At 37.3% G+C, this 63,194-nt stretch overlaps 6 non-coding genes across 6 annotated transcripts; 2 read left to right on the top strand and 4 right to left on the bottom strand.

Moving 5' to 3' along the window:
- Positions 1-5,657: 5,657 nt before the first annotated feature.
- TRNAS-GCU (transfer RNA serine (anticodon GCU)) lies at positions 5,658-5,745 on the bottom strand. The gene has a single exon. It is a non-coding gene; the product is annotated as a tRNA-Ser (tRNA).
- Positions 5,746-7,248: 1,503 nt separating this feature from the next.
- On the top strand, positions 7,249-7,320 carry TRNAT-GGU (transfer RNA threonine (anticodon GGU)). Its single transcript has one exon. It is a non-coding gene; the product is annotated as a tRNA-Thr (tRNA).
- A 7,399-nt stretch (positions 7,321-14,719) lies between these two features.
- TRNAR-CCG (transfer RNA arginine (anticodon CCG)) lies at positions 14,720-14,793 on the top strand. Its single transcript has one exon. It is a non-coding gene; the product is annotated as a tRNA-Arg (tRNA).
- A 14,309-nt stretch (positions 14,794-29,102) lies between these two features.
- TRNAL-CAA (transfer RNA leucine (anticodon CAA)) lies at positions 29,103-29,183 on the bottom strand. Its single transcript has one exon. It is a non-coding gene; the product is annotated as a tRNA-Leu (tRNA).
- A 5,534-nt stretch (positions 29,184-34,717) lies between these two features.
- TRNAW-CCA (transfer RNA tryptophan (anticodon CCA)) lies at positions 34,718-34,791 on the bottom strand. Its single transcript has one exon. It is a non-coding gene; the product is annotated as a tRNA-Trp (tRNA).
- Positions 34,792-34,949: 158 nt separating this feature from the next.
- TRNAP-UGG (transfer RNA proline (anticodon UGG)) lies at positions 34,950-35,023 on the bottom strand. The gene has a single exon. It is a non-coding gene; the product is annotated as a tRNA-Pro (tRNA).
- Positions 35,024-63,194: the final 28,171 nt, after the last annotated feature.

Genomic DNA, 63,194 nt, shown 5'->3' with positions numbered 1-63,194 from the left:
GCACCGTCAATGATCCCGCGGGTACTGAGCCCATTAAAAGGACACCTAATAATTTGTTAGGTACTGTACGAAGTATTTGGAATACAGGGAAAAAATACCATTCGGGCAATATCTCCAAAGGAGTTGCAAATGGATTTGCTGGTTCACCAATCATTGATGGTTCTAGAACCGCTAAACCTATTGTACATGCAATAGTACCTAAAATTACTACTGGAAAAATATATGAAAGATCATTGGGCCAAGCGGGCTCTCCATAATAATTATGTCCCATACCTTTAGCTAATTTAGCCCTTAATACAGGATCATTTAGGTCAGGTTTCTTTGTTATTGGGATAAGTAGATCTTTATGGATCTATCCCCCGAAAGAACCGGACATGCCAATTTTTATCATCCGGCTCGAACAATAACTGGAGGAAGTATATATCACTTATTTTTTCCCGTGATGGAAGACGAATTGGAAAAATAGGAACTAATAATGTCTATGATCATCCATCATTGGTCATTTTATTATTCCAGTTAAATGCTCATGACCCAAGTAAGCTCACAAATTCGATCATGATCGATATGCCTTTTGGACCATCTTAGTCCTTGTAATTTGTGTTTATCACCACGAATAGACCTCAAAAGTTTTTTAGCATACAAGGTATTGACTTGTTATTGATCCGGCCTCTCTCCTTCCTTAGATCCCTTCTTTCACTCCAATAGTTTTCCCATCGAAATGGATGCAAGGGAAATGGATGCATTTTCACACTATGAAAAGGAGAAGTAAAGTCATATAGTCCAATTATTGAATATATGAAAATATTGTCCCATTGTCCGGATCTCACGGAGCCCTTCCTGATTCGGATTCGATCATAGAAAGAATTCTCTTGGAACGGAACAAACTGACCAATGCCTTTCCACCCAGGTGCTAAACTTCCTATTTCTGATAAGGAAATTGGGACAGAGACACATTTTATCAGAAATATTTATGTGGTAGATCGGAGAAAGTATCTGCATGGCCTAATCAATAGTTCAAGTCACACACTCCCATAATCCATCTTCTCCGTCTGAGAATCTACTCCAATTATTTGTTTGTATTGGATGAATAATACTCCAAAATCGAAAGGAGAAATCCGAGGACCGTATTTTCTATGGATATTTCCATTTTTGAATAATAAATATTCCTGGCGATGATATATTACTGTCGTTATTCGGAACGATAAGTTATGAATAGTTATTTTCAATCTATCTTTCCTCTCTATAAAGGACCTGGAATACCCTGCTTACGGATCATTAGAAAGTGCATTGGCATAAATACAGCAGTAAGAAGGGGTAATATGAAAGTGTGTAAACTATAAAAACGAGTCAAGGTAGATTGACCCACACTAACACTTCCGCGTAATAATTCTACCAGAGGAGATCCTATTACAGGAATAGCCTCAGGCACACCAGTCACAATTTTCACTGCCCAATAACCAATTTGATCCCAGGGCAAAGAATAACCAGTTACACCGAAGGATACGGTCAACACAGCCAAAATTACACCTGTGACCCAAGTTAATTCACGGGGTTTTTTGAATCCACCTGTGAGATAAACACGGAATACGTGCAGGATCATCATTAGAACCATCATACTTGCCGACCATCGATGAATTGATCGGATTAACCAACCAAAGTTAACTTCGGTCATTAGGTATTGAACAGAGGCAAAAGCTTCTGTAACGGTCGGACGATAGTAAAAAGTCATAGCAAAACCAGTAGCTACTTGTACTAAAAAACAAGTAAGTGTGATCCCCCCTAGACAATAAAATATATTGACATGAGGAGGAACATATTTACTGGTGATATCATCCGCAATCGCCTGAATCTCGAGACGCTCTTCGAACCGATCGTATACTTTATTGAGATAGGTAAACTGAAATTCCCCCTCTGAAAACCGTACATGAGAATTTCCCTTCATACGGCTTGAACAAGAACACGCAAATGCTTTTGGACACGAATAAATAAATTTTGGAAAAGAGATACTTGAGGGTTCGTTGCCTGACCGGCTGGAGAAATGAAGATCATTCGAAACAATCCAGCATTTCTATTAGAAGACTCTATAGTGCCAAAATTTCAAAAAGTGCCAAAATTTCAAAAAGTGCCAAAATTTCAAGTCGGCTCATCCCTATGATAAATCACTATAGGCCCTTTGAACGATCTTTTACCCTATTCGTGTGATCAGTTCCCTAGAAAAGAACTAATATAGACGATTTATAGGAATTATCTTGTCGAGATCTCAATAGATGAATCAATCCAAACCTCAGATTTCAATTAGACCCCGATGATTTTATCAAATCCCCAAAAGGTTCTCTGGGTAATAACCTTTTCATTTTCGCTCATTCGACGAAATATGCTAACTAAGAGAAATCAGATACTATATCATTCTTTGGTCATAATCAGCATAATTATGAGAGGGGATATTTCCTTCGATTTATTATAGGAAATACCTCTTTCAATTTCTTTATTGGAAGTCTGGTGACGAGGAAATGATAGGTACAAACCATAGTTCAGATCTTCCGGAACATATCTATGATAGACCTCGTGCTCTAGAGATTCAATATTCTAGAAATTAAATATCCAACGAGGTAGGACCATCTTGATGAAGATAACAGATCGGTCTTCTGTACTATAAATATGGATCGATTTCAACAAGTCGCACACCCATATTCCAAAAATCCTTAGAGAAAAGTAATTACACGATCAAACTATTGGAACAAGATAAGCTAAAAACTCAAAGCCACTATTTGGTCTGGGTTTGAATCCCTCAGTTCTTTTTTTTTCTTCAAGAGCTCACCAGGTGAATTTTGGAGTTCCTCAGCCCCAACTAACCGGAATCCCATCCAATAAAACGGAAGAATTATAAATCTCCAAGATAATAGATAGGAATACTGCAAATAGAGCCATTGCAAAACCCATAAGAGGAGTAGTTCCCCATCCAGGAGCTACTTTACCATATTCTGAATTAAGCGGTTTTAAGGTCGTTCCTACAAGGGTTTCTTTTGGCGTGGTTTTGGAAGTATCATCAATGGTCTGTGTAGCCATAGAAACTATTGTATTGGTTGAGATCTGTTAACTTTGTTATTATATGGTAAACATACCATGATATTGGGATCACCTAATAATGGAAACTGCAACCTTAGTCACCATCTCCATATCTTGTTTACTTGTAAGCTTTACTGGTTATGCCCTATACACCGCCTTTGGGCAACCCTCTAAACAACTTAGGGATCCTTTTGAGGATCACGAGGACTAATTGAAAGAATGACCTTCCCTATAGGGAAGGTCATTCTTTCTTTGATGGGAGAGAAAGAATGACGATTTGGAGAAGCAAAATTATTTTCCCCCTTTAGTCGGAAGTTTGGGTGGTTCTCGGAAGAAAATAGCGAAAAAGATTATCCCTAGGGTCGATACCAACAGGAATGTATAAACCAATGCTTCCATAGATTTGATTTGATCGTAATTTACAATTATGGAGATAGCTTTCGTACTAATATTTATTAGAGAAGAGATAGGAGCAATATCATACCACTTGTCTTTTAGTAGTTGGATCTCCCAGTTTTTGGAATGCTCCAAATTCTATTCGATCATCCAGATCCGAGTCGATACCAGCAAAAACATCTCTGAATAAGGTCCTAGCACCATGCCAAATGTGTCCAGAAAAGAAAAGGAGAGCAAATGTAGCATGTCCAAAAGTAAACCAACCCCTTGGACTACTACGAAAAACACCATCAGATTTTAGAGTAGCACGATCTAATTCAAAAATTTCACCTAATTGAGCACGTCTAGCGTATTTTTTAACTATAGCAGGATCACCAAAACTGACCCTGTCAAGTCCACCACCATAGAACTCAACAGTTACACCTACTTGTTCAACACTATACTTTGATTCTGCCCTCCTAAAAGGAACATCGGCTTTCACAATTCCTTCTTTGTCCACCAGAACTACTGGAAATGTTTCGAAAAAGGTAGGCATACGACGTACAAAAAGCTCATTTCCCTCCTTATCTTTGAAGATAGGGTGTCCTAACCAACCAACAGCTATTCCATCTCCATTGTCCATTGCACCTGCTCTGAATAACCCCCCCTTAGCTGGATTATTACCAATGTAATCATAAAAAGCGAGTTTCTCGGGAATTTTGGACCAAGCTTCTGATAGGCTTAAATTTTCGGCCAGACCGGCACGAACCCGTCGATCTATTTCTTGTTGGAAGTATCCCTGATCCCACTGGTAACGAGTGGGACCGAATAATTCGACCGGAGTAGTTGCGGAGCCATACCACATGGTCCCAGCAACAATGAAAGCTGCAAAAAACACAGCAGCAATACTGCTGGATAGGACCGTTTCAATATTCCCCATGCGTAATCCTACGTATAAACGTTGGGGAGGACGAACACTGAGATGGAATAGACCTGCTAATATACCCAAAATACCCGCTGCTATATGATGAGAAGCTATTCCTCCTGGAACAAAAGGATCAAAACCTTCAGCTCCCCATGCTGGATCCACTGGTTGTATTTTTCCAGTTAGTCCATAAGGATCAGACACCCATATCCCAGGACCATACAAACCCGTTACATGAAATGCTCCAAATCCGAAACAAGCTACTCCTGAGAGGAATAAATGAATTCCAAATACTTTTGGCAAATCTAAACAACGTTTTCCCGTACGTTCATCACAGAATATGTCCAGATCCCAATATACCCAATGCCAGATAGCTGCCAAAAAGCACAGGCCAGAAAACACGATATGTGCCACGGCCACACCTTCATAACTCCAAATACCGGGATTAATTACAGTTTCTCCGGTGATGTTCCATCCACTCCATGAATCCTTTATTCCCAAACGAGTCATAAAAGGTATAACGAACATACCTTGTCTCCACATTGGATCAAGAACAGGATCGGATGGATCAAAAACTGCTAATTCGTACAGAGTCATTGAACCAGCCCAACCAGCAACTAGAGCTGTATGCATTATATGTACAGAAATTAACCGTCCAGGATCATTCAATACGACGGTATGAACGCGATACCAAGGCAAACCCATGCAAACACCCCTTTATCGGAAAAAGTAGACACTATGTAACTTTCTCACATTGGATTGGAAGAGATCATGTTATCGAGCTAGACCCGGATCATCTCGAAAGTGAACATCTATTCACTTGGACATTGCTAATGATGGAACAGGTTTGAAACAATTTTGTTCATACATAATAGCAGGGAGAGACAAAGATATTTTATCGTTTGTATGTACCAATACACAATGTAGGGATTGGTCCCATTTATATTGATAAAAAAAGAGGAAAGAAACGAGATATTCTAATCCTTCCATTCGTTCATGAACGATACCTTTGCAATTTATGGACTAAGTCAGATATAATTTTTGATGAAAAAATATCATTTTTCTACTAAAGAGTGGAGCTATTACTGTTCCATAAACAGTAATACTTTACTGCACTGCGGGAAAAAAATAAAATACTGAGTTCAAATGCTCAGTCAAAATGATAACTTTATCATTTTGTGCTATGCAATGAAAAAAAAAGGTCAAAATAGGAAGTCTCTAGGTTAATGGGCCTTTTCCGTTCCGTAGAAAGATTCGGGGTTATTCGTTTTCAGGATCAATAGTGGACGAACGGAGAGAGAGGGATTCGAACCCTCGGTACGGATGATCCGTACTACGGATTAGCAATCCGCCGCTTTGGTCCGCTCAGCCATCTCTCCAAGATGGAAGAGTTCATGTGTAACAAAATGAATGGTGGAGTAAAGGTGTATATCATAGTATGTACAGATTGTATCGGCAATATAATGAATATTGCGATTATTCAGTTGGATAAAGAACAATCCAGTCAATCGTATTGTTCATTTCGTTAAAAATAGTTCTGTATGACTGATTTTTTCTGCTTTTCTTGGCCTGGCCATCGGCCAGGCCAAGAAAAGCAGAAAAAATCAGCAGTCATACAGTGCTTGACCTAATTTGATAGCTAGAATACCTGCTGTAAAAGCAAGAAAAAAAGCTATCAAAAATTTAAGCTCTACCATATCTTCATTCCCTCCCCAATGAGTTTGATTAAATGCGTTACATGGATTAGTCCATTTATTTCTCTCCAATATCAAATTTTATTATCTAGATATTGAAGGGTTCTCTATCTATTTAGGGTTCTCTATCTATTTTATGTATTATTGTAAAGATATCAGTTGCTCAAGGCCATAGGTTCCTGATCGAAACTACACCAATGGGTAGGAGTCCGAAGAAGACAAAATAGAAGAAAAGTGATTGATCCCGACAACATTTTATTCATACATTAAGTCGATGGAGGGTGAAAGAAAACCAAATGGATCTAGAAGTTATTGCGCAGCTCACTGTTCTGACTCTGATGGTTGTATCGGGCCCTTTAGTTATAGATAGATAGAGCTTTGGATGGATCAGAGATCCATCCAAATATCCTTTAACTATTTAAGTTGATAATGTAACGAATAAAACCCACCTGTATCACTAAACTATACACGCCACAATCCCATTGACGGATATTCCGTCACTTCTTTCCTTCCACATTTGAATCCAAATTCCGGAATTCCTTAATTCTCTCTCTTCTATTTCCGAGAGAGAAGAAAGGATTCTATCCATTCTAGTTTTAGAAATTCTAGGTTGTTCTTTCTCTTTATCAAGGAATTTTTTTGCTCAACTCCTCTAATCTTCTAATTGAATTCTTTCTAATTCATTTTAGAAAGATCTTCCTCTTCCAGGAAGAAAAAGAGCCATAAACTGGAATGGCTCCATATTCTTAGCTCTCAATCTTTGTTGATCTCTTATAGTAATCACATCTTGAGGTTTGCAAGGGTAACTTGGTATATCTACCATATGGTCATTGACCGGATATGTCCATGATTCACTAATTGTCTAGCTCCGGGAATGGTGGGAGCCATACCCAATCGAAAAAGAATATTATCCAAACGCATTTCAAGTAATTGCAATAGGACCTGACCCGTTGAGCCTTTGGCTCTTCTAGCAATACGAACATATTTCAGCAAATGCTCTCAGGCATAACTTTTCTCCATCCGTTTCGTATCAGCTCAGCCCGGAGTTTCCAGTATAGCGATCCTTACCCTACGAGCTACTATAATATATGTTCTCAACTTGATATCTATAAAGATAGATGGATCATCCATATCCAATTTGTTGTCCATCTACCATAGTAGACTCACTCATTCATATATGATGAGGGGGCCCTTTTAACTCAGCGGTAGAGTAACGCCATGGTAAGGCGTAAGTCATCGGTTCAAGTCCGATAAAGGGCTCATGTTTCCCACGAAGAAAGAAGGCTCGGGTGTCCATTTCTATTACATAGAGAGAAATATTTTCACCGAAATATGAATATGAAAATGACAACAAATCGGATTCGGATCCAGTCCGTTTTTTATCTTCTTTTATGAGGCGAACGACGGGAATTGAACCCGCGCGTGGTGGATTCACAATCCACTGCCTTGGTCCACTTGGCTACGTCCGCCCCGGAAAAACCAATTTATCTATCTACAGTCATTTCTTCCAAGAATAAAAAATGAGCTAACGTTTGTTCTTATGTGGGTCGTCGGTGACCTCTGATAGGGGATCAAAGCAAGATCGATGACTAACTCTCAACTCTCGAACAAGTTGTATGGCTTATTATCAAATATGTGATAAATATGAAGTATTTTGTATTTCTCCCGGAGAAATATCACGATCCCATCTTCCCTCCGTTCTTTTGAACGTGAAAGAAGAATCTTTCTTCTTTCGTATCGATCCTTTGTCTATTCACTCATGGGCGATAATTATTGTTTTTCCCTATTAGATTTTAGTTTTCAACTAACACAGTTTTGCAGATTGGTTCGGTAGATCCCACGTTATTCGAGTTGTAACGAACGGGCCATAACCATTAAAATGGTTCGGTGTAAATGGAATAGATCGAGATCTATCTCGATATTTATTGTATGTTTTATCTTGATACTAAGATCTTGTCCATCTGAACAACTCTGGGCAGGGTATTTGATCGGAGAGTCGTTGTTTAAAATGATCAAGGTTGTGGCTGTGTCGACAAGTTCGACCCTATTCGCTTATCATATATTCAGATTCGATGAATCTAGACCATTTGAACTTGTATCCTTCCTTCTCGTATTAGAAGGTATAGGGTTTTCCAATCTGGAAAATTTTGTTATCTTACATGCACGGTTAGGATACAATCAAGTTCTTTGTTATATTATTATGCAGGTTATGGGACAAAGATACAAATTTAAAGGCTCATCTACCGACGGAGATAGTGAACATTTGATGAATCAAATATAAATTTGATTGTTGTCTTTCAGTTAATTCGTTTGAAAGTTTAGATCAAGCGAACAGAATTGGTAGGCGTCAATCGATCCGTGGAACGTATCAAATCTTTCACATATAAGTTCGTTATGAGATGAGCCCACTCATCTCACAATGATATAAAATCATTTCGGACAGATCTATTGCCGAGTAGAGATCTATTTGTAACGGGGCAGAAAGCAGCTTCTTTTGGGTCGCTGTCCACATAATTTCTGGACAAGGGGTAATAGTTTCTTTCTTTCGTCCCAACCCAACAGACTTCTTTATTCTATTGTTTGTTCCAGAACGCATTCCATGAAATATGTGTATTCTATAAAATAGTGGGGTAGATTAAAGCAAACGTTGGTCCAGATGTAGATCTAATATGCATAGCCGGTAGATTGCATTTTTGTGATATGTTACCAGAACGGAACTAGAGGCAAGGAAGAGTGTTTGTCCCAATATGAAAATCTTGGGTCTCAAAAACCATGTGATGATCTTAGGTGAAGAAAGAGAACGAACCAAAGGTTCGCCTTTAGCGAGGATGGATCAACTCCAGAGAATTTCTCTGCCCAGGTATTCGGAATATCCGTCGTACTTGCCACTTCTATGGTTCAAAAATAGGCTCGATTTACCGCACATAACTTATTGTAGAGAATCCTAGTTGATCAAGATCTTCGCCCCGATATTTAGCAAAGGGATAGATACATCCGGGATTTTCGATTGAACGGAAATTTTGTTCAACCCCAACGGAATGCGTTGCGTTTGGATGGAGCTAAAAGTCACATGTCCGATCGATACTTTGACTGCTCTATGGATTGCTTGGAACATATGATATTCGAGAGAACTCTCGAATTTTTCGAAGAACTAGCGATAAAAAAAAAAAATAAAAATAGTTTATAGGTTTGATCATCTGGTATCGGATCAATCTCGATCGATCCAAAATACTAATATGCCTGCTCTGGTCCAACGTTCCCATCCATCGATCTAGATAAGGACATGAGATTGATATGATCTGAAAGACTTTTCAAGGCCAAGTCATAGGGACGGACTATGAGGGGATATATATAAATAGTATCACTTAGTGGAATGTATAGGGCTATACGGGCTCGAACCGTAGACCTTCTCGGTAGAACAGATCAAAGTTCTTATTATCAAAATAATTTGAACTGTTCCAAGAACCCAACATGCATTTTCTCGCATTGGGCTCTTTCATTAACTGATGGAAAGATCGGTTAGTCTGCCATTCTCCTCTTTCCGGTAAGATACTAATATGGCTCCGTGTGCTCCAAATTCTTACCCTTCGGAAGCAATCCCAAAGTTATTCAAAAGGTTTTTTTGACGTAGGTCTGCCTTGCTCGGGCATAGATTGACTCAAATAGAGTCTCTTCTATCGCTCCAAAAGTAAAATATGACACTTCATACACCTAAAAGTTCATAGAGCGAAAAGAATCTATTTTGAGGTCCCCGTATTATACTCATTATGCCTGGCATTGAACAGAGCTGGGATTGACCATATCAATTAGATCCGTAATTCGAATCAGATCGAACTTAATCTTTGTCATGCTATTGTTCCCCAGAGAAACAAATTTATAGAGTAAGACTATTTCACATAGAATCTATTTCGTGGATCGGACGAATCGATAAACTCTCCCGAAAACCATTGGCGCACGTGTAAACGAGGTGCTCTACCTTGCTGAGCTATAGCCCTTCCTTGCCAGTCTTGGTGATACACTACTATACTAACCAGATGGATCACTTTATGTCAAGGTAGATATTTCATGATCCAATACTATGATCCAATACGTTCCAATAAGTTCGATCTGTGCCAGGGACACATACATTGTCTATACATTTAATTCGATTTCGATTTAGAATCGTTTATAAATCCAACTCTACCTATGAGAATAAATGACCCACTTAACTCAGTGGTTAGAGTATCGCTTTCATACGGCGAGAGTCATTGGTTCAAATCCAATAGTAGGTAAACTTATTAGATGCCATCGAGTTTTCAATGGTATCTAATAAGTTTTACTCCACGTGTTTGGATCGAGGCGGAACATTGAATCCATTTTTCAGATCATTATAGAAAATGTTAATTAGAGACGGGGGGGCTAGCATTGATAGCCTCTAATCGGGTTCTAGCCCTTTTCAGAGCTAAATCAGCCTCAATTGCTTGTCTTTTGCCTTCGGCTCGAGCTAAGTCAGCTTTAGCTATTCGAAAATTTTCCTGGGCTTCTCGGGGATCGATGTCAACATCTCTCTCTGCATTATTTACCAATATAGTTATTCTATCACTGTCTATCTTGGCGAAACCGCCCATCATAGCCATAGTGGACCACTGCCCATTGAGACGTATTTTCATAACTCCTATATCTACAGCTGCCACAAGTGAAGCATGATTGGGTAATACGCCAATTTGACCACTATTAGTAGATAGAATTATTTCTTTAACTTCTGAATCCCAAATGACTCGATTAGGAGACAGTACACGAAGATTTAGGGTCATTTTCAGAATTAACTTTCCATGCTGGAGTTTATAGCCTTCGCGGTAGCTTCATCAATATTACCCACCAAATAAAAAGACTGTTCGATAAGACCATCTAATTCTCCAGAAAGGATCATTTGAAAACCTCTAATTGTTTCCATGAGACCCACATATTTGCCCGGGGAACCTGTGAATACCTCTGCTACGAAAAAGGGTTGTGATAGGAAACGTTCAATTTTTCTTGCTCTTGCCACGATTAAACGATCTTCCTCCGATAATTCATCCAGTCCAGGAATAGCTATAATGTCTTGAAGTTCCTTATAACGTTGTAAAGTTTGCTTAACCCCTTGTGCAGTTTCGTAATGTTCTTCGCCTACGATCCAAGGTTGGAGCATAGTCGATGTTGAATCTAAAGGATCCACTGCTGGATAGATACCCTTCGCAGCTAATCCTCTCGATAGTACGGTAGTAGCATCTGAATGTGCAAATGTCGTAGCAGGAGCAGGGTCGGTCAAGTCGTCAGCAGGTACATAAACTGCTTGAATCGAGGTTATGGATCCCTTTTTTGTGGAAGTAATTCTCTCTTGCAAAGAACCCATTTCCGTGCTAAGAGTTGGCTGATAACCCACGGCGGAAGGCATTCTGCCTAATAGGGCGGATACCTCTGATCCCGCTTGGACAAAACGGAAGATGTTATCAATAAATAATAGTACGTCTTGCTCATTGACATCTCGGAAATATTCGGCCATGGTTAGAGCAGTTAAACCGACTCTCATGCGAGCTCCCGGTGGTTCATTCATCTGACCATAGACCAGAGCCACTTTTGATTCTGATATTTTTTGTTCATCAATTACTCCCGATTCTTTCATTTCCATGTAAAGATCATTCCCTTCACGGGTACGTTCTCCTACTCCTCCAAATACAGATACCCCTCCATGAGCCTTAGCAATGTTGTTGATCAACTCCATAATGAGTACTGTTTTACCCACTCCAGCTCCTCCAAATAAACCAATTTTTCCCCCACGGCGGTAAGGAGCCAAAAGATCTACTACTTTAATGCCTGTTTCGAAGATGGATAATTTTGTATCCAACTCTGTAAAGGCGGGAGCAGGTCTATGAATAGGAGATGTTATGCCAGCATCTACAGGACCCAAATTATCGACAGGTTCTCCAAGAACATTGAAAATTCGTCCGAGAGTAGCTCCACCAACTGGAACACTTAGAGGAGCTCCCGTGTCAATCACTCTCATTCCTCTCGTCAAACCATCTGTAGCACTCATAGCTACAGCTCTAACCTTATGATTTCCTAATAATTGTTGTACCTCACAAGTAACCTGAATTTCTTGACCGGCTGTACCTTGACCCTTAACTATCAATGAATTGTAAATATTAGGCATATTACCTGGAGGAAAAGAGACATCCAGTACTGGGCCAATGATTTGAGCAATACGTCCCACATTTGTTTCTACACTTGCGGAAACCCCAAGAACAAGAGGATTTTTTCTCATACAAAAATGGAAATAATTTCCATGAAGAATATATAAATATGATTTTGCCAATATCATCAATAAAAAAAAAAAAAATGTTCCATATTGGGTCGATCAGACCAGTAAATAATAAATGGAAGTTACCACCTGGGTAAAATCCAACTTTATTGAAAAGTTTAAATTCATCCATATTTGGAATATGAAGTAGGTAGATGGATATGAATAAGGATCATGAGGAAGTCTTCGATTTATCTATAACTAGAACCAATTTATCCATAACTAAAACCGAAAATACTTCAAAATTATGTCCAGATCATCTGTGAAATATGAAACTTGATATTCATGACCTTTCTCTCATTGATCATTATCTCTTCTCTTCATACGCACATCTGTATATGTATTTTCGGACAATTCGCACCATTATGGTCAAAGGTCCATTCGGTTCCTTGATTTCATTCATGAACTAGTTTAACCACTGAAAGGTTCTCGGGTCAATCCATGGAGGAAGAACTTCAAGAGCAAAGATTGGGTTGCGTCATACATAAAGAACACTATACAATGAGAGTGTATCTAGCACCCCAATAACGGACGACTTTTTGTAGGATATTTCTATAAAAATTGATTGTTTACGTTCGGTCCATGTCGAGCAGACCTCGTCCTTGCGAGAAATAATTATTAATAAAGGAGGGACTTATGTCACCAAAAACAGAGACTAAAGCTAGTGTCGGATTCAAAGCTGGTGTTAAAGATTACAGATTAACTTATTATACTCCTGAATATCAGACCAAAGATACAGATATCTTGGCAGCATTCCGAGTAACTCCTCAACCCGGGGTGCCACCTGAAGAAGCGGGAGCAGCAGTAGCTGCTGAATCTTCCACCGGTACATGGACCACTGTTTGGACCGATGGACTTACTAGTCTCGATCGTTACAAGGGGCGATGCTATGACATCGAGCCCGTTCCTGGAGAGGAGACTCAATTTATTGCCTATGTAGCTTACCCCTTAGACCTTTTCGAAGAAGGTTCTGTTACTAACTTGTTCACTTCCATTGTAGGTAATGTATTTGGATTCAAGGCCTTACGGGCTCTACGTTTGGAAGATTTGCGGATTCCCCCTTCTTATTCCAAAACTTTTCAGGGTCCACCTCATGGTATCCAAGTTGAAAGAGATAAATTGAACAAATATGGTCGTCCTTTATTGGGATGTACTATCAAACCAAAATTGGGTCTATCAGCCAAAAACTATGGTAGAGCAGTTTACGAATGTCTCCGTGGTGGACTCGATTTTACTAAGGATGATGAGAACGTAAATTCCCAACCATTCATGCGCTGGAGAGATCGTTTTGTCTTTTGTGCGGAAGCCCTTAATAAGGCTCAGGCTGAGACGGGTGAAATTAAGGGACATTATTTGAATGCTACTGCAGGTACATGTGAAGAAATGATGAAAAGGGCAATATTTGCAAGAGAATTGGGAGTTCCTATCGTTATGCATGACTACCTGACGGGAGGTTTTACCGCAAATACTTCTTTGGCTCATTATTGCCGAGACAACGGCCTACTTCTTCACATTCACCGCGCGATGCATGCAGTTATTGACAGACAAAGAAATCATGGTATGCATTTCCGGGTACTGGCTAAAGCATTGCGTATGTCCGGTGGAGATCATATTCACGCCGGTACTGTAGTAGGTAAACTTGAAGGTGAACGAGACGTAACTTTAGGGTTTGTTGATCTACTGCGTGATGATTTTATCGAAAAAGATCGAAGTCGTGGTATTTACTTCACTCAAGATTGGGTATCTATGCCAGGTGTTCTGCCCGTAGCTTCAGGAGGTATTCACGTTTGGCATATGCCTGCTCTGACCGAGATCTTTGGGGATGATTCCGTACTACAGTTTGGTGGGGGAACTTTGGGACATCCTTGGGGAAATGCACCTGGTGCAGTAGCTAATCGGGTTGCTCTAGAAGCTTGTGTACAAGCTCGTAATGAAGGACGTGATCTTGCTCGTGAAGGTAATGAAGTGATCCGTGAAGCTTGTAAATGGAGTCCTGAACTAGCTGCTGCTTGTGAAATATGGAAGGAGATCAAATTTGAATTTGATGTGATTGATCGCTTGTAATCCAGTGACTTTCGTTCTACCAATCGGACTCGGCCCAATCTTTTACTACTACCCCAAATATTAGTCCAAATCGTGAGCGGAGATATGGAATTTCAGATATCAATATATGGAATTTCCATATATTAATATCTATATATCAATATCTATGTAGATATTGATATATAGATATTTCCAAGGTTAAATATCTCAAACAGAGTTATTTATGAAAATTTTTTTGGGTCAAGCATTCGATAACGAATCCTATTCATCCTTTACAATGATCTTATAGATCATTCGATAGGGTTGGTAGCTCAGCGGATCAGAGCTCATGGTTCCGGACCGTGAAGTCAAGGGTTCAAATCCCTTCTAGCCCAAAAGATGTTGTATTTTAAATGAAAATTCCTTTCCATCGCGGTATAGGAGAGAATCTTTCTTTATAATAGAATAAAGTATTCTATCATAATCCCGGATCGATACTTCAGATTCCTAATCAATAATGAATGGAAATGATTTCTCAATGATTCATTCCACTATTGATTAATAATTTTCATCATTGTATTTATACTTATACGACTTCTCTTCATACAAAATAAGATAGGAAAAGTAACAATTTTCACCTTTATATGGAAGGAAAACTCTATGTCTATAAAGGAGTGGTTCGAAGACAAGCGTAAAATAACTGCATTACTAAAAAATTCGGTCGAAAGGGATAGTAAGGATGCCAATGAGACGGAGAAAAACAAGAATAAAAGTATTGATTACGCTAAAATTAAGAAGTTATGGGCTCAATGCGATAATTGCGAGAACTTACTATATCTCAGATTCTTGAGAGAGAATCAAAGTGTTTGTAAAGAATGTGGATATTATCTGCAAATGAATAGTTCAGATAGAATAGAACTTCCAATTGATCGTGACACTTGGCGTCCTATGGATGAAGACATGTACACTCTAGATGTTCTTCAATTTTATTCTGAGAATGAACCTTCTCATTCTGATAATCTTAATTCTGAGGATGAATCTTATAAGGATCATATCACTTTCTATCAAATAGAGACAGGTTTAACTGATGCTATTCAAACAGGCATAGGTCAATTAAATGGTCTTACTATCGCACTCGGAGTTATGGATTTTCAGTTCATGGGAGGTAGTATGGGCTCTGTAGTAGGTGAGAAAATAACCCGTCTGATCGAGCGCGCTACCGCGGAATCTCTTCCATTAATTATGGTGTGTGCTTCCGGAGGAGCACGTATGCAAGAAGGAAGTTTTAGTTTAATGCAAATGGCTAAAATAGCTTCTGCATTATATATTCATCAGAAGGAGAAAAAGTTGTTATATATATCGATTCTGACGTCACCGACAACTGGTGGAGTGACTGCTAGTTTTGGCATGTTGGGAGATATTATTATTGCCGAACCTAAAGCGTACATTGCATTTGCAGGTAAAAGAGTAATCGAACAGACATTAGGTCAGAAAGTGATTGAAGATTTTCAGGTGACTGAGCATTTATTTGGTCATGGTTTATTTGATCTGATCGTTCCACGTAATCTCTTAAAAGGTGTTCTGAGTGAACTATTTTGGTTTTACGTTTTACGGTCTTCCTTGTAAATAAATAAAAAGAAAAAAATGAACGTTGAGTTTCCTTATCAGGAAAAAGGATCAAATCGAGTTCCTTGTAACGGAAGTGACAGTGATACAGTTTCTTATCGCGGCGAAGGAGAGAATTGCTTTTCACCCCCTTCTTATTAACAATTTATGATCCTCGAGCCTATACTAACAATCCATATAGCCAATTCTCCGCTTTCAGAAATCAGAGAAATTTTGGTCAGGATTCATGTTCTTCCACTATTTTACTTATATAGTAAGTGTTCTAATGGATCTCTATGTTGTAATATAGAACTCATTGTTGAACTCATCGAGATCTTATTAAAAAAAAAAATTGCCCCAACTGGAAATGCTTTTTTAGTATTTTCGGGAGAGACGGGGAAAGGAACAACGAACACTTGCATACATGTATTCTATGAAGAAGGACGAATGGGACCGCTTATTTGGTCCCATCACTTATTTGACCTTATAATTATTCTTTGTAATATGGATAAACATTTCATTGATTAAGTAAGGTACTCGTTCTATGATAATTCCTAACCTACTCCCTAACCTACTCTCTAACCTACTCTCTAACCTACTCCTATCCCTCTATTTTGGTGCCTTTAGTCGGCTTATTACTTCCGGCAATTACAATGGTTCTTTCTCATCTGTATATTCAGAAGGACGAGATTTTATGAATCTGATCAAATCAGATTTAATAAATGGGTTTAGATCTTTCAATTGCAGAACAGATAGGATATCTATATCTATTTTAGATGATATAAGATAGAACTCTTATAGACACAAAATAGGTATAAATATCCAAATTATATATATATGAATATGGATATTTATTCATATTCATATTCATATACATATACAGATAGGATCTACACATATGTCAATAAATAGGTATGGGTCAATATGTTAATGTGGTCGGTTTTATTTTTTCATACGGTATAGATATCTATTCCAGGAGATATTTATACTCCACTGATCCAATGTTGTTTCTAAAATTGAGAAATTAGGGAAGGACCCATTTGAAATGGATGGTAAGAATGGACAAGAAGACAAACTTGGCTGACTTAACTGAAAATTTATCTATCTATCTATCTATATAGATAGTTCATAAGAGTTTGGGAACCAAAGGATAAAAAAGTTGGCTATTCCCTCAACTTCAATAGGATGGAATTGAATACAATTTTTTATGAATCGTCGATCCAAATGGCTCTGGATAGAACCTATAACAGGGTCTCGAAAAAGAAGTAATTTCTTTTGGGCTTGTATCCTCTTTCTGGGTTCACTAGGATTTTTCCTAGTCGGGATCTCGAGTTATTTTGGTGAGAACCTGATACCCCTATTGTCATCTCAGCAAATACTCTTTGTTCCACAAGGAATTGTAATGTGTTTTTATGGTATTGCAGGTCTGTTCATTAGCTCTTATCTGTGGTGCACAATTTTGTTCAATGTGGGTAGTGGCTATAATAAGTTCGATAAAAAAAAAGGAATTGTATGTCTTTTTCGTTGGGGATTTCCCGGAATAAATCGTCGTATTTTCCCACGATTTCTTATGAAGGATATTCAGATGATCAAAATGGAAATTCAAGAAGGTATTTCCCCTCGTCGTGTTCTTTATATGGAAATAAAGGGCCGACAAGACATTCCTTTAACTCGTACTGGTGATAATGTGAACCTAAGGGAGATCGAACAGAAAGCCGCTGAATCAGCCCGTTTCTTGCGTGTATCCATTGAAGGGTTTTGAAATCGGGGGTGTCTTTATCCTCGACATATATTCAAATGTTTTTACATTTGAATGTATGTCGAGGATAAAGGAACATGAATAAATATCCAATCAGGAAATTTCAATAAATATTCCATTTTCATACAATGAAATTTCAATAAATATTTCATTGTATGAAAATGGAACGATATAGGATCTTTACGAACAATATACTATTTTTATGAAATAGTATAGAAAGAGGTAATATAGAAAAAGCAATAAGTTAAAATAGAACTGGTACCAGTAGATGAATATGATGTCTCAGAAACAACAATTACTAGATAGAGTGGTCCGGTTTCCCTAAAACTAAAACGCTTTTTTCCTCTCATCACGATCCAATTATGACTTTTTGTCGTTCTCTCATTTTTCAAGAGCGTTTGTCATCTTTGGAGATAACTGGGGAAATATTCGTAAAGGATCTAGTGATCAGGATTCAAAAGATCTTGGCAATGAATAAGACTTATGTTACTTCAAGTTATTCTTCTAAAAAAGAAGAAGATGAAAAAAATTAATAGATAATTGGTCCATATATAAATGATTTGGAATGATCTCCTTATGCTCCGTCTCACCCATTTTGAACAAACCTTTTACTTTTTTCCCGAGTATATTTTTTTGATCGGGATCAAACAATTACGCAATAGATCAATCTATGGATCCCATACCTCATTCTATCACTCGTACTTTGTCTAGATTTCGGACAGAACTGACAAGTGAATCAGGTTCGTTAGCGATTCACGAATTGGAAGTGTCCGAATATAAAGCATCAGCTTCCCTACGATATCTCGCATGTTTAGTAGTACTGCCTTGGGTAATTCCTATTTCATTACGGAAAGGTTTGGAGCCTTGGGTTACAAATTGGTGGAATACGGTTAAATCTCAGAAAATTTTTGATTATCTCCAGGAACAAAATGCTCTGGGAAGATTTGAGAAAATAGAAGAACTATTCTTGTTAGAAAGAATGGTGGAAGATTCTTTGGGAACACATTCACAATCTATTCGTATAGAGATTCACAAAGAAACGATCCAATTGGTCGAAATGTACAATGAAGATTGTATCCAGATAATATCACATTTATTAACAAATCTAATAGGTTTTGCTTTTATAAGTGCTTATATCATTCTGGGTAAGAATAAACTCGCTATTATCAATTCTTGGATCCAAGAATTCTTCTATAGTCTGAGCGATACAATGAAAGCTTTTCTAATTCTTTTAGCAACCGATCTATGTATTGGGTTTCATTCACCCCATGGTTGGGAACTGATGATCGATTCGATCTCCGAAAGTTATGGATTTGCCCATAATGAACGAATCATATCTGGTCTTGTTTCAACTTTTCCAGTCATCTTAGATACGATTCTTAAATATTGGATCTTCCGTCGTTTCAATCGTATATCTCCTTCACTTGTAGTAATTTATCATTCGATGAATGAATAAAGAATAGGTAGGTTGTTTTCTCCGACCGAAACAATTGAAACAGAATAATAAAGTGTTTTCCGTGTTCAGGAATTAGCTATTCCTCCCCTTCATTCTTCTCCTGGTGCGAGACTTCCGATTTCTTATTTTTAGGTTTGGTTGAATCAATATAGTAGCAGAATTTTTGACAGGTAACTATGATAGCTACCTACTCTCACCCCAAAAATGATTTGGAACCAATAATTGAACCATGCAAAATAGAAATACTTATGAAACTACACAAACCAAGGATAGATGTCAATGATCCCGCGGGTACTATAGGTTATAGTTTTCCTTGCGATGGTCCGGGACGGGGTGGTACTTGCGATATCTCGGCCTGGGATGCTTTTTATTTAGCAGTTTTCTGGATGTTGAATACTATTGGATGGGTTACTTTCTATTGGCATTGGAAGCATATAACATTATGGCAGGGTAATGTAGCACAATTTAATGAGTCTTCCACTTATTTAATGGGATGGTCAAGAGATTATCTATGGTTAAATTCTTCACAACTTATTAATGGATACAATCCTTTTGGTATGAACAGTTTATCTGTTTGGGCGTGGATGTTCTTATTCGGGCATCTTGTTTGGGCTACTGGATTTATGTTCCTTATTTCCTGGCGTGGATATTGGCAGGAACTGATCGAAACTCTTGCATGGGCCCATGAACGCACGCCTTTAGCTAATTGAGTTCGATGGAGAGACAAGCCAGTAGCCCTTTCCATTGTTCAAGCACGATTAGTTGGATTAGCTCACTTTTCCGTAGGTTATATATTCACTTATGCAGCTTTTTTAATTGCCTCTACATCAGGTAAATTTGGTTAATTCTTCTTCATCAATTTCTCTGTGGGGTATTGTCATTGATACAATGACAATACCCCACAGAGAAAAAGTAATCAACATAATATTACTCCATCTAAAATCTGATCTATATTTTGATTCCTGGTAGGTAATAGTACCAACTGAACTATTATGGCGAGAAAGAGTCTCATTCAGAGAGAGAAGAAGAGACAAGCACTGGAACGGAAATATCATTTAATTCGTCAATCTTTGGAGGAAAAAAGCAAAGTGTCATCATTGGATGACAAATGGGAAATTCATAGAAAATTGCAATCTTCACCACGTAATAGTGCACCTACACGTCTCCATCGACGTTGTTCTTCGACTGGAAGACCTAGAGCCAACTATCGAGACTTTGGATTGTCCGGACACATACTCCGTGAGATGGCCCACGCATGTTTATTGCCCGGGATAAAAAAATCGAGTTGGTAGGAAAAGAAAAAAGTAATTGAAGTTTCTTGTATGATCCCTACCCTATTGACCGCAACCTCTGTATTCATTATTGCTTTCATCGCAGCTCCTCCAGTAGATATTGATGGTATTCGTGAACCTGTTTCTGGTTCTCTTCTTTATGGAAACAATATTATCTCGGGTGCCATTATTCCTACCTTTGCAGCTATCGGTTTGCACTTCTATCCCATCTGGGAAGCAGCTTCCGTCGATGAATGGCTATACAACGGGGGTCCTTACGAGCTAATCGTTCTACACTTCCTACTTGGTGTAGCTTGCTATATGGGTCGTGAGTGGGAGCTTAGCTTCCGTCTAGGTATGCGTCCTTGGATTGCTGTTGCATACTCAGCTCCTGTTGCAGCTGCTACTGCCGTTTTCTTGATCTACCCTATTGGTCAAGGAAGCTTCTCTGACGGTATGCCTCTAGGAATCTCTGGTACTTTCAATTTCATGATTGTATTCCAGGCTGAGCACAATATCCTTATGCATCCATTCCACATGTTGGGTGTAGCTGGCGTATTCGGCGGCTCTCTATTCAGTGCTATGCATGGTTCTTTGGTAACTTCCAGTTTGATCAGGGAAACTACTGAGAATCAGTCCGCAAATGCAGGTTACAAATTTGGTCAGGAGGAAGAAACCTACAATATTGTGGCTGCTCACGGTTATTTCGGCCGATTGATCTTCCAATATGCTAGTTTCAACAACTCCCGTTCTTTACATTTCTTCTTAGCTGCTTGGCCCGTAGCAGGTATCTGGTTTACCGCTCTAGGCATAAGCACTATGGCTTTCAACCTAAATGGATTCAATTTCAACCAATCTGTAGTTGACAGTCAAGGCCGTGTAATTAACACTTGGGCTGATATCATTAATCGTGCTAACCTAGGTATGGAAGTTATGCACGAACGTAATGCTCACAACTTTCCTCTGGATCTAGCCGCTGTTGAATCTATTTCAATAGGTGGATAATACTCTGATGGATTGTTATCGTGTATTGCTTAATTGAAGCATACCAAGCCTTTCATTCATTTTATTGAAAGGCTTGGTATGCTTCAATTGTATTGTTTGGTGTTATTCTTCATACTTCTTCCCATTCCATCAATAATGGATATGTGCAGTTCCCCTGCATCCAGCAGGAATTGAACCCGCGAGTTCGCCAATTATGAGTTGGGCGCTTTAACCATTCAGCCATGGATGCTGGATAAAGATCATCAACATATTCATTCTATAATATGAGTATAGACTCAGATCTAAAATTGGGTAGTTCGGGATTGGGACCCATTTACATTCTTTCTCTCATACTTGATTCATGTCAAATATTCTCAATAGACATTCAAATAACATTTCATTTCATTGAATTAATTTGATAATAAGCCATACAACTTGTTCGAGAGTTGAGAGTTAGTCATCAATCTTGCTTTGATCCCCTATCAGAGGTCACCGACGACCCACATAAGAACAAACGTTAGCTCATTTTTTATTCTTGGAAGAAATGACTGTAGATAGATAAATTGGTTTTTCCGGGGCGGACGTAGCCAAGTGGACCAAGGCAGTGGATTGTGAATCCACCACGCGCGGGTTCAATTCCCGTCGTTCGCCCATAAAAGAAGATAAAAAAAATCGGACTGGATCCGATTCGTTGTCATTTTCCTTCCTACCTATTTAAGTGAAATAAATTATATCCATGGGACATAATGGTATCGGTTGGTTGACACGAGATTTACAATTATATGAAATCAATATATGCTATAAATATTCTATTTATTGGGATAAAACAAAAGGGAGAGGTAAGGGGGGGGTTTCAAATAAATGAAAAAAAGAAGAAGACCCTGGATAATCAAATTGGAAGAGATACAAAGTTATCAATTTCTATGCAATCCATGGACCAAATCCAATTTGATTAGATTGTTAATTCAAATCCTTTCACGTCGGGAGCGCCTTATAAAGCTTTTTGATCCTAGAATTCTCAGTACGTTGCTTTTACGCGATCTACGGAAAAGCAATCCATATTTTTTGGTCAAAGGTATAGTAGTACTTACATTATCGATCCTCATATATCGCTTCAATCATCAAAGTAGTATGATTGATAGAAAAAATTTCTATTCGATTAAACTCTTTCCTATCCATAACTTTATGGAACTTGGAAATGAAACACCGGAAGAATATTTAAAGCCTTTCACTCAAAATTGGTTGAGATTTCCGCATCTTTTACTATCTTTCCAATTGAAAAGATATTACAATCGGGATTTTGATCCCATTAGTTTAAATTCAGGATATGGCAAGAACACGAACAAGAAGGATGAGATTATCTCGAAGAATCAAGGACCGAGCGAAACTCATTCGGAAAATGATGAGAAAGATATCAATTTGAAGATCGATTCAACTCTTAATTCAACCGAAAATGAGTATTGGAAACCTGAAAAATATCTTTGTGAAGATCCATTCACAAGGAATAAAACGGAGATTGAGCAACGAAGAAAAAGATCAATTCTTTGGGATCTTTCTTTTATTGAAAGAGAACAAACAAAAATAGAATCGGATTTGTCCTCAAAGTGTTTATCAAAAGATTATCCAATCTCTTGGGCGAAAGAATTATTTACAGAAGATCAAAGATATACAGAAGAGAATTCCTTTCCTTTGGAGAGGAAAAGATTCATTGAAAATTTTACAAAATCAATTCGCTATTCTTTTTTTTACATATTGCCAATAGATGAACCGTGTATGGGTGGTCCTAGTGCTACTAAAAAGCCCATTGAAGATTTCAACTTATCCAAAAGGTTATTTAAAATAAAAAAAAATGTTTTTTCCCAAGATTTAAGGGATTCAAAATCCTATTCATTAATGAATAGGATAGTTGATCTATGGAAGATAAAAACATATTTTGAAATTGAAAATCCTTCCTTGAATTGTGCTATGCGGAGTTTTACTCTGCCTTGGAATCTATTTTCTGCATTCTGTGATCAAAGCAAAGGAAAATACATATTGCACAAAAATTGTCTGGAAATGACAGATCAATTCACTCTATCAATAACTAAGCCTAGTCAGGTTCATGATAAAATTTCATTTTTTATTTATTATAACAAGAATGGATCGTTGAGATCGGATCGGATCTTCAATCACAGAGAAAAATGGAAGAATCAATCTTTATGGGTCCTACTCAATATTATTGATAAAGCGGATGATTATTTAGATCAAATAATCGACAAACAATTGAGCCAAATCGATTCCAAAAATTGCTTGGAGATAGGAACTCCCTTTAACAATTATAGAACTGAAGCTTTGGGTTGGTATGAATCAATTAAGTATAACATTGACAACAGGTATTCGAAAAATTTATTAAATAGATTCTATTTTATAAATAGGCTCAGTCGCAATTTAAAGGATCAAATTAGAACAAATTTTATAGAAAATGAAAATTTAAATAATGTAACGAAAGATACAATTGACCGGCATTCATCAAGTTGGAAAAAAATTAAGAGAGAATGGTTCAACCATTCTATTATTCGAATTGATAAACATATCAATCGGAATTTGAATGTGTACAAATGGTCCAATCAGACCGAATACTTTATGAAATATTTGAAACAGGTTTTTTCTAAAAAAAACTATTTTAAAATAGTGTTCGATCCAATTGAATTATGTACTAATACTAATCGAGATTCAATTGGTTGGTCTGTGTTTTTATCCCTTTCTGAAAGTACTGTAAAGATCTTAAACTCGAAGTTCGATATCATTTCGAACTTAAATTCTAAGTTCGATATTTTAATTTCGTTTTTTGATTTTGCATTTCATGGGCTCCAAAGTATGAATTATAGACTATTAAATCAGTTGTTAGATCCAATTGGTACTCTAATCGTTCGTTTAAAAAAATTTAAAACCTTTCTTTTGTATGACCATAATCTTTCACAAAGATCGAAATTATTGATTGATGAAGGAACAATTGCACCATTTGTTACGAATAAGATACCAATTAATCCATTGATTATTGACTTTTTCGATAATGAAAATAATCGCATGGAATCATTCGATAACACTTATTTTTCGACGATATCCAACGATCGAGACAATTGGTTGAATCCTGTGAAACTATCTGATCAGAGCTCATTGATAGCTTCTTTTCACGGAGCAAATACGCTCCAATTTTTTGATTATTTGCATCATACTCGGCCAAATTATAGGAATAGATTACCTTCTGATATGAAAAGATTTTATATAAAAAGGAATAATTTTACATATGGACAATTATTCAATCTTTTGATCATCCACAACAATCTATCTTCCTTGCCCATTGGTGAAATAGGACCCGTTCACTCAGAAAAAGAGACTATTTCATTCATCAAATCACAAGTATCTAACATATTATTACCTAAATATTTAAAACGAAAACGAAGTGGTGACCAAACGTTTGTATTAATCTATGATTTGTACAGATCCTTCAATTTACTAACTCGATTGAATCCATTCGTTCGTGAAAAGAGATATCTTTCTTCGATCGAAGAGATTTCTACAACGCCTTTAACAAAAGAACAAATAGTCAATTTTGAAAAAAATTTTTGCCAACCTTTTTTTAAAAGATCCGATTCAGAAGAAAACAACTTTGATCAATGCTTTAAAAGGGGTTTCAGTTCAAACGTGGGTCTTATTCAAACTCGATCTTATCAAGATGATTTACTATCCGAAATGTTTTCCAATAAGAACGAGGAAATTTTTCCTCGTATTCAAGATTGGTTTGTAACCGAATGTTTAAAAAACAAAATAGTAAACGAAGACATAGATGGAAGGAGTACCCTTTCTAATTCATCTAAAGAGGAACAGAATATTTATAGGATCTCTCAAATAGATAGTATTTTTTCAAAATGGGATTTGTTCAAAACATATATGCCCTGGTTTTTTACCTCTGCATGGTGTAAATATATTGAAAATATGCTTTTAGATACTCTTTCGGAGATATTACTACATGGCAGTAATCCATTTGTATCTATTTTGCAAAATATTAAGCATAATATTTTGCTTAAACGGAATATATTGTGGGAACTTTCTCATCCATTATGGGAACCTATACAATGTAAATTGAGAACGAATCTTATTAATAAGTTTTTTTTTCCAAGTAATAATTTCAAGGATTTTTTCCCTTACTGCAAGGATTTTTTAATAGAGGAAACTAGTGATCGAGAGAAGTCATCAGTTCCATTCATATGGGCACATATGAGATTACTAAATGCTCGGGGGTATAAATATGGGATTCTTATCCCTTTTTTCGTTCTTGGGTATTCTATTCTTCAATATTTTAAAGTTATTTCTTTCACCTTTATCAATATAAAGAGATACTTTGAACTCATCAAGTATTTAAAGCATCCATCATACGTGATAGAGTTGCAAAAAATGATTAATCCTCCCGTGCCTAATAGCTTTCTCTATTATACAATAGACAGAGACAGATCCAGTTCTCTTCCACAGATTATTAATAGTTTTTTTTCTATGAATATGAAGAGGAAGAGGAAGACGAAGAGGAAGACGAAGAATAGAAATATAAAATTGCTTATAACTATAATAAGAGAGTTGAACGGATTGTGCTCTAGTATGGATATCTCCGAAAAAGAGATGAACTTACTAGTTCAGTTTCTAATGACGGAAAAAGCCCTTTTTAAATTTGAATCAATTTTTACTTACAGTCATAATTTATTCAAGAATGAATTTGGAGATCAAATCATTAGACAGCCAGGGCTTATTCACTTACGATATTTGGCCTACACTTATCAAAAAGGTCTAATTAATTACGGGTTCAATCCATTTTGTTTAGCAGAAAGATGGGTATTCCTTGCTTTTTGTCAGAAGATTACCTCTTCACAAATATTGTGTCAAACCAACCCCACATTTCATGGAAAACCTTTCTCACTCCACTCAGGATCATTACTTTCCAAAGGGATTTTACTGATAGGTCCTATGGGAACTGGCCGATCCTATTTGGTCAAAAGTCTAGCAGCAGACTCATATGTTCCTTTAATAAGAATATCTCTGAAGAAGCTCTGGTATGGTGAGTATTTAGATTACCCTCTTGAACGTATTCCTACTGAGTTTGATCCTTTTGTGAAAGACAAAATGGAAGATTTCCATATTACCTTAGAATTGGCGAAAAGCATGTCTCCTTGCATAATATGGATTCCAAACATTCATGAACTGAATTTAAATGACGCAACTAACTATTTATTTGGTTTTGGCTTCACTGACTTGTTCCTTAGTGTATTAATGAACAATCTCTTTAGATTTAGAGATGGTGAAAAAGATTCTATGAGAAATATTCTTGTTATTGCTTCGACTCATATCCCCCAAAGAGTGGATCCAGCTCTAATAGCTCCAAATCGATTAGATAGATCGATCAATATTCGAATGCTTGTTATCCCACAACGACAAAGGGAATTTCCTATTCTTTTATGTAGCAAAGGATTATACTCGGGAAAATTTCCCGATGAATTTGGATCTATAACCATAGATTATGCTGTACGAGATCTAGCAGCACTGGCCGATGAAGCCTTAATACTTAGTATTACCCGAAATAAATCAGTTATAGACACTAATACAATTCGATCCGCTATTTATAGGCAAATTTTTCATTTACAATCTATGGATAATCAGGTTGGATCCAGTCAAAATGACGAAAGAATTATCTACAAAGTAGGAAAGGCTTTTATACAAAATACGCTTAGAAGAAATTCTCCCATGAATCCTCTATCTACAAAAAAGGAATTATGGAAGAAAAGGTTTTGTTATTTGTCCGAATGGTATTTAGAACCTTCGATTGCCGAAACAACTATGAAGGAATTGACCATACTTCCCCATATTTTGGGTTGCTTGGCCGGATCAGCGGCTCGAGATTCTTGGTCTATATCAGAACGAAATAGAGAGAATTGGATTCCTTTCGATAAATTAGCTGAGCATGATCTTGATATAGCTTCTAGTCTTTTAGAAAGTATTCTGGTGGAGTTTCCATTTTCTAGGTTAGGAATATGTCGGGGTAAGTCCGATAAGGATCAGATCACATTTGCTCCTCAACTCAAAATGAGAGATAATCTAGATCTGATACGATTTATGAAAGAATATGAATTGAAGTTTACTCCCGGCGCAAAACAAAGGGATATGGATGAAGAATTAATAAAGAATGTAGTTTGGACTCCTAGGATCTGGCGTCTTAGTTTTCTTCGCAGTAATAGATTCGATCATATAAAAACACCCAATTCATTGGGATCTTCGTATCAGTTCGGATCGTTAAGAAAACGGCAGATGGACAGATCTCTATTTCCTATACAATATCCGAAGCAATATAAATACTCTAAGAAACCACTGTTCTTTATAGGAAGACGATTTCTTTGGGATTCCTTCCTATTTCAAGAGCAGCGCCCTGTGTTTTCACGCCGAGAATTTTTCGCAAATGAAGAACTGCTGAAAAGGCTTTATATTACTTATGGTGCAAGAAGATTAATAGCACAACCTGATTTTTTCCCTAAAAAAAGTATCCAAAGTTTTTTTCGTAGATATGATTCAAAATCCACGATCAATTCGGTTTTGGTCATGAATTGGTGGAAACCATTGTCTCTTAGACATAGACATATCGAGCATTTCAAACGCATTCAAGCGATTGGTATCCAATTGGAACGTATGCAGCCATATTTTCCTATATATTCATATAACCGTTGGTTGACCGAAAATTCGAGAGAAAGGGTTGACCGCTTCCAATCGTTAATTCATCGCCAAAGATGGCTCGGAACCAATAGGTTATTATCTAATGAATCTTTTCTTTATAATACTCTATTCGAGAGTTATCAATATTTATCAAATCTGTTCCTATCTAACAGAATGTTATTGGATCAAATTACAAAGACATTGTTGGAGAATAAATGGCTTTTTCCCAATGAAATTGAACACTCAATTCATACAACAGGATTAAGATTTGATATCAGCTGGGAGAATATGGAATGAAGTAAAAGAAAATTGACCGGGCAGTAGGGTCGTGGGAATCAATGAGAGGTTCTACATATGCTCCAATTTAAGATCCTATAAAGACTTGATAGATCTTTAATTTGAGGTTCCTCACTCCGAGATCTCGACCATGTAAGAGTAAGCATAGTCTAATAATATCTCATTAAGTTAACTAGACTATGCTTACTCCTTATTTCCTCGATTTCGGTTCTAGCATTATTTTTTTTCCACACTATTTGAAGAGAGGAAAGGATAGAGTCACAGGATCCGACATGGATATAGTTGGTGAGGTTCGGTCGTAACTCCCGTATATTGCAAGATCTTGATAGAGGTGGTATCTGGTCAATCTATGTATCGATCTTCTCAATCTGTGTCCTTAATGAAATATACCTCATAATACGAGGGTGTATTCGGAATGGACTCCTCATTAGGTAGAGAAGATCTGATCCTACCTGTGATCCACTGTCCTATTCCAACAGCGTTAACTTGTAGGTAATCGATCGTCGGAATACCTCGTATCAACAGAGAATCTATCTCAATCTATTGAGATACTCTACGAGATTTGCCATAATATTGCTCATTCAATAAGCATGAGCAATATTATGCCTTGAAGAGGACTCGAACCTCCACGCTCTTAAGCACGAGATTTTGAGTCTCGCGTGTCTACCATTTCACCATCAAGGCATCCCAAAAGGAAATTCTATTCCATTCATATATATATATGAAAAATATCCTGATCTATGAATGAACATATGTTAGAGATAGCGTATTCGAGTATTGATATACGATTGGTCATATAGGTTCATCATAAATTTTTTTTTATCTGGAGGAGATTTCCTATAAAACAAGACGACTGAATGAACATCCTTTATTTTTCAATTCAATACAAACCTAAAGAATTGAATATGGTACAAAATAAAAAATATTTTCAAAAACTTTAACTTTTTTCCGTAAAAGTGATGTCTTGGTCCGAGTGGAGGTAGGGGTAACAGTCCTTTTCTTTCTCTTTTCCACATGTCCATAGAAACATTTATAAAAAATAAAGATAGATATCTATTCAATCTATTTTATTAGAGAGGTAATAATTTGTAAAATTAATCGCACTTCTTCCCTTCATAAGGGGTCCATTGATGAAAAGAGACTGGAAAAAGTAAAGTTCGGACCCAATTCCTACAGTTATGGATATAAGCACAATCCAAATTCCTGGAGAGTTATACATTTGTGTATCTATGAGATCATTTACTATTTCTTGAAGCTAAATCTTTCCCCTGGATAGACCATATAGCCAGAAAGACCATAAACCAGAATGGAAGAAAAGCAAATGAAACTCTTTCAAACGATCTCAGGGTATAATTGAAAATGAAGTTTTCACTTTGTACATGTCAGATCATGAATTAGTAATTTATTTCAATCTCCGAAAGAGTAGAAAAAGTTTCTAACTTCCAAGTTTAGGAGATTTACATAATCTCATGAATAGGATCGAATATTCCTCCATAATCTATCTCCTTTTTCCTTAAGGAAGCCTTCCCAAGAGGACTTAGATCTATCTATGATTTATGCTTTTTTCTTTTTATTTTTTCTCTTTTGTTCCGATAAACATATTGTCCGATCTGAACGGGAATCAATTTCTAATTTATCAGAATATATAAATCCACTATATAGATAGGTAGATCTCGATCCTGTTTATGAGTTAACGAAAATGTGCAAAAGCTCTATTGGCTTCTGCCATTCTATGAGTCTCTTCCTTTTTGCGTATAGCATTGCCATTCCCTCTAGCATCATCCATTAATTCGTGACTCAATTTGAAATTCATATTTCAACCCGGACGTTTTCGAGATGCCCCTAATAACCAACGAATGGCAAGTACTTTTCCTTGGGTTGATCTTATCTCAGTGGGAACTCGATAAGTCGATCCACCCACACGTCTTGCTTTTACTGTTACATTGGGAGTTACTCTACGTATTGCTTGGCGTAGAACAGATAGTGGATTTTTATCCGTCTTTTGTTGAATCTTTTTGATGGCTCGATAAAGAATTCGATAAGCCAATGATTTTTTTCCGTTTTTAAGAATACGGTTAACCACCATGTTAACTAATCGATTATGATAAATAGGATCGGATTTTGCAGTTTTTTTTTCTGCAGTACTTCGCCGTGACATGAGTGTGAAAAAGGTTCAAGAATCTATTTCATAAAGGCTGAAAATCATTTATTTTTGCTTTTTTACTCCATATTGTAGGGTGGATCTCTAAAGGTATGAAAGATCTCCCTCCAAACCGTACATACGACTTTCGTCGAATACGGCTTTCCACATTATTATATCTGCATAGATGAGATATATTCTTTATGCATATAATTCTGTTTACTCACTCTCAATTGAGTATCCGTTCCCTTTCTTTCTTTTGCTATGATTGGAAATCCTGTATTTTACATATCTATACGATCAAGTCCTTAGGTTTACAAAATAGTGTATAAAAAAGTGTTTCAAATCATTGCTATTTGACTTGAACCCGTTCTAATAAGGTCAAGGTATTTTTGAATTTTCTGTTGAAACAATCAGGGAAAACTTCGAAAATGATTTCGATATTGAACCTTGGACATATAATAGTTCCAATGAAAAATAAGATCGTGTTTTTTTTTTTCACGGTAGCCTGCTCTAGTCCCCTTACAAAACGTTCGTTATTAGGTTAGCTATATACTTAACATGTTCCTAGCAATTCACATGGCATCATCATGAAATGATACAAGTATTAGATAAGTAAGAATATACAACGCACTAGAACGCCCTTGTTGACGATCTTTTACTTCGGCAGCATCTAGGGTTCCTCGAACAATGTGATATCTCACACCGGGTAAATCTTTAACCCTTCCTCCTCTTACTAATACTACAGAATGTTCTTGTAAATTATGGTCAATACCAGGTATATAAGCAGTGATTTCAAATCCAGAGGTTAATCGTACTCTGGCAACTTTACGTAAGGCAGAGTTTGGTTTTTTGGGGGTGATAGTGGAAAAGTTGACAGATAAGTTTTCTTCACTGTCACTCTACAAAACCGTACATGAGATTTGCACCTCATACGGCTTCTCGTTCAATTTTTTTTTGTTTCGAAGTAAGATAAATTGGATTATTCTCGTTGTTCGATAATATTAATATTCCCTTCCTTTATACATTATGTCTCAAAGAGTAACTGGAACCAATTAAGTCAAACACATTTTCGTATTCTAACCAAACACTAATGAATCCTATTTGTCCTTTTCGGTCAAAAATATTATGCAAAATATTCGGGATTCCCTCTTCCTTCTCTATTCCCATCCTATAAGTACAGTGCCTGAAGAAATACTCTTTTTGTATGAATCGACATTATTACATGCTAATTCCTTCTTGATATCTCGATATATCATTCCTCCAAATCACAAATTGGATTCGAAATTGACGGGTTAATGTGAGCTTATCCATGTGGTTATACACTGTTCGAATTTGAACAGGAATCAATTTAATGAAAGATCCTGGCTTTCGTGCTTTTGTTGGGGTTGTCCAAGATCATTTCGATGACCTATGTTGAGGGAGATATATATCCATATCTATCTGAGATATGATCTGATCGACTGCGTAAGTCCACACGAATAGCAACCGATACCAGGGAGAGTATACGGAAAAGAAAGTGATTTTTGATCTGATATGATGAACTGATGAACGGCATCAGTCCTATATCTTGTTTCTGTGGAACGGTGGAAAAGTGAGGGCTCAGCGGGAAGAGGATTGTACCACGAGAGAGCGAAGGGGTCAACCTGTTCCGAATAGACAACATGGATTTTGGAAATGTAGTTGTACTCTTACATCGATCCAGATCAAGAAGTATTTCCATCCACGGGGGTAAATATTTGCTCGCTAGACGAGAGGATAGCAGTGCTAGTTACAAATTCTGTTCCGGTAGGATTTCACTTTATTTCTATAAAGTAGTTAACGGTTGCATAGGGTCTTCTCCTTGGTGCAAGAAGAACAATTTGATCCGTATCATCTCTGTATAATCTTGACTCGATCTTGTTCTCCTTGTTCTTCCAAACAATATTGAGTTCTTTCCGTACGCACTAGTGCTAGATCGGATCAAACATGCTGATTCAAGTTCATGTAAAACTTGCTTGATCAAGATAGGTAAAATATTACTGATTTTACGGGACCATATGTTATGATTCGAATCAGTAGGAAATACTACTTTCGACAGGATTCACTCAGAATAGGCTCCAATTTTTTTTCGTAGTAGTGTGAAAAGAAGGAAGGTCTGGCTTCAAGTTGTTCGAGATAAAATAGTGGGATAGTTGTGTTGAGTCTCTCGACCCTTTGGTAAGTTATTATTCATAAGTCAGTTCTCCTTCCAGATGAGAGTAGGGAAGGGATATAACTCAGCGGTAGAGTGTCACCTTGACATGGTGGAAGTCATCAGTTCGAGCCTGATTATCCCTAAACCTAATGTAAGCCCTTCCATATTTTTTGGTCAAAGGTATAGTAGTACTTACATTATCGATCCTCATATATCGCTTCAATCATCAAAGTAGTATGATTGATAGAAAAAATTTCTATTCGATTAAACTCTTTCCTATCCATAACTTTATGGAACTTGGAAATGAAACACCGGAAGAATATTTAAAGCCTTTCACTCAAAATTGGTTGAGATTTCCGCATCTTTTACTATCTTTCCAATTGAAAAGATATTACAATCGGGATTTTGATCCCATTAGTTTAAATTCAGGATATGGCAAGAACACGAACAAGAAGGATGAGATTATCTCGAAGAATCAAGGACCGAGCGAAACTCATTCGGAAAATGATGAGAAAGATATCATCAATTTGAAGATCGATCGTTATATGAATATATCATATAAAATATATGAAAATATATCATGAAAATTGACCTTTCAATTTAAATTGGTAGATTCCATTATTATTTTAATGTTTTTGTCGAGAGAATGGATGGATTGATTCAATTTGCAGCATATTTAGATAAAGAATATGCAGAGTTATCTATCTACGAGAGAAATGAATAAATGAAATACATAAGATGTCTTTCACATCACAATATCAAACCAAGTGGGATAAGTGGGATGTGGGGATAAAACCAAGTGGATAGTGCAATAGAACCTAGTCAATTTTAGGTATGTGAAATTACAAGTTACTCTTTTCAATAGGTGGAATTTCTGTAATATCGGGCTCTACTCGCTATAATAATTAATATTTAAAAAACCTAATCCGTCTAGAGGGTCGAATGATTGGATCAATAAGATCGAGAAATGAAAGGACAAACTGGATATTCATATTCTTTCTTACACCTAAACGTGAAATTCACAAAACTTTGGCTATGTCTGTGGAGAGTTTTCTTCCGGTCCAGTCTCTGGACCGATAGCTGCTGGTAAAAAGATAATGCCAGGTGATCCAATCGTACTGATTGAGAATTCATTCACCCTGTAAGAAGATTACATTCGACAATTTGTGAAGGGGTTTGCCGGTGCTATTCATTAGTTGCTCGATGAATGATTTCTAGGATAATGAAGAGATTTCTACTATAGATCTCCTCTCATCCATGTTCATTCATACATATCCTATAGTAGATATAGGAGAATTGGTACGAATTGGGACAATTGATCTTTTGTATTCTGATCTCAAGGTTACGAAAAGAAAAATTTAGGTAATTGTCTCATGAAGATATGTATAAACCATATTTCATTCAGTCCTTCCACGCCTACTATAACTATAATTAGTTATTTCGGTTTCTTATTGGCTTCTATCATTTTCACCCTAGTCCTATTCATTAGTTCGAGCAAGATACAACTTATTCAAAATGAAGGAAGGGGAAACCCTCTCAGTTCACTATTTCAATTTCAATAATTTTGTTTATTCCCTCTATATAAATTTCTGATCATTGAGATTCATAGCAAATTAAGGGTACTATCCAGTATAGCTATTATCCCTACTTATTCCGTTGAATAGAAATGATTGAGGCTTTGCCATCCGGAATTGTGTTAGGTCTAATTCCTATAACTTTGGCCGGATTATTCGTAACTGCATATTCACAATACCGACGTGGTGATCAATTGGATATTTGATCCTGGAATATCCTCCAATTTCATTGGCCTCCTACTTTTCCTAGGAGGTCAGATTCCATTGCTCGTTCCAGTTGGAATGAATTATCGATAATTTTGAGGGTTGGATTTGATAGGAACAGAATCACGCTCTGTAGGATTTGAACCTACGGCATCAGGTTTTGGAGACCTACGTTCTACCGAACTGAACTAAGAGCGCTTTCTTTAATATTCGGAGATGAAGGAAAAATACCTTTTGTTGATACTCTTAGAGCAAAACACTTTCGCATCTGATACGATTCAATTATTTGATGTTCCCGTCGAATCGATATCAAATGATCTTTCATTCCTTTCTTTCCATAGAAAAGAAGGGAAAGGTAGGGATGACAGGATTTGAACCTGCGACATTTTGTACCCAAAACAAACACGCTACCAAGCTGCGCTACATCCCTTCTAATCATTAGACAATGTTATTTTAATTTTATTTTATAGAATTAGAAATATGTTTCCCACATTTTTCCACCTTCATTTCTCTTCGGTCTCGTGAGTGAAAAGACTTTATACATGTAAGGTCTATTATCTAGAATATCACTATTAATTATGGTGATGAAACATCTTTTTCCTTTTCTATAAATAGGACCACAGCCCGGATCACATTATATATATATTCATCAGTTCCGAGTTTTCTCTAGGATTCATAACTATACTATTGATACGGTTGAATCACTTACACATTATGATCAATAAGGAGAATTTACAATGCAAGATCTAAAGACCTATCTTTCCACAGCGCCTGTGTTAGCTATTTTATGCGTCAGTTTTTTAGCCGCCCTATTGATAGAAATCAATCGTTTTTTTCCAGATGCTCTTTTTCTTTCTCTTTCCTTTTCTTAATTTTTTTCTTAAAGCCAAGGGAAAAAAGATTGTGCTAGATTGACTTCTCCTACCTCTTGGAGAAATTAGTGCATTCAGCCCCAAAAAGGATCTAAGTTTAGGACTGGAAGGGGGTAGAATTCAAGTAGAAATATCGATCTAAAGATTCTTTCCACATTCAATTTTGTAAGTAAAACTGAAAACTCACTCCTGATCAATCATTTTTTTACTTTCAAATGTTTCACCGTAGGATCTCCGGCTATCAACTTCTATCCCTTTTTCCCTTTTTATTTTTGAGGTCGAAAAGCAAAACCAATATTCAGAGTAAGTTTATGGCCAAGAGCGGAGATATAAGAGTAACAATTACTTTGGAGTGCACTAGTTGTACCCAAGATAGTGTTTATAAAAGATTCCCGGGGATTTCTAGATATACGACTCGGAAAAATCGACGCAATACACCTATTCGATTGGAATCAAATAAATTTTGTCCGTATTGTTACAAGCATACCATTCATGGAGAGATAAAAAAAAGAGATTAAACGTACTACCCATGGATAGGAATAAATCACAGATATAAAAAGAAATGGTATTTCAACAAGATCTTTAATGGAACAATATTTTAAAAAGATTTTGAATAAATAGTATTCAAAAGGTTCATGAAACAAACTATGGATAAACCCAAGCAATCTTTTCGTAGACATTTGAAACCAATTCGCAGACGTTTGAAACCAATTTGTAGATATTTGAAACCAATTCGTAGACATTTGTCACCTATTAGGTCGGGAGATCGGATCGATTATAAAAATATGAGCCTAATTAGTCGATTTATTAGTGAGCAAGGAAAAATATTATTCGGCCGAGTGAATAGATTAACTTCAAAACAACAACGTCTAATGACTAACGCTATTAAACGAGCTCGTATTCTATCTTTGTTACCTTTTCTTTATAATGAAAACTAATTTGATCCATGGGAAATAAGCCTACTCCTTAATCAAATCGGAGCTGGAATATATGTTCGATAAAGATGCAGATCTTGAGTCTATTGTTGAAAAAGTCAACAGGATTTCATTTTTGGAAAAGAATTGGATTGAATTCTTTTCGTTCATTTCCAATCCAATATGAAAAAACTTTTCAATATTTCGACCTTCCCGGAGGGAATTCTCCGGGAGAATCTGTTCTATCCATTCCATCTTTACCTATTTATTTCATCTATACCTAACCTATTTCATCATACGATAAGTTGTTAAAGATGGTGGAAAAGCAATTACTATCTAATACAGCTATTTGTGCAAGTGTTTTACGATTTGGAAGCAACTGCCTCTTGTACAAATATTGGATGAATCTATTATAAGAAACCCCATTGGCACGAGCTGCTGCATTGATCCGAGTAATCCACAAACGACGAAGATCTCTCTTGCGTTTACCTCTATCTCGGTGGGCGGAAACTAAGGCTCTAGCTTTCCGTTGGTTAGCAGTTCGAAAAAGTTTCGAATGGGCCGCTCGAGAGCCTGATACAAATGCAAGAATTTTTTTCCGACGTTTTCGAGCTATATATCCACGTTTCACTCTGGTCATTGAAGTTTACTCTCATGAATCGCTAATATTTTTCTCGGTTAGTCATTTGTTTTGTTTGGTCCATTGAGAATAACACTGATTCTTCTTATTTAGAAAATAAAAGTTCCAATGGCTTTTGCTACTGCAACCTTCCCAACCATAATTCCCTTTGGATAGGCATCTTCCTGGTAGGCAAGGACTGGGACCTTGTACTGAGAATGAGAAAAAATCATGGGTTTCATCGTTTCTATGGTTCTTTCTCCAACGGTAAGGTCCTCTCTATACGCCGGAGCCTTTTATTCATTTCCGAAATATGAGATGAGTATGTTATCGGTAACTTGTACGGTTTACCATCTCCAGCTCTACTCTTGAATCATTAAGTAATAAATACTCTCATTACAAGATCTATTAATACAGTAACGACATGTAATTCTGGGGTTGGCCAGGTAGCTGACCCTGTTGTTCCGTTCTCGCGGCAATATGAGCATAAACTTTATGCTTCTTCAATTTGCATGATTTCCCCGCTCAATGGATTGATGACCATTCGCTACCAATGAGGAATTGCTTTTCATCCCACATCAAGGTGATTGGATTTGCACCAATGGAAACCATAAATTTCATCCCCGGTAAGGTTAGATGATGGATCTTTACTTGATTACAGCGGGAAAATTCTTCTGTTATTCCGTTGTAAGAATTTCCCAGTCAACCTTTTTCTTACTTCGTTGTTTTATAGATTTTATTTTGTTTTGGGGTTTTGTTTTTGTTGGTTTCCTAAAGTGTCTAATGCAAATGGAAATTCTATTCTAAGGTCTTAAGAATACTTTTAAAGGACAAGTATGGATAGAGATTTCAAGACAATGCCTAAGGCCTAAGTCCCTAATGGTAACTTCCAAAACTTTAGCACTTCAAAAGATCTCAAAACATGTTATTGGTGGAATTAGTACTTGAACAAAAGTGTAAATATGCAGCTACTTCAATCAAAATGGAATGCAACAACCAATCAATGAGCTAGTGACTATGAAACCCAGTATCCTTGCTGCTGTATGAAAAAGAAAGTAAAAACTGAACTTAAAGCAACTCAAAGACTGAAAGCAAAGCAACTAATTCATCACACTACTTCAACTCTTCTGATCCTTTACCCTTCAACTCAATCTACCTTATGGGAAGCAATCATGAACAAGTTAAGCAATATGATATCTAAATTGCAAGAAATTAAATTGCATAAAGGAAACTAATCACACTACTTCAACTCTTCTGATCCTTTACCCTTCAGCTCAATCTACCTTATGGGAAGCAATCATGAACAAGTTAAGCAATATGATATCTAAATTGCAAGAAATTAAATTGCATAAAGGAAACTAATCACACTACTTCAACTCTTCTGATCCTTTACCCTTCAGCTCAATCTACCTTATGGGAAGCAATCATGAACAAGTTAAGCAATATGATATCTAAATTGCAGGAAAGTAAATGAGCAAAACAAAACTGATTGAAATAATAATGCTGGAATTAGAACTCAAAAAAAATAAATCAGCAGAAGGACAAAATGATTCCGTCATGTCATTAGTCATTAAAAAGCTATGTGCATTACTAACCTACAATCAACCGGTTGAACACACTTGCATGAATTAAAATTGCATGAATGAAAAATCTAATCTACCAACTTGAAAGCAATCAAATGACATAATGAAATCAAAGCAAAATTACAAAATGAAATCTACTCTACCTTACATTCTAATATGCTCCATGAAATCTACTTCACATCTCCTTCCATGTTGAGAACATCAAAGCTTTATTCAAATTCTTCAATATTACAAAGTACAACAAAGCTCTCCAAAGCTTTCAAAAGCCATCAAGGAAGAACTACAAACTCCAAGCTAAAGAACTCCAAATTCTAAGCTAAAAAGAGACTAATAAGCTAAGCTCCCAAATGAAGGAGAAAGATCTCCTATTTACACAAAAATATGAGAAGCCATCTCATTAATGAGAATCCATGAATCTCTCTCTCTACCTCTAGATTCCTAATTAAAATAGGAACTGATAAGACACATGTCTTCTTAGAGTTACAATACAATTAGGAGATGTGACACATATCCTCATGATCCCATGATTCTTTCCACTCAAATTCGAATTTGGCCTTAGAGTGCCACATAAGATTCTTCTAGAAGCCTCCTTTCAACCTACACATGTCAACAATCTCAACCCATTTGTTAGGTATAAGCATATGCACATTATTTTCTAATGTTTAACCACAAATTCACTTAAAAGGCTTAGAAATAATAAAGATTGGAAAAACATAAAGGTGGCCCAATGATAATGAAAGTGGGATGAATGTGGTGACATAGTAGTGAAATGGAGGTGATATAATGGACATAATAGTGAAAGTGTAATGGAAATGAATGACATTTTCAAGACTCAACACCAAACTTAAGCAAAAATTTAAAAAAATCTACACACATTTTTTCACTTTGTAGGAGCTCGATATTGTCTCTGATGTATCTTTGTAATTTCTGATCATCCAGTTCTGAAATTGCGACTTGTAGTAGCCTTCTGTGTCTTCTTTCCAATGCCACCAGTTTGATCCCAATTGGATTCTCCAAGGAAGAGTTATGTCAAATCCCTCACAATGACCTGATTATAGACTAGTTCAATAGAGCGAACTTGTACGACGTGTCACGTGTCCCTGTTTCAACCTTTGGCTCTGAAAAAGATATACAAGAAACTACAGTCCGTCCTCTTTCTGTAGCTTCTTACGAAATTTCAATCCGATGTTCACAGAGAAAGTTATGACAATTTTCCCTAGGTCACCTGTTTGGAATGTAATTCAGGAGTCTACCAAAAGACCAACTTCCTTAGATCATATCTCCGCAAATATAGCGCGAAAAGCTTTGAAATTCGGACTCGAGATTCAGCGCGACGTCTTCTCAAATGGGTTTTTTTTTTTTATCTTCTGAAACGTCATAGAAAAAAGTTTTAGCGAAAATGCCACGATGACCTGTTTGGAGCAGCAAAACCCTAGAATCCAAAACTCTGATACCAAATGTTATGAAACCAGCTCAAGAAAAAGATAGAAAAGATAGATCAATGCCTTAGAATTCAGCCTCTTCAAGGGGGCAACCTCCTTTACATTACATAAATATGCAATTCTTGGATGATTCAAATGACAAAACCTCCTTTCTATATATAGGAGTCTAAGGAGTCAAAATATAACCCATCCGACCTAACAATAATAATAGAAAGCCACAAAAATAACAATAGAGGGATTCTATGGGGCACAGTAATAACAATATGGGGATAATAGGGGCACAACAATATTAATAAGGGGTACAACTACAATAGTAATGGGGTAATCACTAGTATTATAGGAACCCAACAGGCCAACCCCTTGTCTATTACCTTCGGAAGTCCAACTCATCATTTTCGCACTTATGGACTTCATCAGGCCTCTTAGAGAGCCCAACAACATGCATTATTGATCATTTGACCTCTTGGGAGACTTATTATTTCATTTGTGAGCTAGTTTGGTGGGTTTGTCACCAATAGATAATTATTTGCACATTATTTTAATTGATGGGCTAATGCAGACTCAAATTAGGTAATTCGAACTCCTAATGAGTGTATAAATAGGAGAGACATGAATTCATTTGTATCATCACTTTGGATTCAATCATTCTTCTCTTTAGAGAATTTCGCACTTTTTGGGGATGATGAAATAGCGCATGGATGAATTTTGATGTTTGGATTGGAGTATTTTATCTTGGAGCTTGTATCATCACTTTGGATTCAATCATTCTTCTCTTTAGAGAATTTCGCACTTTTTCGGGGATGATGAATTAGAGCATGCATGAATTTTGATGTTTGGATTGGAGTATTTTATCTTGGAGCTTATTTATTGTCAAATTGTTGATGGTTGGATATGTTCTATTACATGTAAGTACACACGTTTAATGCTATTCTTTTTTTACTTTTGTCATATGCATTGAATGTGATTTTTCGCTATATTAGGGCTAACTGCTGCATTGCATAATTGCAAAATTGTGGAATTATTGTTTCTATATAGCATCTCTCAATGTCTGGGTCATGTATGTGAATGAAATCTCCTAGGGATGATTCCACTAGTGAATTTACCTTGATAAGCCATCTTATTTTACAAAGCGAATTATAAAAGATTTAAGGTCGCTTCTTCTTACCCTAAAGGCCAAGTGAAGTAGCCCTTAAGCCCTGCTTGACTGAAATACGAGTTCCTTTCTCATCATTCTCCTAGATTCCATTCTCCCCAAGGGATTAGGCACTAGTCCACCAATAGCTGATCATTCAAAGAACATTTTATCCACCTCTCCCTTTCTCTTCTAGGTCTAGCCAAGTTGGGTCACCTAGGGCATCACTTCCTCAACAAAATATCCAAAGAAAAAGTTCGATCTCCTAACCTCTATTGCGCTGGTATGCCCTCAATGTCACCTCCAATTTTTAATCCATTTTGACGGTGAAGTTGTGAGATAACCCAAGCCTTAGCTTTGAGATCAAACTTTGCCATGGTATTCCCTAGGCTAGCACCTCATAGGATCAATTTGACACCTTTAATTGGAAATTATTGTTTTGATCCTTTCCTCTTCCTTGTCTGGGTTAGGAACATCATTGGTTGCTATATTCTCTCTCCTTAACCTAGGCTGGGTCGACTTGGTCCCGGTGGTCCCATACCTTTGAAAGGTGAATTCTTCAAGAAAAATTCGGGAAGCCAAGTTAAATAAGGATTTTAGAATTGGGAAACTCCTTTAGAAGGCATATCCTCCCCTCCTTATCCTAGAAATCTTTGTACCTTGCTTGAAGAGCAAGTAAGCTCCATTCTTTACCCCCTTCTAGGAAAAGGATCATTGGGGTCACTTCAAATCCATTTGTTGATTTATACTTCACAAGTGACTTCAATATATTGAGTCTCCTCCCATCGATGAAAGTCCATAAGAAGTGGGAGTCTTCACTGAGGTGACAGTGGGCTAAATCTCCATTGTTGCCCTTGGCCTAGCAGTTTTCCCCTTTAGGAATCCCCTTTAGGCCCCCTGCTAGTTTGAGTAGTAACAGAGATCAAGGGTATGGTATGTAGGGATGGATGCATACTTACAAAGATTGGGCTTCTTGAAAAGTTCTGTTGATACGAAGTTCGAACGTCTACATCAAGGTTGGGAAGGATGAGCCTATAATCATTCTTCTATATGTGGATGATCTTCTCATGATAGGTGTAGAAGGTCGTATTCAAGAGTGGAAGAATCAACTAGCAACAAAATTCGATATGAAGGATCTAGGGCCGATGCACTATTATTTGGGTTTGGAAGTTTGGCAAGGACCTAATGAGATTTATCGAGGTCAAAGAAAGTATGTGATCAAGATGCTGGAGAGGTTTGACATGATGGATTACAAACCTATGACAATCCCTATGATCACAAACTTAAAGAAGCTAAGAAGCCTCGAATCAAGCCCGGTGGATCCGACAAAGTATGGACAATTGATTGGCTCACTGATGTATATGGTAAATATTCGACCAAACATTTGTTTTGCAGTGAATGTTCTCATTTAGTTCCAGGTAGAGCCCAAGCTTGATCATTGGATCGCAACAAAGCATATACTTAGATATCTGCAAGGAACAATCCACTACTGCTTGAAGTATGATAAGAGGAATGATGTCCACTTGATTAGATATACAGATTCTCACTGGGGAGGCAGTGAGATGGATGGGATAAGCACTACTGGAAGATGTTTTAGTTTGGGATCCTCCATGATCTCCTAGATGATTAGAAAGCAAGAATAGGTTGCTTTGAGTAGTGTTGAGGCTGAATATATTGCAGCGTGTGAAGTAAGCAGAGAAGCTCTCTGATTGAGGAAGCTATTGTTCGAATTGTTTAAAGGACCGATGGACCCTACAGTGATACATTATGACAACACCAACTGTATAAGGTTGCCTGAAGACCCAGTGTTTCATGGAAAGACAAAACACATAAATAACAAGTATCACTACATTCGAAAATTGGTGTTGCAGCTACGATATATCTCCACTGATGAACAGGTAGCTGACATCTTGACAAAATCTCTTCCTAATAAGAAGCTTGTGTATTTGAGAGACAAGCTTGGACTGGTTGATATATCCTCCCTGGTTGAGAGGGAGAGATAGACACATCATTCTTGTCTTCACTCCGTGAAGAAAGAATGGAGGATTGGGTAAGCATCTAGCATTTGATACTCTTTGAGGATGAGGTAGGGTATCCAAGATAAGAGTAGTCGTAGAGGAAATTCCTTGAGGATGTGGTATTCCAAGATAGGAATTGCCCTGGAAGGGCATACCCTCTGAACACCGATGTGGGGTATGTGCCTTGAGAGACAATGATGATGGTGTCTATCAGTTATTGGTCTCACCAGCATTGTGCTTTGATCTTATGGAGAGATAGAGATTTTAGTCAAGGCCTTGCTATGTGACAATGCTGGTTGGAATGATGCAAAGAGATGGCTTACCAATCTGAATCTTCTTATGAGATCTCATTAGTTTGAGAATGTCCATGTACCATTTACGAATACCTCCCTAGTTAAGAGGGAGTGTTGAAAAATGTTTAACTAGGTTCCGTTCTTCATAAATATGAAATGTACTTTTGATTCTTGTATATTGTAAAATGAAAGAAAAATTATTATTGTCATTTTGAGCATGGGTTTTGATCCAGGAGGATTCCGTTGATTCAGTTGCACAGGTATTCAAGTGTTGTCAGTGATTCAAAGTCGTCGTCAATACAGTTCGGTGTTGGTAGCTTCGACAGCGTTGGTTATGGATCAGGTTGTTTAGGTAATGTTATGGTTTTCGTGGCATTCAGTTGATATAGGTTTTTACTTGGCTGTCGACTTAGGTTCATCGACAGTTCTGCCAAGATTGGTTGACGACATGTGTCTTGTCGTTCGACTTGCAGGATTTGGTGTCGACATGGGTGTCATCCATTGCAGAGGTTCGATATGGTTTGTCGTCAGGTTGTCGTCGCAACTGTGGATTGTGTCGACGATATGCATTGGTATCATCACATTGTGACAATCCGTTGTACATGGGCTTTTAAAAGAAATCATAAAACCCTAAGCCTAAGACTCAACCTAACCCTAAATCTAAGCATCATATATTAACAACATTACAAATTCAAACCTATGCCCAAGTCCTAAAACCCTAACCATCGCATTACAAACTATATATAAAACATGTATTGAAAACCTAAAGTCCTAAATCTAACTATACACCCTTGGCCTATTCACATTACATTCAACATTGTAAAAACCGTAACATAGGCCCTAACCGCCAGATAACTGTCGAGACAGCTAACCATGTCCGAGAGACATGTGACAGGGCTATTGATTGATCGTCGGAGTTAACATTGTTAAACAAACACGGTTTTGTTCTAAACCGTATCGGAGGTTAACTGCAACCGACAGCAAGGAGTTAGCATGTGAACACACGGAGAGTTAATTGTCGGCGAAGTTCAGGATAACCGCTATCGGAAACCATGTCGGAGTTGTCGCATGTGAACGCTACTCCCAAGAACTGTTGACCGTAACCGTCAGGATAGTCGCTAGATGTTAGGTCGCGGTTAGACCGCCCCGTTCACATGCGGACGGTCAACCTCCTCTGCCCGGTTAGTAAGCCGCCAGCGGTCCTGTGTTTTTATATGGTTAAAAATGGGTTTTGTTGCAGTTTTGTAAAACAACTAATGCGACCACCATGCCAACTTAGCCTATGTGGCATTAAACAACTAGCCTGAGCTCCTAAACCTATCCAGATCCAACTTCATTGACCCTGTAATCAGCCCAAGGAGGTTTCAATGTATCCACAGGCCTTTAAAAGGCAGTTTTGCTTCATTGATCAGGAGGAGAGTAGTTTTGGTTTTTGTATGCAGATTCTGGAGGTCATAGGCAGTTTTGTTTTCAGTGTTATAGGAGCATCCGGAGTTAGATTTGGAATCTGTAAGAGACGTTGGAAAGCTAGTTCAGAGGGCTATCTGATGACAGTGATCAGAAGTGCTTGCGTGCACATTCAGACTAATCAAATCTCTGTGTAATCAACTCCTTCTTTTCATTCCTAATAAAAACAGTCGCCCATCTTGAAAGCGGACTCGGAGACATAGTCCATCAGGGACGAACTCCGTCATCAATCTCGCTGTCTGGTATCACTGTGTTTTTACTGTTTTCACTTCTGTTATGCATCCTAATTGTGTTTAATCAACTGTCGTAAAGTCTTATTCTCAAGCATGTTTTCTTCGATTTCCGCACTTTCAGTTAACATTCAAATCATAAATGGCTAATCACTTCTACATCAGTTTTAGTTTATGATCATTTCAGATCAGGTTTCATGCTCAAGGTCTTTTATTTTTGAGGTCAAGCACACATTGAGTGCTTACAGGGTTTGTCCTAGAGTCAATAAGTCAAAAGAGTCGTCGTGATATGAAGAAGACCCCATCAGGCACATTGTAACTTGTAAAAGAATATTTTTTGTATTTAAAAGTGTCAAAATACTCTCCAAGACCAAGTTGGCCTGCCAGCTAAGAATTCGGCCTAAACTAGGGCATTTCGTCCACCTACGAAGCCTATATATAGGAGGGAACTCGACCTCCTATGAAAATCATTCATCCTCTCATCATTCAAGTGAAGGAGAAGAAGAAGAAGGCCAACGAAGAAGGAAGAAGGACGAAGACAAGTGTTTGGGTTATTTCTCTCTCTTTTCACATGTGCGAAGGAAAGGAGGCTAGGGTTTCGTTGCTGCAAGATCAAACTCGAAGAAATTGCAGAAGAAGGTCGAAGGAAAGTACATTAGGTCATTTTCAAGCCCTAGAAGAAGGAGAAACTCAAGTGAAGGTTAATGGAAACCTTGGAAACCCTAAATTTGTTGACACGTGTGGAGGCACTAGTTGTTGCAGGGGCTGAAAATTTCAGACCTGCAGTAAAGGCCGAAATTTTGTAGCCGGGGGTCGAAGTTGTGCCGCTGGAAGAGATTTGACTGGGTTTAACTTGGACAAAAGAAGCACATCATCACGAAGGTCAGACTTGGTCTTGGAAGGGTGTTGGTCTTGGTCTAAAGGTCTTGGAATTCGTCACTTGAAGAATCTATAAGAAGAGAAGAGATTTGTGGGTTTTCCTCTCAAGTGGAAAGGTTTTGGCCTTGGCTTGCAGCCTATATACTGTGTTCCTGTGTACTGTTGATATTCTTGTTTTTGTAGCTGTTTGATGATAAGAATAACATAATAATAAGAGGAGAAGCTAATAAGTAAGAAAAAAGTAAAAATACATCACAGGTAATTGTCAAGTTTAAGAGAAATCATCCTAACTATAGCCCTATATATTTTTCAGCAAATCACACTGTTGAGATTTAGCCTTTCGTACAATGCAAATTCACCTACAAGATTTGACAAAACAATGAACCCTTAGGCCCTGAAACAATAAGCCATTACCCATAAACTCTTGTCGTTCTTGATTCAAGCATCTCTTAAGATGTGACTCTTCTTGACAGGGCTGAAAACAAATTTCAGAGCTTGTAATGTTCCTAATTAGGAATTAACAGTAAATATCGAATGCATGCATTAGCTACAACAAAAGAAGAATTTATAACACAACCACAAATCAATATACACAGATAATGGAGCCAGAAGTTTGAGTCATTGTACTAAATCTGGAAATGTGAGTACATCAGTGGAAGAAAAATGGAACCAAGGCTTGCTATTGTAAGCATGCAATCTCCAACTGAAATAGCTCAATCTCAATCTAGCAATTCACACTGCGCAAAAAACTTTGCTGTTGTTGCTGGAGGTGAACTGTGATTTTGGCACAGTTGTCGCTCAGATTGTATAGGCACGGTTCGACAACGACTCAGATGGTGGTTGTCGCTCTGATCCCCACCCACTTCGTTCTAGCTGTCTCCCAACAACATGCTATGAACAAGTCCGAGGGACACGATTGAATGGCCTAGCCACTTGGTTGATTCTAGCAAGTTATGAGATTAGATTGAATTATTAATGAGACCAGTGCCTTATGGAGTCAACTACTTCCTTTATATCAATTATGGACCAAATGACAAGATGAACAACAACTGCTTGATAAATGCTTAACTATCCTAGATGAAATGCAAATCCTACAAACTAGGTGAGATGCAACAATTTTGGTTTATTTTAATTATATGCCTAACTGAGTGTATCCTTCTTCTTAACTATTTTGAAACCAGTCTCTAGAGTAGGTGGTGGGAAAGAAGCCAAGGGGGAGCAAGCAGAGGCTTGGTTAACGATACCTCCCCTTAGGTTCTAGCCACCTGATGCCTACGACGCTTTAGAGACTGTGGCTCTGACGACTGCAAGGTCACTGTGTTAAGCACTAAAGAGGTGTTAGGCTCCTCAAGCTAGATGAGGAAGGTGGTCATATTCTCTATCAACCAAGCTTATGCTTGGAGGTAAATTATTAATGCAAGAGTAGTCCAAAGATGTCAATGCAAGATGAGTGAGTGTTTCTTAAGGTGAGAATGTTTAATGTTCCTTTAAGTACTTGATTATTGTTGATCTTAAGCTGTGACAATAAGTACTTAACAATGGTAAATAAGAGACAATACCAACCACAAGAACATGTGCCAAATTTTTAAGTGCCAACAAGATACAAGAGATATCCACGATACAATTGCTTAATAACCACAATATATATGCTCTGTTGTCGCACAGATTGACACGACAATGCTCAGACCGGGGGCTGTCACTCTGATCCTCGATCCCTCCGTTTAAGCCTGTCTCCCGCGGCTAAGGGGGGTAGACCCTGTGAGATAATGAAGACCAACTACCAAACAGTTGGGTGGGAGACACGATATGAAAAGCACTAAAAGGATTTGATTAATTTAGCAGACCAGTGCCTTAAGAGATTGTTGTTAAAACGATTACTTGTTAGATGATATAGAAACATAAACAGTGAACAGCAATCATTTGTCATCGCAAGATATCAGTTAAACTCACAATGCTCTTAGAATGACCAAAACGATATCCAGCAACTGAGGATTTTGAAGAGATGAATGTTTTAAACTACCACGGGAATCATAAATCATTAACCAGATATCATATTCGTGTCTCAGCATAAAGATATAACATGATAATTCCCGAGAAAAAAAAAAAAAACTGGATCTGGCAAAAAGAAAATTTCCACAATGATTTTTTTTTTTTTTTTAAATAGCAAAATAAAATCTAGTTCTAAGCTGTAAAAGAATTTTTTTTATGATTTGAATATCTTTTTTTTTTTAAATAAAAATAAAACCAAATTAAAAATTTGAATAAAATAAATCCTAAACTATAAATCAAAACCTAGGCTAAATTTCTAAACCCTAACAATACATTTTTTTTTTAAATCCTAAAATAAAAGCCCAAAAATTAACACATACATTTATATATATAACCTAAATAATAAAAAAGAAAATTTAAAAAATCTAAGCAAACATATGGAGAGTCATGAAATTAAATCTAAAAAAATAAAAAATAAAAGATCTAAAGTCTAAAGATTGCAAGGAAATGAAAATATACAAAACCTAAATCTAAAATAAACTAACGTATACAACCATGGACCATAAGCCAAAATTAAAGAAACTAAATACAAGAGACACTGTACGCTCTTGCTCAGGCGGTTGCGGGAAACGAAGAGTCGAAAATGGATTTACGATGAAAACCTCACGTATATACCCACAAGAGAAAAGAGCTCTTACTACGATTTCCAGCGGCCGGATGCTTCTTTGACGTCGGACTCTGGAGCGAAAATGGTTCAAAGCTAAAATCGTGAACCGGTTTCAAACATAAACGAAAAAAAATTAACGCATGCAAGAAAATGATAACACAGTCGATGGCAAGGAATAATATACGAATCGGCTCAGATTTCGACTGGCGAGAAATGATGCGTCTTTTACCTGATATGCAGTGATACAGAGTCGACGGCAAGAAAAAGAATACGAATCGGTTTGACCTGGAGACGCAATCGTTTGATGAAAATACCTGGCCCGATGACAGATAACCTACCTTGTGCAAGAGTGAACACGATTTTCCTTCTCAATGGCGGATGACTGTGGATTGAGAGCCGGCGGATCTCTGTGTGTTTTTGGAGAGCGATAAGACTGTTTGCCAATGCTGAATGCGTTCGAAACACAACCCTCAGATTCACTTGCGTGAAAAATATGGTCCCTTCCCCGATTCTGAGAGCTGCAACGATTTTGATTTGCAGACTCAATTTCTTTTTACTGCGTTGTGTACAGGTGACGTCCAGAAGGAAGGCACAGTTTGAAATCGACTGTTTGATAAAGCCTCAACAATTTCTGCGTTGAATAGGTGCAGGACCACAGAGTTTGATGGCGGCAACTGTAATTTTTAAAATTTTGAAAACACTGCTCCAAAAACCCTTGAAACGAAACCCTGTTCCTACAATTTCAAGAAAAAACAAAAACCCTAATTTTAAATCTGTATAAAGCAAAAATTTGAAACCCTAAAACAACTTGATTAATTTACAGATTTTGGCCCCTTAACAGCCAGATTCAGCAATAAGCACAGAAATATTTTAAAGAATAAAAACTTCAGGTTTTCACTGTGAAGAACTTCAGAAAAGCTCTCATGCAAATTAGAAAAATAAATTGAATGATAGACCCAGGATCAAATCCAACTGGGCTCAGCAAAAAATGCTTGCAGGAGTTGGCTGGTTCAGCCAAGAACTTCCCCAAAAGCCCACAAATCCTCTTCGATAAGGGTTTTCTGCACAGCTCAGAACAACCATCAGTAAAGAGGGCAAAAATGCTGCTAGATCTCAAAAAGTAATGGAGATACCTGTCATTACTTCAGAAACCCTAACAACACTCAAACCCTAGCAAGTGAACAAGACACCTGTTCTCACAATACTCTACAATAAGCTATTATTAATGGCTGAAAATAAAATATGCAGAAAATTAAACAATCTCACAGCATTTCAAGAGAGTAATACCAGCAAGATATGGACCCCAAAGTCTTCTTTTATTAATCAGAAACAGATTAATAAGAGAGCTTCTTCAGTACCAGACTCACAGATCTTATTCCAAATTCCTCTGAAATGACCCCCTAAGACCCTATATAAAGGAAATGATCCCAACGGCTAGTTCGAGTGATCCATGTCGAAATGATCTCGACCGTTGATGAGGATCAAGACATCTCTTAATCTCATCCGTCGAAATTGTTAACTTATTACTAAAAATAATATTTTGCATGCATTCACTCAAAATATTATTATTTTATTATTTAGGGTTTTTGCTTTATTTTATAATTTTTTTATTATTTTTTATTTATTTCATTTTTTAATTTTTTTAATTTTTTAATTTTTTATTATTTTATTTATTTTCTTAAATGGATCATCGAACTAAGCCTTTGGAAACATCACCTAGGACCTAGGACTTAGGACTCATGAGGGGATTTAAAACATTTTCCAACCCTCAAGACACATTACATCATGACTTTTACAATTTACATCTTAAGGGGGAAAACCCCTTTATCATAGACTCTCATAAATCACCCAGCTTCTGCGACACAACTATAATCTAGCAGATTAACACACTAGGATTCTCCTAAAGTTCTAATAACAAAATGCATCCCGACTTTGGGGTCAGGCTGAAGGAAAACTCTGCTGATCATAGATCGGTGAGACGAAAAACCTTCCGGGACGTAGATTATCATTAGAAAGTTAGGTCCACCTAGGCAATTTTACATACATGACTCTGATCTGCTAAGATTATTTACATTTCATACATGTAGACTGGGTTTACAATTAAACTGATCAAGTTGCTGATGACTGCAAGATGGCACGGACACGTCGATCAGGTGCTGCCCCTTTTTGCAAAGAAAAGGGGGGGTACTGCATAGGTAGTTGACCAGTGGTGGTCAACATCTGGCTCTACTTGGGGACACGTTGCTGCTCTGTAGGAATGTGAGAATCCAGAATCTGCATCCACGCAACACACAATAAGTAGCGTCCATCCAAAAATCATCATATACATTAAGCACAGGAAAGATAAAAGCTCTTCATTTATTAACTATCTAGAAAAGTGAATCTAATCCCAAAACAGAAACGAAAATGCGGAAAAGACAAGGAGTAGGGTTAGAAATACGATATAAAGGATGCCCCATGGCATCATATGTGTTCAATATAGTGTATACTGAGCATTTGCCTGCTTTCAGGCAAATCTGTCGGCTGCTTGTCGGATGTGCCATGTCCAATTCTGCATAAGGTAGGACTTTTTCCTATCCGAAAATCAAGCTGCTCGCGGCCGTCTGATGCATCAAATATTCGTCTTATTCTCTTTCTCTTACGCCTTTTCTTTCTGGCAGGTTGAATTACTGATGACATGGAACTTTCTGTTTCAAAGCTATCAGATGAAGTATGTAGGATATACGTGACATGTCTTTCTTTATCTTGCATCTGATCTTTATCATTTTTAAGTCTATTTGGATCACCTTCAATTAACCATCTTTCAATCGAACCAATGACCTTCTCATAATAAGATGGAACTTGTTGCAACAAATGAGAAGGCTCCTGATCTGTTGATGTCCCCTGGTCTCTCTCATCCTTTGACCATTGTTGAAACTTTTGAACCTGTATTTTAATGGCATCCATCTGATTAGAGTGTTCAACCTTTAAATCATTGATTTGCCTAGCATGGTCTTCTTCCATATCTTTTATTACTTTATCGGTCTTTTCCTTTAAGTTCATCAAGAAATACTGCATAGAGTTTATTTCTTCTTTATGATTTGCTTGCATGGTGGCCAACTGATTATTATGATCAAACGTCATGATAGTCATTTCTTCATCCATAATTAATAACTTGTTTTGCATAGAATCAATTTCCCTATCATGATCAGCTTTCATGGTCGCCATATTTTCTTCTAAGCCTGACATCTTGCTTTGCATGAATCTAATTTCTGTTTCATGATTAGTCTTCATGGCCTCAATTTCTTTAGCATGCTGATTTTGCATAATCTCTATCTCCCTATTACGTTTTTCAAGGTGGGTGCACAAAGTTCTCACGTCATTGACATAATTAGTTTGATTAGCCTCCATATTTTTTACCAGCATCATTAGTTCTTGTATAATTTGCTTTTGCTCTTCCTTTTCATTGTCATTTGTCCCTGATTTTCCACTATCATGGAGTTTATCTGCATTAGTACTGGTGGATGACACATTCTGATCTTGAAATCTTTCTTCAACAGTTGGACCTTTAATATGATTACTTTCTTCCTTTTGCACAATTTTAGAGGTAGAAGGCAAGCTGTTTGGACTATCATATCTATCTTTAAAAGCATTGAGAATGTCTTGTAAAGAAGTGAAAAAATCATTAGGAAAATTATTAAACCAATTCAAGGCATCGCCCTCTAAAGAATGGACAAATAGATGCATCTTGTAATCTTCATGATTATATTGAGGAAGTCTACAATATATGATCATTACACAAGTAAACCTGTTTAAACGCTGTCTAACAGCGACCGAATCACCACCCGAGAACTTAAATAATTTAGAAATGGCCTCTTTCGGAGGATCATGGAGATTATCAGTAAAATGACATGGTTTAAATGAATAATCCATGATTAACAATAAGGGATCAAATGGATGATAGAAAGAGATTTATGCTCAAGAAAATCAAGAGATGAAAGAAGTGGAGTCGCCACTTGAACAATGAATCTGATTCTAAGATCCAGAAAGGAAACACAAGTAGATATGAGGAAGGCTTCTTGTCTGGGAAAAATAAGAAAATGAAGTCGCCACCCAAACAAGAAAGAAACCGAAGAGATGCTACTGATATGGCGAAAAATAAGGCAATAAAAGATCCAAATGATAACCCCAAAGGTTGAATCTGCCAGCTCAAAATGAGAGATGAGAAAGACGAATGATGAATGATAAAAAGTCGTTGAAACTCCAGGAACAGAAGAACTCTGTCCCCGGCAACGGCGCCAAAAATGTTGGCGTTGTCGGGCCAGATGAAAAGATAAAAATGAGAAGGATGATTGTCGTTTGAAACACCGAGAACAAAGTGTCCCCTGCAACGGCGCCAAAAAATGTTGTCGCGCAGATTGACACGACAACGCTCAGACCGGGGGCTGTCACCCTGATCCCCGATCCCTCCATTTAAGCCTGTCTCCCGCGGCTAAGGGGGGTAGACCCTGTGAGATAATGAAGACCAACTACCAAACAGTTGGGTGGGAGACACGATATGAAAAGCACTAAAAGGATTTGATTAATTTAGCAGACCAGTGCCTTAAGAGATTGTTGTTAAAACGATTACTTGTTAGATGATATAGAAACATAAACAATGAACAGCAATCATTTGTCATCGCAAGATATCAGTTAAACTCACAATGCTCTTAGAATGACCAAAACGATATCCAACAACTGAGAATTTTGAAGAGATGAATGTTTTAAACCACCACGGGAATCATAAATCATTAACCAGATATCATATTCGTGTCTCAGCATAAAGATATAACATGATAATTCCCGAGAAAAAAAAAAAAAATGGATCTGGCAAAAAGAAAATTTCCACAATGAATTTTTTTTTTTTTTTTTTTTTTTTGGTAAATAGCAAAATAAAATCTAGTTCTAAGCTGTAAAAGAATTTTTTTTATGATTTGAATATCTTTTCTTTTTTTAAATAAAAATAAAACCAAATTAAAAATCTGAATAAAATAAATCCTAAACTATAAATCAAAACCTAGGCTAAATTTCTAAACCCTAACAATACATTTTTTTTTTAAATCCTAAAATAAAAGCCCAAAAATTAACACATACATTTATATATATAACCTAAATAATAAAAAAGAAAATTTAAAAAATCTAAGCAAACATATCGAGAGTCATGAAATTAAATCTAAAAAAATAAAAAATAAAAGATCTAAAGTCTAAAGATTGCAAGGAGATGAAAATATACAAAACCTAAATCTAAAATAAACTAACGTATACAACCATGGACCGTAAGCCAAAATTAAAGAAACTAAATACAAGTGACACTGTACGCTCTTGCTCAGGCGGCTGCGGGAAACGAAGAGTCGAAAATGGATTTACGATGAAAACCTCACGTATATACCCACAAGAGAAAAGAGCTCTTACTACGATTTCCAGTGGCCGGATGCTTCTTTGACGTCGGACTCTGGAGCGAAAATGGTTCAAAGCTAAAATCGTGAATTAGTTTCAAACATAAACGAAAAAAAATTAACGCATGCAAGAAAACGATAACACAGTCGATGGCAAGGAATAATATACGAATCGGCTCAGATTTCGACTGGCGAGAAATGAATCACGTCAAAATGATGCGTCTTTTACCTGATATGCAGTGATACACAGTCGACGGCAAGAAAAAGAATACGAATCGGTTTGACCTAGAGACGCAATCATTTAATGAAAATACTTGGCCCGATGACAGATAACCTACCTTGTGCAAAGAGTGAACACGATTTTCCTTCTCAATGGCGGATGACTGTGGATTGAGAGCTGGCGGATCTCTGTGTGTTTTTGGAGAGCGATAAGACTGTTTGCCAATGCTGAATGCGTTCGAAACACAACCCTCAGATTCACTTTGCGTGAAAAATATGGTCCCTTCCCTGATTCTGAGAGCTGCAACGATTTTGATTTGCAGACTCGATTTCTTTTTACTGCGTTGTGTACAGGTGACGTCCAGAAGGAAGGCACAGTTTGAAATCGACCGTTTGATAAAGCCTCAACAATTTCTATGTTGAACAGGTGCAGGACCACAGAATTTGATGGCGGCAACTGTAATTTTTAAAATTTTGAAAATACTGCTCCAAAATCCCTTGAAACGAAACCCTGTTCCTACAATTTCAAGAAAAAACAAAAACCCTAATTTTAAATCTGTATAAAGCAAAAATTTGAAACCCTAAAACAGCGTGATTAATTTACAGATTTTGGCCCCTTAACAGCCAGATTCAGCAATAAGCACAGAAATATTTTAAAGAATAAAAACTTCAGGTTTTCACTGTGAAGAACTTCAGAAAATCTCTCATGCAAATTAGAAAAATAAACTGAATGATAGACCCAGGATCAAATCCAACTGGGCTCAGCAAAAAATGCTTGCAGGAGTTGGCTGGTTCAGCCGAGAACTTCCCCAAACGCCCACAAATCCTCTTCGATAAGGGTTTTCTGCAGAGCTCAGAACAACCATCAGTAAAGAGGGCAAAAATGCTGCTAGATCTCAAAAAGTAATGGAGATACCTGCCATTACTTCAGAAACCCTAACAGCACTCAAACCCTAGCAAGTGAACAAGATACCTGTGCTCATAATACTCTACAATAAGCTATTATTAATGGTTGAAAATAAAATATGTAGAAAATTAAACAATCTCACAACATTTCAAGAGAGTAACACCAGCAAGATATGGATCCCAAAGTCTTCTTTTATTAACCAGAAACAGATTTACAAGAGAGCTTCTTCAGTACCAGACTCACAGATCTTATTCCAAATTCCTCTGAAATGACCCCCTAAGACCCTATATAAAGGAAATGATCCCAACGGCTAGTTCGAGTGATCCATGTCGAAATGATCTCGACCGTCGATGAGGATCAAGACATCTCTTAATCTCATCCGTCGAAATTGTTAACTTATTACTAAAAATAATATTTTGCATGCATTCACTCAAAATATTATTATTTTATTATTTAGGGTTTTTGCTTTATTTTATAATTTTTTATTTTATAATTTTTATAATTTTATAATTTTTTATTTATTTTATTATTTTATTTATTTTCTTAAATGGATCATCGAACTAAGCCTTTGGAAACATCACCTAGGACCTAGGACTTAGGACTCATGAGGGGATTTAAAACATTTTCCAACCCTCAAGACACATTACATCATGACTTTTACAATTTACATCTTAAGGGGGAAAACCCCTTTATCATAGACCCTCATAAATCACCCAGCTTCTGCGACACAACTATAATCTAGCAGATTAACACACTAGGATTCTCCTAAAGTTCTAATAACAAAATGCATCCCGGCTTTGGGGTCAGGCTGAAGGAAAACTCTGCCGATCATAGATCGGTGAGACGAAAAACCTTCCGGGACGTAGATTATCATTAGAAAGTTAGGTCCACCTAGGCAATTTTACATACATGACTCTGATCTGCTAAGATTATTTACATTTCATACATGTAGATTGGGTTTACAATTAAACTGATCAAGCTGCTGATGACTGGAAGATGGCACGAACACGTCGATCAGGTGCTGCCCCTTTTTGCAAAGAAAAGGGGGGGTACTGCATAGGTAGTTGACCAGTGGTGTTCAACATGCTCTTAAAGGAAAGATCACCAATATGCCAAAGATTCACAATAACCATAAAACAATAATGATATTAATGGCAAGGAAGAGAACTAGAGCACTTATCCACTTAGAACAATCAGCCAATGAGACAATGATAATTAAGGTTACAAATGCTCTTAGACTATTAGAAGCCTTCAAAGATATGCCAATATTATAACTCAATGCCAATTATTCAGGAGATATTCAATTAGATTTAGCGAAGTCCTCAAGTTAAGAACACTTAGTGTAAGAGAACCAAAGATACTAATATCCAATGAACTCTTAGATTTTCCTAAGCAACCACGTGGCTAGGCCATTCAATCGTGTCTTCTGAACTTGTTGGTTGCCAACAAGTCTTGCATTTCCATCTTCCATAGGAACTACCCCCCATAGCCTGTTGTTGGGAGACAGCTAGAATGGAGTGGGTGGGGATTAGAGTGACAACCACTGTCTTGAGTCGTTGTCGCACTGGGCTTGTACAATCTAAGTGACAACAGACCCTCAAATCTGCTCCAAAAATTATGAAAAATTAGCCTTAGGATCCTCACACCCAATCCAACAAAACCCATAAATCTTTCAAGCTAATTCCAGCTGACCCAGAATGCCCTAAAAAGTGCGAATTTCTTGGCCACCTAGTTCTGCACCCAACAAGATGAACACTGCTGAGAAATGGCAAAAATCCTCTTGCAAATAGTTGAGAAATTGTGTGCAAATATCCTCCGGAAATGGGCAATCTTTCTAGCTGAAAACCCCAAGCAATCACCAACTCCAAACCCTTGCGAAATCTCTGTCTATAAACTCCTGCGCAAGCCCTGGGAAAGAGAAATTCGGCCTAGAAATAAGAGACTAGCTCAACTCTGAAAAATTGGTGCCAAACTCCTACCAAGAGAGAATCATCTGCAAAGGCTCAGAACCTACAATGGAAAGAGGCTGCTCCAAATGTATCTTAGTTCTTCCTCTAAGCCTAGGAAGTGAAAAATTATGAGTGGAAGCTCTATAATAAACCCCAATGGAAGTCCTGGAATAGACTCCCCAAAGCCTCACTAGGGAGACACTCAAAGTTCTTCAAAATGAGGTTGAGTTTCGCTTGAAACTCTTGAGCTAAACAACTCTTCTCCTTTTCTGCTGAAAAACCTCCAAGAGAGAGTTCGATCTCTAGAAAAGAGATGAGCAAAATATGAAAAAATGGAAGCTCCATGTGTTATTTATAGATGTCGCTCCTTTTCTCTTTGGTGGGTCCCCCTTCTCCACAAGTTCGAACTCCTCTCCTTCTCTTTCTCCTAGTGTAAATTTCTCTAGGGGGGTCGAATTCCCCTTTTGAGTGGCCCCCACATTCCACTTTTAAAATAATTCTATTTTCTCTAATGTTTATTTCTCCTTTTTCTCCAAAAATAAAATAAGTGGCTCCTCAACCCACTTTTCCTAAGTTTTATCTGCCAAAATATTTTATAACGCCAAAGTTGCAAAAAAAGAGGATTTTACTTAGCAAAATTATTTGTTGGGGACATGACAGAGGTAGGTCACTTCAATTGATGTGCATTAAATGCATTCCTTAGAGGTGCGATAAGGTTCCTTTTTATAGTTTAGGATGGATGCAAATTAGGGTAGCCGACTTCAGGTTTGGAGGGAAACAAAATTTTAAATCTCAAATTGATGGAGCCAAAAATATCCCTTTATGATGAGGCCGACAAAAATTTGAGGGCTATTTGAATTTTGAAATTTTTTTTCTTTTAGAGCCAAAACTCCTCACTTGAATTTTAATTTTAAAATAAAATTTTGAAACCCTCCATAAATGACCTTTTTCCATAAAAAAATTAATTTAATTCTTAGTGAAAAGCCTTATGACATGAGCATTATAAATGAAAAGTGCTAGATCATCAACTTGTTTACGGCTTTTGACCATAAGGTGGGTGCTTCATCTTCAAACAAGCATATCTCTCAAACCATGAATTTGACAAAGGTGGTCTTGACTCTGGAAACCAAGATTTGCCATGTCATTTTGGTCAACAAAGGTGGGGCATCTTCTGGTGTTGCTTGGGTTGACATCAATGACAACCACATTTCAACAATCTTCAAATCTGAGGTTAGTCGCCATCCCTATCCAACTGATCAAACCCTGCCAAAAACAAATTTCTTGATGAAGAACTGTGCTCCTCCTCATGATGTCTGTTGTCGCGCAGATTGACACGACAACGCTCAGATCGGGGGCTGTCACTCTGATCCCCGATCCCTCCGTTTAAGCCTGTCTCCCGCGGCTAAGGGGGGTAGACCCTATGAGGTGATGAAGACCAACTGTCGACCAGTTGGCTGGGGAGACACGAAAGGAAACCAACACTAAATAGATTTTATTAGATTAACAGATCAGTGCCTTAAGAGATTGATTTTTAAACGATTACTTGTTAGATGATATAGAAATATAGACCATGAACAACAATCATTTGTCATCAAATATCTTGAATGATGCTAAATATCCAGTAAAACCACAAAGATTACCAAAACGAGAGAAGATGCTTAAACGATGATCCAGTTATTAAAGCTTCAAAAGATAAAATTCGATTTTAAACACTAACCAGATATCACATTTATGTAGCAATTTTTTTTTTTAAATGATCATTCAAGCACATGCAAATGATAAACATTAATCCCACATCAGATAATTTCCCGAGAACAACAGAATTTGGCCAAAGAAAAATTTCCAAATATTTTTTCATACATTTTCAAAATCTTTTTTTTTTTTTTATATATATATAAAAATCTAAATTTAATAATTAAAGAAATCCTAAAAGAAAAGAATTATCAAAATACTAAAATTTTAATCCTAAATAACAAAACGATTTTAGGATTTAATCTAAACAAAACTAAAAAAAAGGAAATAACCTATGTTATAATCCGAATAACCAAAAGAAAAATCGAATTTTTTTGACCGCACATATAACTCAAAGCTGAAGCTAAACCCTAGACTAAAATGTGACCACGCATTTGCATATATGATAATGAAAAGCCGAATTAAATCGTAACCTTGGCTCAAAGAAAATTACCGAACGCGTAGAGAAAAACCTCGACAGGGATAGAATGCGACGGACAAAGAAGGACTTAAATCAATTTGGGACTTACCTGAGCGAACTTTACCTGGCCTTCAAATCGATTTAGGCGTGTTGATGAGCTTAGGGAAATACGCAGACATTGCAGAGTAAATACCTGAGCCGACGGTGAATACGGCAGATTTTCGGAAAGCTCCCACATATGAACGTCGTAAGAATGCACAGTGGAATTGAGCTATGCCTATAACCGCATATTACTTTCAAACGGTTGCATGAGAAAATTGGCCCAATGCTGAAGTCGACAGACGGATTGCTGAATCGATTTGAGACTTGCTTGCTGCCTGACGCAGGGTAGATCACATTGAAAACGGCTGCGTCTTTTGACGTTTTTCACCCGCTGTGCAGCTTCGATACCTGAGCACTGTATTAAACAAATTTTTTACCCATCGATCTAATGCAGTCACGCCATATGCTATTACGCCTTTTGCTTGCGGCTTCCAGGAAATCAGATGACGGAGGAGGGCAATAACATAAATCAGTTTGATACTTCCCCAGCCAACAACGAATTATCTCTTTACGGCTTCAATACCTTACTAAATCGGCAGGCAGGTTCTGGAATTTGATCAACCCCTTTATGATTTCGAGAATCTCTTTCTGAAAATTTGATCTTGATGAAAACCCTGTACAAGAAAACAAAACCCTAATGAAAACTGTATAAAGCAAAAAATTTGAAACCCTAGATCAGCTTGATTAATTTACAGATTTTGGCCCCTTAACAGCCAGATTCAGCAATAAGCACAGAAATATTATCGAAAACAACTTCAGATTTCACTGTGAAGAACTTCAGAAAATCTCTCATGCAAATTAGAAAAATAAACTGAATGATAGACCCAGGATCAAATCCAACTGGGCTCAGCAAAAAAATGCTTGCGGGAGTTGGCTGGTTCAGCCGAGAACTTCCCCAAACGCCCACCAATCTTCTTCAGTAAGGGTTTTCTGCACAGCTCAAAACAACCATCAGTAAAGAGGGCAAAAATGTTGCTAGATCCCAAAAGTAATGGAGATACCTGCCATTACTTCAGAAACCCTAACACCACTCAAACCCTAGCAAGTGAACAAGATACCTGTGCTCACAATACTCTACAATAACTTATTATTAATGGCTGAAAAATAACATATGCAGAAAATAAAACAGCGCACAGCACTTCCAGAGAGTAACACCAGCTAGATTTGGACCCCAAAGTCTTCTTTTATTAACCAGAAACAGATTACAAGAGAGCGTCTTCAGTACCAGACTCACAAATCCAATGATTTGAAATGACCCCTAGCACCCTACTTACAGGAAATGATCCCAACGGCTAGTTCGAGTGATCCATGTCGAAATCATCTCGACCGTCGATGAGGATCAAGACATCTCTTAATCTCATCCGTCGAAATTGTTAACTTATTATTAAAAATGCATTCACTCAAAATATTATTATTTTATTATTTAGGGTTTTTGCTTTATTTTATAATTTTTTATTTATTTCATTTTTTAATTTTTATTTATTTTATTATTTTATTATTTTGTTTATTTTCTTAAATGGATCATCGAACTAAGCCTTTGGAAACATCACCTAGGACCTAGGACTTAGGACTCATGAGGGGATTTAAAACATTTTCCAACCCTCAAGACACATTACATCGTGACTTTTACAATTTACATCTTAAGGGGGAAAACCCCTTTATCATAGACCCTCATAAATCACCCAGTTTCTGCGACACAACTATAATCTAGCAGATTAACACACTAAGATTCTCCTAAAGTTCTAATAACAAAATGCATCCCGGCTTTGGGGTCAGGCTGAAGGAAAACTCTGCCGATCATAGATCGGTGAGACGAAAAACCTTCCGGGACGTAGATTATCATTAGAAAGTTAGGTCCACCTAGGCAATTTTACATAAACGACTCATATCTGCTAAGATTATTTACAATTCATACATGCAGACTGGGTTTACAATTAAAATGATCAAGCTGCTGATGACTGCAGGCTGTCACGGTCACGTCGCTCAGGTGCTACCCCTTTCTGCCAAGAAAAGAGGGGGTGTACTGCATGGGTAGTTGACCGGTAGTGGTCAACAATGTCTACAATTGTTGTCTTCAATTTCAACGACCTTCCCCTGTTGTGTTGTGGCTACTCAACCCTATCAATTATTCCTTGTCAGTGGTTCTAACAATGCAACTGGTCTTATCTCATGCCCATGCTTCCTATCGCCTATAATCTAATGCTGTCACCATTGCTTGTCCTCTTCTTACACGGTCGTTTGACTTGACGGCTGGTGATTGCCTAGTGGTTGGCAGCTACCTCGATGAACTCCGCGCCTTTCTCCACAACCCGGTAATGCTTCTCCTCCACCATTTGACACAATTTACTGTGTTGTTGTGGTGGTTTTTCTCAACCACGTCCCTCACGTTTTCTCTGGCAACTAATTCTTTCTTACAACCACCTCTAGTAGCTCCCCCTTACGCACTTTGTCCTCCTCGTAGGCTGATGGATTTTGTCGGATATTGCTGGCATGTGCCTTCCTACTCGAGGGTTATTGGCTCATTCTACTTGGTCTTCTTCTGTCACCGTTGCATCCTCTGACTAGCCACCCACTATCGTTCTATTCAACCCTATTACTATCGACAACTTCACTATGGGTGTCTTGCTAGATTCGCCCATGCGTTGATAGGCCTGTTCACCTACAATTTTCATTGTTAATCTTGTCGCATTCGATACCCCCGCGATTCTCTGTTTCATTATCTCATTGTCGGTGTCAATCTAGACACTTAGCTCCTAGTCAGCTCCCAGACGCTTATTCTTGTCAGTTGTGGTGGCGGAGCTCTCAACCGATGGTTGAGTGGGCCATGAGGCTTGTTGGCCACTGAGTTAGTCCCTGCGTGTTTCCTTTTGTTTTAAATGTGCCTTTTTTAAAAAGAGAATTAACCTTATTCTTAAAAAAAATTCTTTTGTTGATTTACTTCGGCCCTAAAACCTTTTTTCATGTGTATGATTGTGTCTAAACCTAGCCTTGATGATCCAGTAGAAACATGGCACCTATGATTCCAAGATCATTTTACTTTAGAGTTTCTACTTTGATACCATGTTAGTTTTCAAAACCCGACAATGAGTATTTTATTCCTAGCAAGCGACTTACTGAATAAACACACAACTAGGGTCCTAACAAAATATTTAGTGGAAGCAAATAATGATCTCAATCACAATTATACAAATCCAAACTTACATGGGATCCTGTCTTGGGATAATGGCCCACTCGAGAAAATGCAGATTTAATAACCTGGACCTGATCCAATAGATTTGCACCCAGATCGGTGCTCGATCTCTCCTACAGATCTAGATCTCTAGCCTCTCTAGACTCCTTCAGACCTAGCACACCACTAACTGAGATGTGAAAATTCCTATACTCAAGGAACCCCTACTGCAGCCAAACTAAATTTACTTCTCCTACTTGATTTTAATATACATTATCAAGCTATTTTCTGAAAAATATTGAAGCAAATTACTTTTGTAGCCTACACCAATTTAATTTGATTACATGAAACAAGAAATTGAGCAAAGAACAAGATACATAGGACACAGTTATTTTTGGACAAAATAGTCCCCGAAAAAACCCAATGCGGGAAAATCAGTGCAACAACTCTGAGGGTTTTATATTATTAAGCAGTAGTTCTGAATACAATGCTAGATGCCCTCCCGACAATCCAGTTACAAAGAAAAATATAATGGCAGAAAACTAAGTGAGATTACCTCACTTCACCCGACAGTTTTCGGTTGA

The sequence above is a fragment of the Pinus tabuliformis genome, chromosome 3_1 (assembly GCF_031772625.1).
Source record: "Pinus tabuliformis cultivar Carrire ecotype Pingquan chromosome 3_1, CPIR1, whole genome shotgun sequence".
NCBI classification, from domain to species: domain Eukaryota; kingdom Viridiplantae; phylum Streptophyta; class Pinopsida; order Pinales; family Pinaceae; genus Pinus; species Pinus tabuliformis.
This window is presented reverse-complemented; position numbering and strand designations above follow the sequence as displayed.